The sequence below is a fragment of the Mustela lutreola genome, chromosome 9 (assembly GCF_030435805.1).
Source record: "Mustela lutreola isolate mMusLut2 chromosome 9, mMusLut2.pri, whole genome shotgun sequence".
Lineage (NCBI taxonomy): Eukaryota > Metazoa > Chordata > Mammalia > Carnivora > Mustelidae > Mustela > Mustela lutreola.
In genome coordinates this window covers 30,618,929-30,690,430 of record NC_081298.1, presented here as the reverse complement: position 1 = coordinate 30,690,430, position 71,502 = coordinate 30,618,929, and the positions used below count along the sequence as shown (strand labels likewise).

General features: G+C 45.1%; 2 protein-coding genes and 1 long non-coding RNA gene across 3 annotated transcripts in view; 1 reads left to right on the top strand and 2 right to left on the bottom strand.

Moving 5' to 3' along the window:
- PRND (prion like protein doppel) overlaps nucleotides 1-3,964 on the bottom strand; it is a 5,293-nt gene extending 1,329 nt beyond the window's left edge. Inside the window, exons 1-2 of the mRNA XM_059134076.1 lie at nucleotides 3,872-3,964; nucleotides 1-1,633 (exon numbers count right to left, since the gene is read on the bottom strand). The exon at nucleotides 1-1,633 is cut by the window's left edge and continues 1,329 nt beyond it. Coding sequence (XP_058990059.1) covers nucleotides 1,086-1,622 — 537 coding nt within the window. The 5' untranslated portion in view covers nucleotides 1,623-1,633; nucleotides 3,872-3,964 and the 3' untranslated portion in view covers nucleotides 1-1,085. The remainder of the gene's footprint in view (nucleotides 1,634-3,871) is intronic.
- A 16,980-nt stretch (nucleotides 3,965-20,944) lies between these two features.
- PRNP (prion protein) lies at nucleotides 20,945-37,609 on the bottom strand. Its single transcript, XM_059133863.1, has 3 exons — nucleotides 37,459-37,609; nucleotides 35,045-35,142; nucleotides 20,945-23,311 (listed from the first exon to the last, which is right to left on the bottom strand). Exon 3 carries the CDS (start codon nucleotides 23,299-23,301, stop codon nucleotides 22,528-22,530), a length of 774 nt encoding a protein of 257 aa, XP_058989846.1. The 5' UTR covers nucleotides 23,302-23,311; nucleotides 35,045-35,142; nucleotides 37,459-37,609; the 3' UTR covers nucleotides 20,945-22,527.
- A 14,599-nt stretch (nucleotides 37,610-52,208) lies between these two features.
- Nucleotides 52,209-60,511, top strand: LOC131808186 (uncharacterized). Its single transcript, XR_009344713.1, has 2 exons — nucleotides 52,209-52,644; nucleotides 58,009-60,511. It is a non-coding gene; the product is annotated as an uncharacterized LOC131808186 (long non-coding RNA).
- The last annotated feature ends 10,991 nt before the right edge of the window (nucleotides 60,512-71,502 follow it).

The window sequence follows — 71,502 nt, the reverse complement described above, 5'->3', positions numbered from 1 at the left end:
ATCTCTTGCTGATGCTAAGAGTGAATTCTTTGCTAGGTCTCCCTAAAGATACGGTTTCTCTTGAAACTTTTTGGCAAGGAATTATTTTTTTATAGTGACAAGTGGCTCACAGAAATGACCACCCCACCCCCAACAGCTGTTAAAAGAACAGCTGGCGATTGGCCAGCAGACCCATGTAAAGGGAGTAGAGTTCAGGATTCTCCCACACAGGTACAGAAAAAGAGGCACCTAGCACTAGGGGAATGTTACAAAGCAAATGTGTCATTTAAAAATATTTTCTCAAATCCAGGTGCTATTTCAGAGAGAGGAACAGCAAACACTTATCCTTCTTGTGAAAGAAATCTTTGAGTAGACACATCCCACTATGGAAATGCTCTGCTCTGGGAATTTAGCCAGGCAAGATCACCTTACACCATGATTTCTGGCCTTTTCTCTCTCTTTACCTCTATGTTCATCTCATCCCTTTACTGTGTCTTAGTTTAATTAGAAGAATTAAATACAACCTGCCTGGAGCAAGGTAGCAGAATCCACAGCCATCAGCTCAGGTGAAAATCTGGGTTTGGGTTGGGTGAGCCCTAAAGGAATCACAGGGCAGCTCTGGGATTGCACCGAGTGGAAGATCTGGGGTTGGACAAACCAGGGTCGCATTCTGGCTCTGCTACTTTCTAGCCTCTTCAACTTTTGGAGCCTCAGTTTCCTTGTCTACACAGTGGGAAGAACCCCTGTCTCTAGGAGGGGTTGGGGATGCGGAGAAGTGTATGGCCCCGTCCCTGGCACCTTCTCTTCTCTGTTCAGCGAACATTTTTCTACTGCAGAATGCGACATGCCAGACACTCCCTGGGGAGCTGAAGAGGCAGGGACTGCCAGGTCACCCTCGGGAGAGTCCGCAGGGGCTCGGTACACACACATTTACCTGATACAGACAGATTCCCCAGGGAGACTTGCCAGTACGGCTTGAGGGACTGAAGAATCACAGCTCTTGGGTACCTTTGGGGCACGCGGGGTTTGGGGCTTAGAGGAGAACTGAGATACCCCAGCGATGGCTCCCCATCTCATCCCCATGGCCAGCCGGCCGGCCTGCAAGCTTATTTCACAATAAACCAAATGAAAACCAGCAGGCAGAGCAGCACGGGCTGGTCCACGCTGACCCGAAGTCCGGCTCCCCTCTCCAACCAAAAATCACAGTGCTTGATGGAGCAGAGCTCCCTGATCAGCCGCCAAAGGACCCGCTGGTAAAGCTTATTGTCCTGTTTCTCTCGGGACAGCTCCTCCTGGTTCGCCACCTGGGTGGCATTGATGCAGCCGCTCACGAACTTCTCCCTGGTCACGTTGGCCTCTGAGCAGCCATTGTAGTGGATCCCGTCGGGGAACTGCCAGTAGTTGGCCTCGTAGTACCTGTTGCCCTCCGCTCCCAGGTCGACATCCAACTTCCGGCCTTGCTTGATGAAGGCTCCGGGGCGGGTCTCCGCCGTGCGCGCCTCGGTGACCTGCGAGGTACTGGGCACGGCCTTCCGGTTCCACTTGATTCGGTGCTTGATGCCTCTGGCCTTGACTGCTGAGAGCTGGCTGAACAGCAGGACACAGACAATGACCAACCAGCATCCGCCCAGATGCTTCCTCATTGTGCCAGGATCTGCAGGAGCAAAAACCCAGGCGGTTACCTTCCCCGGGGGGTGGGGGGTGGGGTGGGTGGGGTGGGGGGGTGGGGATGGGGGTGTGGAGGTTGGTGGGGAGGATTCGCGGGCTCCCCTGCCTCCCTCTCCCATGCAGGCAATTTTAAGCAAGGAATGCATCCTTGCACCATTCACATTTTTCCAAAAGCGGAATAGTTTTTCACCGTGCTCACGTTGCATAGGCTAGGTCAATACCCAGGTTCTTACTTTTGCCTGGAATTACGTGCATTCAGGGTGGAGATCTGATTTTCTCCGATAGATAAGATTCTCCAGCTGGCAATTACAAAGCCTTTGAATATGCATGGTAAAATGAGCGAGTAATGACATAATACATATAGGTTTTCTTTGGTGCACCCAAGTCTTTCCAATCAGAGGATCTCTGGAGGAAAATACGCAGAAGAGTTGAAACCACAGGCTTCTGAGCACAGACTGTATTGTTAATCTTCCCTCTTTATTCTGTAGCTCTAAACTGGCTCTGTCTCTGGCACATTCTGCAGTCCATTCTAAGAAAGTCCCGAAGGGCTTTAGGGTAATGATGGAGAGAGATGGAAACATGGTCAGGAGACCCCTGCCTCCTGTGTCAGGGGTCAAGATGTGCTAGAGAGGTGGCTCCCAGTCTCACCCTAGGGACAGAGTGACCCCACCGTCTCCCTCACCCAGCACTTACTATGATCAGCCACTAACATTGACTGCCTTAATTCTCACACAGGGTGGGTACATTATTATTTCCCTCGGATGAAAGTTGTCCCGGGGTGGTGGTGCCTGGGTGGCTCAGTTGGTTAAGCATCTGCCTTTGCCTTAGGTCATGATCCCAGGGTCCTGGCATAGAATCCTGCATAGGGATGCTAGCTCAGTGAGGATCTGCTTCTCCCTCTGCCCCTCCTCCCTGCTCACTCTCAAAAAATAAATAAAATCTTAAAAAAAAAAAAAAGGTGTCCTGGGATTCAGAGTGGGGAAGAGATTTGCCCAAGGCTGCACAATAGCGGCTGGCAAATTTGAAACCAGTCTGTCCGACTTGTTCCCATATGCCTACTTGCTATATCCCAAGGCCCTCTGTTCGTCAGGAGGGGATGGTGCCCAAGTTTTTTGCTTTTGACTCTCTGGCCATGAGGGGCAGCACCGACAGGCCCTAAGCTGAGCAAAGAGCAGGCTCCATGAGGAGATGGAATGCTGGGGAGGATTGGAGGGTCTGGGGGAGCACAGAGGCTCCCAGGTCAAGGTGGTGCCTGGGCACTCCAAGGGCTGCTGATGACATCAGAGATATCCCTGCCTTCCCCCAGCCCCCCAGTCTGATTGTCACATCTGTCTCCTGAAATCACAATAGCTATTGTGGAAATATATTTCCCAAGGTCAACTGTTCAGGGCGTTCCGGCACCTGGACCTCGGTCAGCATGGATGAGAAACCCCAGAATCACGGTCGGGCTCTGTCCTAGATGAAGTTCCACTGTGAGCCCATCAGTGCCAGGATTGAAGGGGTTCAAAAGTCAGCTTGCTTAGCCCCTAACACCCCTTCCCTGCAGAATTCCAAAAGTGATAGGTCCACCTCTGTTAATATGTTCAAATGCGGTATGACTCTGGTCCTTATGTAGGAAAAAAAGCAAAACACAACCTCCGTGCATGTCCAGTGACCTCTGGATGTCTGCAAAGCGGCTTCTGGCCGACCTTTCTTTACCTGCAGGCATGGTCTAGTCTCTTGCTCAGGGAGGCCATGAGTGTGTCCGGCAGCACCCTGAGCACCCACCTTACCCTACCACCACCCCTCAGTGACCTCAGACCAGCTTTCGCTAAAGAGATCCAAGCATGAAGCCAATGTTCATTTGTCTCTTAAATAGGGGGCCACCTCTCCATGCCATCAACCCATACTCTTTTAGTAGGGGAAATGTTAAATAAGAATAACAACACAAACTACAGGTGTGTCAAGTTAAAAGAAAAACATAAAAGCATAGTGATCTTGGAAAGTCATCTTCATAGTCAAGGGCTTGAAAGCAAGAAGAAAATCCCAACCAGCTAACCCTAAAGTAGCATTTTATTGCAAGCACCAAAGCCAGTGGTGCAACACCAGGCCCGTGTCCCCTGACTCGGGACCCACTCCAGGAGATGTGAGACAGGAAACTGCTGTACGGTTTGCAGTCTGATTAGAAATGAGCGACCCTGACCACAGAAACGGAATCCAGGGCAAACTCAGCCTCCCCACGTACCTTGGGCTCTCTCTGGAAGCTTGCCTCTGGAGCTTCAGCAGCACTGTCCGCCAGCACTGCCCTCCCACCTATGTAGGAGCTGCGGGGGAGGGGGCTTTCCTGCTGCTCTCCAAATAGGGCATCCCTCCTCGCTGGGCAGGACCAATCACGGGTTCCCAGACACTCCTCTGCCTTGAGGAGAGACCTCATCCCTCTTCACAAATAAACACTGTGTGGAGATCTTGACGAAGTTCAGAGTTGCCTTTGATTTCACTTTTTTTTTTTCTTTTATGTATGGACGTGTGCATTTACTTATTTACTTCCTACTGACCAGTTTATCAAAAAGGACATGGCAAAGGAAACAAAGGAACAGCCAGATGAAGAAGTACATTAGGGGAAGGTCTGGAGGGTTCCAGCTGCAGGAGTGCTCAGGGACTCTGGGGGCACAACCTGCCCCATTGCTCATGAGTTCAACAGCCTAGAAGCTCTCCAGACCCCTCTGTTGCCAGTAACTGGGGACAAGGACCAAATACTCTAACCAAAGATACTCCTATCACCCCTAACACTCAGGAATTTGCAAGGTTTTAGAAGCTGGGTGCCAGACACTGGGGACATTATTATACCACAATGTCACAGCTGGACAGATGGATGGAGGCATCTGTCCAGAGTCTGGTTAAGTCTGTTTTTAAAACTGGTGTTTTGAGAAGTGCCTTGTAGAATGGAAATGAACAGTGTTAGAAGGAAAATGCTTTCCCATCCGTATCCACAACAGAGGGTGTTGCTGGTATGTGTGCCGACTGGCACCCAAAGACTAGCCTCCACCAGCAAAGGGGCTTTGGCCAGGCAGCCTCTGTGGGAAGGGTTTGGTCAGAAGAGGGTGAGACAGCAGCTGAGCCCTAGGGGGGCCCTCTCCCAGCGGGGACCCTCAGAGAGCAAGGTACCCACCTTCTCTGGGGAGGTGGAAAAGCAGGTTCATGTTGTCTAGAGGGACACATGTTGTCTAGAGGGACAGGCTTGGCTGGCACTTTAGGCTGTTGGGTCACGCAGGTATGCTTGAGATGCTGAATTAGTCCAAGTTCAGGCAGGAAGTTTAGATCTATGGACACCCACAGGACAGACGCAGATGGAGATGAAACTGACCCAGTTCAAACACGGTGGGGGCTGGGAGCGAGTTTCCGCGGACAGGTGGGGGTGCGGGGGTGGAGGGTCTGGGGATGGGGTGTTGGGGTGGAGGAGGCAGCTAGAGAACCAGGCTCTCCTGGCAGGAGGGGCTGTGTGTGCATAATTACTCCTTGTACAGAATGGACCTACTCAGGTGTCTCTATTTCAGTTATTACTGCAATGCGAAATCAAAAGTGAATTCCGGAGGAAAGTACGGAGTGAGATTAGCATGTAAATAAATGTGATCTTTATCCTGATTGTGAACCATCGATGTTGGCTGGATTCGCTTCAAAGCCCTTTTGCAAACCAAGCTGAAGTGTTCTCTTCCATAATGACCAGCAGATGGCGCCAGGGCTTCACAAAGACCTCTCACGCCGGAGGTGGGCACTTCCCCCCTCTACCCCCACCGCTAACCCCTGCAGGGATTTGGGGCCTCCAGTTGGGTCTGTCTCTGCCTTTACTTTTAAAATGTATTGTATTTCCTTTTTTTTTTTTTAAGTTTTATTTTCTTCCTAGAATCAGAGTCTTTTTGTCCTGTGAACACATAACACACACACACACACACACACACACACACTTCAGCAGTGCAAGCTCCCTATAAACTATTTGCAAAATGCAGAAGAAAAGAAACAAAACAAAAAACAAAAACCACCTTCCTATTTCACTATCCAGAGACAAGCATCAGTACAAGGTTCTTAATTAGGGTTGGGGGTGTTTAGAGCTGGAAAGGGCTCAGAATCCTCTAGGAGCTCCTTCACACCATGAAGTCATGGGGCCAGATAGGCTCAAGGTCACCCCGCTAGGCAGGCTGTGCGCCCCCCCCACAACAGTGCAGACCCATTGCCCTGTCCTGAACTCTGTGTACTGTCCACCCTGCCCATCCGCATCTGGTGTGAGCACCACCAGGCCCCCCTCCTTTCTTCTTCTTTCTATTCTCTTGCAGAGGAGGACTTGGCGCAGAAGCTGATGAGACTGCAGATTCCTCTTGGCAGCGAACAAAGAGGCACAGAGGAGCATGGAAGACGACGGAAGTGTTCGAGAAGATGGGAGGAACTCTGAAAGCTGCAAACAAGGCAAGACAACTGCAGAGAGTCCAGAACTCCCCAATTCTGCCTGGCGCTGGCTCCCCACCTACAAACATGAACAAACAAACAGCCAACGAATCAGTGAGAGAGCCCCAGTCTCTCCAGGAGCTGAGACACCAGGGCCCGGTGAATCATGTCTTCTGGTGTCAACAGTTACTTGAGGAATATCACTGATTATGGATCATCCTTGATCAAACAGAGAGTCCGAGACGGATCCCACTGGGCTGGGTGCTCTGTGATGCAAGGGAAGGGGCTCCGGAGGATTTTTCTAGAATGAATGAGTGGTAGAAAATTATGTGAATTAAAAAAAAAAAAAAAAGGCTGGGAAAAGCTGAGGTCTAACATGGCTGAGTGGGTCGTTATTCTATCAGTTCCTACTTTGATGAGATCTGGGAACTTTGGATATTTATAAATACAGTGGGTATTAAGAGACAAGACGCCAGGCTGAACTGTTCCCAGAAGGGCTAGTGTGTAGGAAGATCACCCACTGTTTCTTGGCTTCCTGAAGATTTATCGAGTGCCAGTCTTGTGTTTGGACCATGCTGTGTCAAAGGAGGGACAGCATCAACTTGGGGAAGGCAGCGAAGGCAGCTCACGGCTCCCCTTAGCTTAGAGAAATAATTGAACTGTGTTTTGGAAAATAATACTAACAAGATAGTTGCGTAGAAGTCTAAACAGCTGTACTCAGTTGTTTAGTGAAGCCTTCTGTTCACAAGAAGCGCTATCCTGATGGTACAGCATTATGCATTTTTTAAAAGCTGAACACACCCTTGTAACCTGCGACAGAATGAGAAGTCGAACAATGACAGCATGCTCAAAGCCTCTCTGTCTCCCCATTGTATCACTGCCCTCTTGCCTGGCTCAGGACACCCTCGCTTACCTTTGCCTGTTGGTATTTCACAGAAACAGAATTATGGAGAAGCTAATCTTTTGTGTCTGCCGATGGTTCATTCTATCATGAGACAACTCCACAGTATCTTCTTGGTTCCCCTCATGGCGGGCGTGTGGGTGGTTTCCTGTTTGGGGGGTTTCCAGTTTGGGCTGCTGTGAACATTCAGACATGTGCCTCTCGGTGGAATCACTTTTCTGTTGGCTGTACACTCTCAGGGGGGACTTGCTGGGTCATAGACTATGTTCAGCTTTTGTATTCTTAGAATTTGGATTATGACTTTGAACAAATTTTAAATAGCACCTTCCTCTATAGCTTGCCCACTATTTTCTTAAGTGCAGTAGGGGGCTCTTCCTTTGGGGGTCCCAGAGCACTGGACATGTAGTTGAATAGTTGCACAGGGCACCCTCACTGTTCATGTGTTCATTTGAGCTCACAGAAGTCAAAGGACCATGTTCCACTTGCCCCACACATAGCATGGTGCCTGGAATCTAAAGGAACTGAGTTCCCTTTATCCCTTCTTATCTGTGACTTGGTTGCACAAGGATCACAGCTGCCAGGGTGGGCTGTGTGCCAGGTGGCAGGACCAACCCTCCAAGTCACAGCAGGTCATGATATATAGAGGAAGCAAGAGGAAAGCTAAGAGGCATAAAGGCAACAGTTTTAGAATTCATTTTTTAAAAAATCAAGGGCAGCATGTGAAGACCTATCATGATCATTGAAAGTCCTCTGGGGTCAAATTGTCTAGAAGTGGAACAGGAGGCCCTAGAGGAAGCAAATACTTCTCTCATCGAAGGGCCATTTCCCCTGCAGTTTGCTGCCTTTTCCTGCTCAGACCACAGCAGGTGCCAGGTGCTGGGCTGTGTGGAGCTGATGCGGGGGAGGGAGATGGAATGGGAGGGGCTGCGTAAGGCTTGGGAGATGGGGAATCTCGTGGGGACCCCTGAAGGGGGTTACTCATCTTGTGTCCCCAAATGTTCGTGGAGTAGGATGTTTGTAAATGAGAAGAGAGAGTGCCACCAAAGCTTTAGGGTACAGGGAATAGGGTGAAGTCTGTGTTTTAAGGTGGTCCAGAAAGGGGCACCCAAGGAAAGGGAGACACTCCAGCGTGGAGACCCCAAGGATGGCAGAGAGTGCCAGCCTTGGCCACCATGTCGAAGTTCCTCACTTGGCCACCCACCACTTTTCTCACTTGTCTTTGATGGTTTTTTAGAAGAATAATTAACCGAATAATATGATGTGCCGCTTGTCCTCTCTCCACAGTATGCAAGAAAATGTCCAAAAGGAGAAAGGCCTGCTCCAGGTGAAAGGGGTTAGCTATTGTGGGGGTCCCTGGGTGGCAGAGTCGGCTGAGTGTCTGTCTCTTGGTTTTGGTTCAGGTCTTGATCTCAGGGTGGTGGGATCGAGCCCTGAGTCGGGCTCTGTGTTCAGCATGGAGTCTGCTGTCACATAAGTTGCTTTTATGAGGATAAATGGTGTGTTTATCAGACATCATTCGGGCAGGTAGAAGTTCAGCTGAGAAAGGGTTTCCATGTTTCCAGGTTTGTGTAAGAGGTATCACGCCTCCCCACCACCACCACTGTTCACGCTTAACACACGTTGTTTGCCAGTGTTGGAAGCACAGAGCCCAATAAAAATCCTTTGCCCTGAAATAGTATAAAGGGCAGTAAGCTAAGATCTAAAAGCTTTGTTGACATCTGAGCATGTGTTAACATGTTCGCTACTGGCCTGCCAGAAATACTAATGAAGCATTTACTACCGTGAAGGCCATTAGCAGGGGCTGAAAAGGTTCACGCCAGAGCCTGGGTCTGTGACAGAGAAAGGAGAAGGATTGGAGCACCGTCAAGATAGGTCGTACTGGATGGAGAAAAGGAGTGTCTGAGCCACGGAGCCAACCAAACCGGAAGATGCAGGCTGAAGTCACTTCTTGGTACCAATGGCTGTAGATCTGGCAGGAAATAGGAATGCAAGAGCTAACATTTTTTAAAAATGCTATTATTGGAGTAAAACATACGTGCAAAAAAGTGCACAACTTAATAAATGTTCACAAACTGAACAATGTTATGTAACCAGCAGGATATTCCAAACCCTCATGGCTCCCCCTGCACGAAGCGGGGGAGTCTTGACTTGTCTTGACGTCTAATGACCAGGCTGGTTTCACCCACTTCTGTATTTTATACCAATGAAATCATGCCATGTGTGGTTGTTTGTGGTTGTCTTCTTTCATTCCCCATTGTGTTTGTGAGATTTCTCAGTACTGTTGCCTGGAGGCATTATTTTTCACTTCTCATTCCTGCATGATAGATGGTTGTATAAATAGACCATAATTTATTTACCTATTTACCTCTCGATGGACACTGGGGTATTCTCTGTTTGAGACTATTATGAATGCAGTTGCTCTAAAAATTCTCCTTTACCTCTGGTGGTGAGCATAAGCTCTCATTTCTGTTGGGCAGATGCTCAAGGAGTGGAGATGCTGTGCCATGGGCTTGGTGTCCGCTCAGCTTTAGTAGAAACTGGCAGTTCCCCAGAGTTGTTCAACCAATGTAGACTCAGCTGTGGAAGAGGGCTCTGGTGTTCCCCAGGCACCTGCTGCATGGTGGCCCTTCTCTTGGACATTTCTTTTAATTTTTAAATAAACTGTGACGACAGTTGGGTGACCAGGTGTCTCAGTTTGCCAAGGATTAAGGGGCTCCCAGCACATAGGATTTTTCAGTGCTAACTGGGGAAGTATGGGCCGAGCCAGGATAAAGGGGTGTCCGAGCCAGGATAAAGGGGTCACCCTCCTTCAGATGTGTAGGGATAGCAGATCTTGAAATATCCCTTACACTTACCATCATGAAATTTTGGTCGTTATTAGGTCCACCAGTAGATTTTATTTAGCAAGTCTGAAAAAAGTTTTAATTTAATCAGGATTATACTTCAGCATCATTGGTTTCCTCTGTGACCTCTGTATTTATTTGATGTATTTAAAAACATTATTCCATGCAGGGTCCATAGGTTTTGCCAGACTCACAGAAGGATCCATGGGAAGGATAAAGGTTTCAGTTAGGTCTTCATGTATAAATAGGAATTTGTGTGAAGAGTGGAGAGAGGGAAGGAAAGACATTCTAGGTGGGGGGAGCAGCGTGAGAAAAGGGGACAATAAGGCAAGGATTTGTGCTGCATTTGAATACACCTTGTAAAATTAGGCTTGGGAAAATGATGGTTGCAAGTTGTGATTGCTGGTGTTTGTGATCATGAAACAGTCTGTTGCCTCAGTGTTTGCTGTGGTATGTACAAGGCAGGGGTTATCAGAGTATAGAGGAGGTAGTGATCTTGAGCTGGAAGTCTGTAGGGATGACTTCCTGGGAGGAAGAGCATGAACCCAGTTCTTGAAGGGACATGAAGGTGGCTGGGGGTAGCATCCTATTAGAGGTACACAAATGGAAGACTGGCTTACCATCAAGAGGGTTGGGATGGGGGAAGGGGTCAAGCGGGGACAGTTGACATCTCTGGTGTTCTGTTGGATTTCTTTCACAACCTTTTCTGCCCAGCAGGTTTTCCCACTTGACTCAGTTTTATGGTTCAGAGGAAGGGCTAATACTTCCTGAACAATGCATGGATGTCCTTGATGTCAAGAAATGGCTGGGTCCTCTTGTCCCTTCACTTTAGCTGCCATAGGGAAGGATTTCAGATTTTCCAAATGGACACAAACCAATGTCCCTCTTCCATCTTTTCTGATTTCCTGACCCCAAGTGGAAGTGACACATAGGTGTGCAATGACTCACAGAAAAGAAGAATCGGGTGGACATGCGGGAGGGAAAACCAAATGGAAGGGGAGCCAAAGGAGGGAAAACCAAAACATCACATGTGTGATTCAGATGGACTATCTGGTTTATAAAGGCTCCAGAGAGGCCTCTGAATGGGCCACGCAGGTCAGCGTAAGTAAGACAGGGATGTAATGTGGACGTTCAGAAGCTAAGGTTCACATGAGGGCTTTCATTTCTCAAAACCTAGTCTTGCCAAAGAGTTAGCACACAGCATGGAAAGGCACATCCTTATTCACCTGCATAACTTCCCTTTGAAGTGGAGAAGGATTAGTGGGGGCTGTCTCCACAGGGCAGATGGAAAAGTCAGGAGAAAAGTTTCCATTTGGTGGAAGCAAGGTTTTAAAATAGTCTAAATGGGGAGTCATCTGTAATCTGGTAGAAAAGGCAGTCACTAGGCTCATTGCAAAAACCGGTGTGTGAAGCAATTCCCCAGGTTCCTTACTCATTGACTAACTGATTCATTCATTCATTCATCAAAGACCATGGCCTTTTCTTGAGGAAAATTTAGTATTTGCCACTAAGTAGAGGGTTTGAGTTGATTTTTGTCCATGCATGGTATCAGCAGGTCTTTTAGGGTAATATATCAAGGAGAGGAAAACAGGTTATAAACTCAAGCACTTTGTGGCTAAATATTGCTGGGCTCACTTTTTTTTTTTTTTAAATTTTGGAAAGGTAGACTTTTTTTTTTTTTTTTTTTTTTTAAATAAAAAAGCTCCTTCTTCCGTGAACACTCTCCGGTTCTTCATTAGGACTCTACTGTTCAAAAGGTCTTGGCCAAATAATTCCCAAACAAAACACCCCAAGGTTGTTTTCAGGCCACTGGTAACAAAGCTGTATGCAGAACACTGGCCTCTGTGCTCCCCTTGGTGAAGGTCAAGAAGATTATATGACATTTTTCAGCTTTCGCTATTAAAGGCTTTGATTTCATGGCCAGAAAAGGCTTCAGGCCAAGTATTTATAAGCATGGTGGACCCAAGGCCATTAGTGCTTCTGTACAGACTGTTTTCCGGAACACCTGTGAGAAAACTGAGTGGGCTGAAATGTTATTAGATTAAATCTCAAAAAAGTGCCTAACCTGCCCCCTATCCTCTCACTGCATTTTTTAGTGTGTGTGTGTGCGTGTTAAAGTTTATTGAGCGATAGTACAAAGCTCCCAAAGAGGGAGGAGACCCGAAAGGGTTGCCCAAACTACTTCTTAGGCAAGTAATTTGTGCTTAAAAAACAAACCTAGGGGCGCCTGGGTGGCTCAGTGGGTTAAAGCCTTTGGCTTTGGCTCAGGTCATGATCCCAGGGTACTGGGATCAAGCCCTGCATCAGGCTCTCTGCTCGGCGGGGAGCCTGCTTCCTCCTCTCTCTCTACCTGCCTCTCTGCCTACTTGTGATTTCTGTCTGTCAAATAAATAATAAAATCTTAAAAAAAAAAACCTAAAGATAAACAGCTTCATTGAGATGTAATTCACATACCATATAATTCGTCATTTCACGGTGTAAATTCAGTGATATTCAGCACAGAGCTGTTCATCAAGTACCTCTATCTAATTCTAGAATATTTTCTATCAAACCAGAGAGAAAACCCATACCTGTCAGCTCTCCCTTCTCAATTCCCCAGCTCTCTCCAACCCCTGGCAACCAATAATCTACATTCTGTCCCTATAGATTTGCCTATTCCAGAATCATACAATAAAGAGACAGAAATGGAATCATCATCTTTCCCTTGACATCATGTTTTCAAAGTTTATCCACATGGTAGCATAGATCAGCACTTCATGTAGCCTTTTTATGGTGAATAACATGGTAGGTTCTATACCCTTCACCCGGTAGGATACAAATACTTTCCCATTTGATAGTGTGGTTTTACTAGGGCAGACTAGGAGGTGTGGGATAAAACAATGTTTCTGTTGTCCAGTTACTCTTCAGGTGAAGAGTAAAAACAAGATGGCAGCTTTCACTAAGCTTTTCCCATAAGTTGCCCAGACAGACCCAACAGCCCATCCTGGTGTATTCCATGAGTTCATCTTCTGGTGGACTGTGGGGAATGTGGCAGCCTGATCTGGTGGAAATCAGGCGTTTAGTAGAACCACAGTGGACTTCTTCCACAGGTGGCTGGGCAAAATCTTGCTCCTAAAATTCTCAAAGCCAAGAATGGTCTCTGACAGACTTTATGGGGACAAGTCTGGGCTTTACTCTCCTGTAATCATTCACTCATTCATTATTTTCTTCATTCTTCAAAGGTCCAGAGATGTTTCTTGAAGAAATATTAGCCCTGCCTAATGGCCCTAACGGGAAGCACAAACCCTCCTTCTGGGCCATTCTACAATAGCCTCAGTGTCTGCGTGACAGTGTGGATATAACAAACCCAGTGTGTGTGTGTGTGTGTGTGTGTGTGAGAGAGAGAGAGAGAGAGAGAGAGAGAGAGAGAGATTTGCCTCCTGGAAGCAATGTAGAGAAATGGGTCTGCAGAGTGACTGGAGAGGAAGGGCCTCCTCAGAGGGCTGAAATAAAAAGAGATCCAGAGACATGCAGGGGAATGGGGGAAATGTGACATTGGCTAGAAAAAGGAAACACAGTCTCCTTCCTCACTGGGCTCTCTTGGTCTGTGAGTCTAGCAATGCAAGGCCAACCAGCACTCAACTGGGAGAGCCTGGAATCTGTGGCGTTCTCTTGTGTTAGGGCCCTGGGAGGAAGAACTTGGGCCAAACCCGAATGGACGCATTCCATGTGTGGGCAGCCGTTGTGAGCAGAGCGATGAGCATGCCTCGCATTCTGAATTTGGCGGCATGAGGGGATAACTCTTGCCAGCTATCCCAGGTATCAGACTCAGTTAATTAACTCGTAATCAGCATAACCCGAAGCCAGGTGTGTTCACAGTGTACTGGTGTGTGGGAGGAACATTATTGGGCTTAGAGTTTTAGATCTTCCTTAAGTAGGAGCCAAATAAACAAATTTGGGTGACCATGAAAGTCTTCATTCTGTGCCAGTCCCGGGGGTGTAGTGGCTGGCTTTCAGGGGCTGTCTCTGGAACAGAAGCATTTCTGAGGTCCCTGGCAATGGGCACTGTGGGGTGGGCACCTTGGCAATCCTGAGTGGCCCAGTCTGTTGAGGACACACAGGTGATGGTATTTCCATTATGAGAAGTGAGCACGTGAGTGTGGGGCCCTCGAAAGACCCTCACAGTCCCAGGAATGCCTTTGAACCATGTTGACGGTGACGTGGATACATGGTTGTGTTTCTAGAAAGATGGCATTAGGGGCTGAATTGTGTCCTCACAAAATTTATAGGTTGAAGTCTTAGTCCCTCAAACCTCAGAATGACTGTATTTGGAGGTAGGGCCTTTACAGAGTTAATTTAAAGTTAAATTAAAACGAAGCCATTAGGGTAGACTCTAATTCACCATGACTGGTGTCCTTATGGAAAGAGATCAGGACGCAGACACACAGAGGGAGGATCACATGAGGACACAGGGAGAAGATGGCCATGTGTAAGCTGAGGAGACCTAAGGAGAGACCAACACCTCTGACACCTGGATCTCAGACTTCTGGCCTCCAGAACTCTGAGGAAATTAATCTTCTTTTTAAGTCACCCAGTCTGTGATAATTTGTTATGGCAGCTCTAACAAACTAAAAGCGATGGTATAACCAGCAAGAAAGGCAATGAGAGGGTGCCTGGGTGGCTCAGTGGGTTAAGCCTCTGCCTTTGGCTCAGGTCATGATCTCAGGATCCTGGGATCGAGTCCCGCATCGGGCTCTCTGCTCAGCAGGAAGCCTGCTTCCCTCTCTGCCTGCCTCTGCCTACTTTTGATCGCTCTCTGTCAAATAAATAAATAAAATCTCTTTTTTTTTTTCTTTTTTTAAAGAAAGGCGATGAGAATGGTGTCTGAGTGTAATTGGGTCATTTGAGGGTGCTAAGGCATGGAGGTACTGAAAATTGGTATCTTTGTCCAGTACAAAAGTTAAGATAATGAACTTGTTTTTGTTTGTCTGTTGTTTGTTTTTAGAGACAGGTGGAGGGAGGCAAGGGGCAGATTTTTTAGGAGAAAAAGTTAAGGAGAAAAAGGCTCCCAGCCCATCAACACCCTGGTGGCCTCTGGCTTTGGGGGACCTACGCTCTAGGCCTCTAGGGGACCACGGTTTAATTGGAGGGGGACGCCATCTGTACACAACCTTTGGGTCTGGCCCCTCTGAAATAATGCAAGCGGGGCACATACGGGATAGTCAGCAATAGAGGGTCTGTTTCAGGGACGAGGCATTTTTTTTCCCCATTATTTATTTATTTTTTTAAAAAATATTTTATTTATTTATTTGCCAGACAGAGATCACAAGTGGGCAGAGAGGCAGGCAGAGAGAGAAGAGAGGGGAAGCAGGCTCCCTGCTGAGCAGAGAGCCCAATGGAGGACTCGATCCCAGGATCCTGGGATCATGATCTGAGCCGAAGGCAGAGGCTTTAACCCATTGAGCCACCAAGGTGCCCCTTGGGACAGCATTTTAGACCTGGCTTGCTTTTCGGATTGCTGACCCTTTTTCCAGGTTCTGCTTGGGGTCAGCTAAGTGCCCTGAAGCTGGAGCTTCAGACAAGTTCCCCAAGGGCGCACCACCCAGGCTGGTACGTGCCAAGAGAGGAATTAAAAATAACAGTTGCAGGGGCGCCTGGGTGGCTCAGTGGATTAAAGCCTCTGCCTTTGGCTCAGGTCATGGTCCCAGGGTCCTGGGATTGAGCCCCACATCAGGCTCTCTGCTCAGCAGGGAGCCTACTTCCTCCTCTCTCTCTGCTGCCTCTCTGCCTACTTGAGATCTCTGTCTGTGAAATAAATAAATAAAATCTTAAAAAAAAAATAACAGTTGCAGACCTCTTTCTTGTTACAAAAGCAATATTTGGGGGCGCCTGGGTGGCTCTGTTGGTTAAGTGTCTGTCTTCACTACAGGGCATGATCCCCGGGGTCCTGAGGTCGAGTCCCACTTTGGGCTCTTGGCTCAGCGGGGAGCCTGCTTCTCCCTCTCCCTCTGCTCTTCTCTCTCTTTCTCTGTGTCAAAGAAATAAATAAAATCTTAAAAAAAAATAAAAGAAATATTTGGTCACTTTAAATTTTCTGGAAAATACAAGAACAACACAGAGAAAAACAAAGAATCCCCTGTCCTCTACCACCCAGTGATAAGCAATTTAACATTAAGGGCTGTGTATTTCAGGTGTTTTTTGGTTTATTTCTATATTTTATTTCTTTATTTTATAAAAAATGGAGACACTGCCCTTAGCAGTTTGTATTCCAATTTTCACTTAAAATCGCATTCTACATGCTCACGTAAGGCACAGTTCTTCTGAGGGTAAGAGCTGGGGGCAGCCTTCTACTGCACAGAAGCACAGCCATGTTAAAAAAAAATTAATTCTGGCTCACTATTATTTTTTAATCGAATTGATGGGCTATCATTGGTTCTAAGGTTCAGATCTTAGAAGCAAGTGCTGGCAAATACCCTGGTAGAGCCAAAAAGACTACTGTCATTTCACCGGTGGGGTCCTACACACTCGAGTACCTGTTAACAGGACATTTTGGTGGCACTTGTCACCTTCTAGAGGCTCATCAGAAAGGGGTGTGGGAGCCTGAGTGTACCTGGACCACTTGTATGTGGAGACCTGGGAAGAAGATGAGGAACAGTTGCCCCAGGATGGGGAGGTAACTTGGCTCGAGGCACCAGAAATAAAGTTCCTGACTGTCCTTTTTGGGGGAACTCAGAACGTCACAAGACCAGTCCTGGCAGGACTGAGAACTTCAAAACACCTCATGGCGTAGGGACATTTGTAAAAACTAATGACTTCCTTGGAAAATTCTTCAGTGCCTTTCCCTAGAAGCTCAAGGGCAGGACTGCCCCCCCCCCCCCCCTTCACAGGCCCTGGAGAAATCAGAGTCCACAAGGGGAGCCTCTAGCTCACGGCTGCCCTCTTCTCTCCCCACCGGGACCCAGCCGGCACCTGTGCAGGCCTCAGGTTCATGGGTGTGGGTCCCCTGGTGTGTGTGTCCCAGTTCTTTCAGAGCTCCCTCCCCCAACCTGGCTATCTCTGTGAGGCGGAGGTGTGCACACCTGGGAGCCACCTGTGGAAGGTGGCACAGATAAGAGGTCATATGAGCCCCAGGGGTTGGATCGGGGCCAAATATTTGGCAGAGAGTTCCAATACCCTCAGTCCTTGGGACCTAGTGTAGGAGATGAAATCTGAGTGAAGGCCTAGACAGGGATCCTTTAAAGTACAGGTGAGGACAGGGGCCGACAGCTCCAGTCTGAGGGCTCTGGGAAGCTAGTGTCTCGGGTGGCTTGGGGCGTGCGTGGGACAACGTTGGGCCCTCAGAGGCCTTACTCCTTGCCCCGTTTGGCAAGGCCTGAGTCTGGGGAAGCTCAATTCTGGCTGGGATGAAGGCTCCCACGAGGGTAGAAAGCGACACGGACCCACACTCCTGTCCAAAGGCAGAGGACACTTCCTCAGTCTCAGCCCCAGAGAGAGGGCTGGGGAAATAGAACCTGACACCTGATGCTTCTCCAGAAATCTCTCCTGGAGTCAATTCAGTTACTTTACGTCAATCATTTTAAAATTAATTTTTCTTTTCCTTTTTTTTTTTTTTTAAGATTATTTTAGAGAGAGAACAAAAGCCAGGAGGAGGGTCAGAAGGAGAGGGAGAAACAGACTCCCTGTGGAGCAGGGAACCTGACTTGGGACTCACCCCAGGACCCTGGAATCATGACCTGACCTGGAGGCAGATGCTTAACCCAGGCACCCCTTTTCCTTTCTTGCTTTGTTTATTTTTATTTTTTAATTTTTAAAGAATTTTCTTTTTTATTTACATATAATTAACATACAGTGTTACATTAGTTTCAGGTGTACAATATAATAATTCAGCAATTCTTACATTGCTCAGTGCTCATTGTGATAAGTGTACACTCAATCCCCTTTACCTATTTCACCCATCCCCCCACCCACCTGCCCTCTGGCAACCAACAGTTTGTTCTCTGTATTTAAGAGTTTGTTTTTTTGTTTTTCTCTTTTTTGTTTGCTTTGTTCCTTAAATTCCATATGTGAGTGAAATCATATGATATTTGTCTTTCTTGGTCTGACTTATTTCACTTAGCATTATACCTTCTAGGTCCATCCATGTTGTTGCAAATGGTAAGATTCATTCTTTTTCATGGCTGAGTAATAGTCCATTGTATATTACATATGCCACATCTTCTTTATCCATCTACCTATTGATGGACACTTAGATTCTGTATCTTGGCTGTTGTAAATAATGCTTCAGTAAACATAGGGGTATATATATATATTTTCAAATTAGTGTTTTTGTTTTCTTTTGGTAAATACCCAGTCATGGGATTACTGGATCATAAGGTAATTCCATTTTTAATTTTTTGAGAAATCTTTGTACCTTTTTCCACAGCGGCTGCCCCAAAATACACCAACAGTGTACCAGCGTTCCATTTTCTCCACATCCTCTCCAACACTTGTTATTTGTTGTCTTTTTGATTCTACCCATTCTGATAAGTGTTAAGGTGCTAACTCATTGTGGTTTTGATTTGCATTTCCCTGATGATGAGTGATGTTGAGCATTTTTCATATGCCTGCTAGACATTTGTATGTCTTCTTTGGAAAAATGTCTATTCAGGTCCTTGGCTCATTTTTAATCAGATTATTTGGGGTTTTTTGGTGTTCACGTGTATGAGTTCTCTCTATATTTTGGATATTAATCCTTTATTGGATATAACATTTGCAAATGTCTTCTCCCATTTAGTAGGTTGCCTTGTTTTGTTTTGATGGTTTCCTTTGTTATGTGAAAGCTTTTTAATTTGGTGTGGCCCCTCCCAAAATATTTTTGCTTTTGCTTCTCTTGCCTGAGGAAACACATCCAGAAAAAATGTTTCTATGGCTGGTATCAAAGAAATTATTGCCTGTGTTTTCTTCAAGGAGTTTATGGTTTCAGGTCTCACATTTAGGTTTTTAATCCACTTTGAGTTTAGTTTTGTGTGTAGTGTAAGGCAGTGGTCCAGTTTCATTCTTGTGCATGAAGCTGTCCAGTTTTCCCAGCACCATTTAATCAATAGACTAACTTTTCATCATTGTATTTTCTTGCCTCCTTTGTTGTAGACTAATTGACCATATAAGTGTGGTTTATTTCTGGGTTTCTATTCTATTCTCTCTTTCTTTTAAAGATTTTATTTATTTATTTGACAAAGATCACAAGTAGAGGCAAGCAGAGAGAGGCAGAGGAAGCAGGCTTCCTGCTGAGCAGAGAGCCCGATTCGGGGCTCGATCCCAGGACCCTGAGATCATGACCTGGGCAGAAGGCAGAGTGTTTAACTCACTGAGCCGCCCAGGCACCCCTCTATTCTATTCTCTTGACCTGCATGTCTTTTTTTGTGCCCATAGGTACTGTTTTGATTACTAAGAGTTTTAGTAACATATTGACTCGTATACTTACCACAGCATTATTACGTGGATATTTTTGTTATTGCCATTTACTGATGAGAGAGTTATAGCACAGAGAGATTAATAATGTGCCTGACGTCACAGTGCTAATAAGTGGCAGAACTGGGATTTGATTTCAGATAGTCTCTCTTCGAACCTGTGTGCTAAAACTAGGATGTCATATTGCCTTCCACACTTGGTGACAGCACATTTCTGAGCTTCTAGACAGGCTGGGCAAGACTCTTTGGTACTCTTCCCAAGTGGTAAAATCTTGAGAAAATGATTGGGTTTATTACAATATGAGTAACATTATGTAAGATGATAAAGACTATCAATTGCTGTTTTGCACGAGATCCAAGAAAATAATATTTTCCATATCAACCATCAATAAAAGGGGTTTATTTTTAAAAAAGTCTTATTTTAGAGAGAGAGCATGCATGCAAGCAGGGAGAGTGTCCTTTCTTTCAAAAGAGAAAATTCTTCCAGCACAATTCACATGAGTTGGAAGTAACAGGAAGAAACGGTGGGTCTTGGTGGTGTTACTCACTTTGGCCTCTGAGTACTTACACTTTGAACATTTGAAGTCTTCTCGGTGGGCTACTCTTCAGAAATTATGATGGTCAGATAATGAAGCTTATTTTTAAATAATTAGATAAATGGCCCTAAATGAAAATCATTCTGGAAATTTTTATGTTAAGAATGAAGTCTGAGGTTCACTATGGATGAGGAATACTTCAGACACTTGGTGGCTGTTTATTCTAGCAGTTTGGTGAATGATAGGGTTCCCATTTTAAGCACAGAGTTGATGCTCTGATCGCTGCAGAATATTGGCATTTCCTGAGGTATTAACAAATAAGTATGACTTCAACCACTCTTCTGTGACTACTTCCTGCTGTTGGTAGATTTCAGCTGCAGAAGAAAACCCACCAAGGAAAATCACGAGTGCCCCTAGGGCTGGTGCCTGACACTCTCAAAGCAGCAGGAAAGAGATGAAGCAGGAGTTGAAGGACTCTGACAAATGGATCTTTTAGACCTAAGGTGTTGAATTTCAGTACAAAGGGAGTGACTGTCCCTGGGGCTCCCACGGTCTGGGAGAGTTTATAGTCTGATATTGGGGTGGGGCAGGGGGCAATCAAATTGGTACTTGAAAGCTGGTTAAGTTTGCATTTAGTTAAGAAAACCCTCTATTTCAGGGGTGCCTGGGTGACTCAGTCCTTAAGTGTCTGCCTTCAGCTCAGGTCACGATCCCAGGGTCCTGTGATAGAGCCCTGCATTGGGCTCTCTGATTGGTGGGAAAAACGCTTCTCTCTCTCCCACTCTCCATGCTTGTGTTCCCTCTCTTGCTGTCTTTCTCTGTCAAATAAATAAATAAAATCTTAAAATAAGAAAAGAAAATCCTCTATTTCAAAATCTAGGGCAGAAAAAGAGCTTCTAGGGCGGAAGGACTGTCTTCCTCTGCCGCAATTAAGTGCCTCTGCCATTTACCCAGAGCCCAGCATACGTAAGGTATTTGTGGAAAAAATGAAAAGGCAGCTGGGAGCAGCTGGTGTGTGACTGGGAGCCCGCTAAAGGCAAGACGGGGACTGGGTGCATGGGCTGCAGGCCACTGCAGGAGCTTGGACCACGAGTGGCACCTTGCTCCTGTCACCCCCCACCCATGGCCTTGCCAACACAGGGGGCGGCGGTGAATGTCACTGCAAACACCATGGGACACAATCAGTTCCTGTTTAATTCTAGTCAAGAGTTCGAATGTTTATACATTTTTTAAACAAGTACATGCCCAGTTACAAATATAGAAAATATAAAGTACATGCATATTTCGAAGACACATGGGCTCTATCATACAAAACTATTCAGTGCACGTGTAAGCCTGAGGACCACGCAAAAGGGTTTCTACATATTAAGTATTTAGTACCTTCCAAAACTGGTGGTGCATTAGATATATCAGATGTTAACTCCTCTAGCGAAAACTTCTAAGTTTGTCATACACAATATATATAATAATTTTTTTTTAACATCAAATACCCGCACAGTGCAAGCCGGGAACACTGCAGAATGCGAATTTATCTGCTAGCTGATGATATCGAATAATCCGGACAATAATTTCGCCTTACTTAAATAACAGTTAACAGAATTCCTTTTTTCCAGCCTGAGTGGGTATTTCTGTCATGGGTGACCTAAGGTATTTCTTTTTTTTTTTTTTTTTTTGGATGGCCTTCCATTCTTTGATTCAAAAGCTGATTATAGAAACTAGGACTTGACATAATTCTGGTTTCTGTCAATTACGAGACAGCAATGAAGAAATGCGATCATTTTTGTCTACTGATCGTTTTCTCCATGATGTAATCTTCTAGGATGAGGGTTATTTTAACAGCTGCACCTTCCTCTGTGTCAAAATCATTCTGGTTTCCAAGTAAGCGAACAAAGATTTGCTCTTGGGGCCTGGAAGGAAGTTCAATTTTTAACTGCCTTAATTATCTATAGTTTAGGTCACGAAAGAAAGGAATGCCACATATAGGGGCTTTAAATGTCCCAAAAGAAAAGAAAACTTGCCTCCAAGGACACTGCTCCCAAGTGTGGGATTTTTTGTAGCATTTTTGCACTGTTGGTTATGTTCATTCCCTGTGCAAACATCCTCTGCCGAGGTCTAGCGTCGCATCAATATTTACGCTGGACACCTCGGCTGCCGCAGAATGCAAACCATCGCCCCAGATTGGTGCTCCCTAGCAGGCCGGGCTTGCGTCCAAGAGCAAAGGGTTTCTAGTTTTGCTTTTTGAATGAGTATCATGTGGCCTCCTTTCAAATTTGGCAGAAATGCTCTTTGCACAGGGAAGTGCAATTGCGTTCTTTTAGACTGGGTGAGAAAAACTTCCCCGAGTTGCTATGAAGACACGGCTAAGATGGGACATTAGTGTACTGAGATCTAGCTGTGGCAGGAGCCAGAGGTTTCCAGGCAAAGGTATTTGAAGACTGTTTTGAGAATTGTTTTAGCCTCTGTCAGCTGCACTAGACAACAACAACAAAAAGCAGCCCTAGGTCAACCAATGATGATTTGCTGTTATTCTCAGCCCTGCACTAGCATTGGCCCCTGAAGGGCTCCAACACATGGGGGCTCGAATAAATAGCATCCTGGGTCTGCTCCACATTTCCCAGGGCCATCAGGGCCAAGGGGATTAGCCTATGGGTGATAAAGAGAAGCAGGAATGAGACACCACCACTACAGGGCTGCAGGTAGACACCCCCTCCCCCAACCCGTAAAAGGTGAAGATGATGGAGAGAACGGGAAGGCCATCCTCATCCCACTATCAGGAGAATGAGCAGCGAGATGAGGAGGATCACGGGAGGGGGCGAGAAGAGGACGGCGCTCGCCCCCCTCTGGTAGTAAGCCTCGGACTCTCGCTGGTACTGGGTGACACACATCTGCTCCACCACGCGCTCCATGATCTTCATGTCGGTCTCCGTGAAGTTCTCGCCCTTGGTGGTGGTGGTCACCGTGTGCTGCTTGACCGTGATGTTGACGCAGTCGTGCACAAAGTTGTTCTGGTTGCTGTACTGATCCACCGGCTTGTAGTACACTTGGTTGGGGTAGCGGTACATGTTCTCACGGTAGTAGCGGTCCTCATAGTCGTTGCCAAAATGAATGAGGGGCCTGCTCATGGCGCTCCCCAGCATGTAGCCGCCCAGGCCCCCCACAACCGCCCCGGCTGCTGCGGCTCCCGCCACATGCTTCATGTTGGTTTTGGGCTTACTGGGCTTGCCCCACTGACCGTGGCTCCCACCACCTTGACCCCAACCACCGCCACCATGCGGCTGTCCCCAGCCGCCCCCGTGGGGCTGACCCCAGCCACCCCCGTGGGGCTGGCCCCAGCCACCCCCGTGGGGCTGGCCCCAGCCGCCACCACCCTGGGGTGGGTAGCGGTTGCCTCCAGGACTGCCCTGCCCTGGGTATCGGCTCCCCCCAGTGTTCCAGCCTCCTCCAGGCTTCGGCCGCTTCTTGCAGAAGCCAATGTCACTCCATGTGGCCACAAAGAGAACCAGGAGCCAGCTGCCTATGTGGCTTTTCACCATGATGGCTTATCTGCAAACAAAACAAAACAAAACAAAACAAAAAAAAAGAGGAGGCCGTCAGCATCCTATGTTTGAGGCATAAAGAATGAACGCCCAGCAAGGGCATCGGCATGTTGGTCACCAAGGCTCCCCGCTCCTACTTCTCCTTTGCGGCACTTATGACAAAAGTAATTTCAAAGAAAGCATTAACCCAACTCTTTCTCCTCTAGGGACAAAGGTGACCTTAAGATCATTTCTGGCTCTACTTCCTAGAAACCTGATAAGAGATGGAATGTCAGCAATGTTGCTTATGGTAAAAATAACTTGATTGATGAACTGCGTCTGGGCTGGGTGAAACTGAAAACATCTGGTGGGTTTGCCAGAAACTTTGCGCATCTTTGGGGCAGTGGTTACTGTAAACCAGGTATATCCTTGTGGGGACCCTGAAAGCTGTGCCCAAGGGACACTTGCTCCTGTGGGGTCTGGGGACTCTACACTCAGGGGAACCCTTTATCCATCAATATGGGTCTCATTCCCTTGTACTTGAGCAGCCATGTGTGGGGGTTGGGAGTGGAGACAATTCCCTGGTTGCTGCTGGGTGGACTGCTATGAAGATCCCTGTGTAGCCCCTTCTGGAACCTTTTTTTTTTTTTTTTTTTCTGGAACCTTCTGAGAACTTGGTGGAGGGGGCCTATAGAAGTCTGGGAGTTAGTAAGTCCCCCAGTTGAGCTCTGCAGGAATTAACTTTAAAATATTGCTGGGGCGCCTGGGTGGCTCACTGGGTTAAGCATCTGCCTTCAGCTCGGGTCATGATCTCAGGGTCCTGGGATCAAGCCCCGCATCTGGCTCTCTGCTCAGCAGGGAGCTTGCTTCCCCCTCTCTCTCTGCCTGCCTTTCTGTCTGCTTGTGCTTATGGTCTCTCTCTCTGTCAAATAATTTAAAAATCTTAAACAAAAAAAAAAAAAAAAGAAGAAAATTGCTGGCTCCTGTCTTCCTTCATCTGTGGGAATGAATGCCAGCAGGGGGGGCATCTGGTCTGCTGCTCTCTCCTCAGGGGCTAGGGCGGTGCCTGGCCCAGCGGGCACACAACAGTTACTTGTTAAATGAAGGGATGAACGCTCTCTGAACGTGTAAGTGCCTATAAGAATTTCCTCAAACTAATTCTCAATACAGGATTTTTTGGAAACAGGAAACATGCCGGATTTTGCAAGCCCTCTTGTAAATTCATCTTCTATAAAAAGAGCTGCTTAAAGAGGGATAAAAATGCCTGTGTTCACGAGTCACTGAGTGAGCCTTGATTCAGCATTTAATGGCTTATGAGGGACTTATTGTCTCCTAATATTTGGTACAAAAGAAACATAGGTCTTACAGAAAAAGGCTGGCAGTTCGGGAATTCATGAACAAATTAAGTTGCCCCCGATAATAATTTATGATCCTTCGCAGAATGTACACTTGTCCAATGAAAAATCTCCTTTCAGATGAAATGCCTCATCTACCCTGTTGCTCAGTTCTCAGGGCTGTGATCAAAGACACACAGACATTCAGGGGAAGGAGAATAATGAAATAAGTGAATGATTCTCCTCCCATTTATGCTTCTATCCTTACTGAAAAATCCGGGTGGCCATAGGTAAATAGATATATATTTGAAAGGTATGAAAGCAGGTTCAACTGCTCAGAGTGGGCCAATCAATCGGGATTTCCGGAGGCTCTCCTGGGTCGGGTCGGAGGGTCAGGGTCCTAAGATGGGCCGTTTGGCCTGATCCTCCCTCTCCAGCCCCTGGCACTGGTCTCCGGCAGGACCCCACCACGTGCTTAGGGGCTCCAGCTCTCTGCCTGCCTGCCGCCCACATTTCCACCCACAACCACAGGGAACTGGACTGGGAGAGTGTCACCCCCGGTCAACGGCTCCCAATCTAATGGGGTTTCACGTCAACAACTACTTCATTCACCCCAATGAGCCAAACCCAGCCAACACCCTATCCTTTTTTTTTTAAGAGTTTGATTGTTTATTTATTTATTTAAAGTAAACTCCATGCCCAATGTGGGGCTCCAACTCACGACCCCAAGATAGAGAGCCACATGCTCCACCAACCGAGCCACTCAGGCGCACCCCTCCAACCCCCACTCCAGAGTTATTCTTGAATATCCTCTTTCTCATAGCACACAATGAATCTACCAGCAAATGTTATCAGCTCTACCTTAAAAATAAATCCTAAATCCTGAAACTCGTCATATTTGCCAACACACTTCCTCTCCTGGGTGAAGCCTCTGTTGCTTCTCATGGGGGTCTTTTAACAGCCTCCAACCTGCCTCCCTACTATTCCCCAGCCCCGACTCCATGTTCTCTCTTCAGCAGCCCAGAGGCTCAGACAACCTTTTTTTAAGTAGATCACACCATGTCTCTTCTCTTCCCCCTCAAGTGGCACTCCTTTGTGCTCAGGGTAAGACCCCAAGTCCTGACCGTGCCATGTGACCTGCCTCCAGCTGCCCACCTCTCTCTGGCCTCCTCCTGCTCCCCACACTTGAGAAGCACTTTCCCATCTCAGGGCTTTTGCACTTGCTGCTCCTGGGGCCTGGAAGGCTCCCCCTCCAGTTACTCATTTGGCTCCAGTCTGCTCTGCTGTCAGCTCTGTGGGGCTGTGCATGTCACTCTCCCGGAGTCAGCAGCCTGCATCCTATCCCCTTATCCTGTTTCATTTTCCTTCAGAGTGGGGATGCCTACCTGACACCTATATTTTACTATTTACTTCCTGTTTGCCATCTCCATGGCAGTGTGGGCTCCCCCTGAGGTGGGAGTTTCTCTTTGTTCACTGTAGTGCCTTTAGTGCCTAAATGGAGTGCCTGGCCCACAGCCTGATATGATTAAGTGTTGAATGAATGGATGAGTGTGGAAACATCTGTAATAAGTCATAATAACCAAACTAAAAATTAAACTGTTACAAAAGTGAACCACTCTTTATGAATTTTCAAAGCCCTCTTCTCTGCACTGGCCCACTGTCCAACATCTCCAGTCCGGTTATAGGAACACTGAGCTCATGTGCCACCTGCCACGGGCGTCTCTGGCTGGCTGGAGAGGAGAGCTGACACTGTCGGGGCAGGAAGGAGACCCTGTTGCGAGGGAAGGAATGTGGAAGCTGGCTTTGAACACGCCTGCTCCAAGGCTATAAGAGTCGCAGCTCTGTAAGTTCTGGAGACATGTGAGCAGATGCTGACATTGTCTAGGAAAGGAGGCACAGAAGAGGGCCTTGGTCCCTGTGAAGCTGGGCGTAGGAGGTGGAGGGGGCTACAAGGCATTTGGAGTGGAAACGGTGGGGGTGAGAGAGAATGCCAGCAGTTGGGGGGAATCACAGAGGGCTTCCTGGAAGAGGAGCCTCAGTGCGCGGTGGGTCAGGAGGCAGGGCCAGGCAGTAAAGGTCCTCACCAGCAAGGTGAGCAGACATGCTGTCTTCCCTGGGACAATTTACACCTGTTGTGCCTGGTGCTAATATTAATAATGCCCTTTTTGGTCTCAAGAGTATCCCCGTGGGTTACTACAGGTAGCCCAATGCTAAGGCATGTTAAGTCGTCCGGACTTGATTATCAAAGTACTAGGGAACCAGTGAAGAGTTCTGGGCTCTCTCTGAGAAAGAATGTTGTGGAGGGTGGACTGGGGCCCGTGTGTGTGTGTGTGTGTGTGTGTGTGTGTATACATGTGCGGAGAAACTAGCTTTCAGGCTCCTGCAGTAACTAAGCTAGAGATGGTGCCCTTGTCAGGGAAGGACGGTCATGGACGGTCTGATTGGAAGGTAGCTTCTGGAGGGCTTGGTGTCTGAAGAATCAGGGTGGCACCTGGATTTCAGGACTGGGCAGCTGCATGGACGGGCACAGAACAGAGGAGAAGGCCTGGAGGGAGATAAATGAAGGGCTCGGCTCTCACTCGTCACTCTCATCAAGCTATGTATGTGAGACAAGAGAGACCAGGATGCAAGGGGGCATCAGAGCCGTGGTATGCACGCGCTGCTGTTCCATACGTCCATAAAGCTGAACGCTGGAGAAGTTTGGCTCACCACAGAACAGATGAAGACAGCATCATTTTAGAATCGGTTGAGAACCACAAAAGGAACATTTAGTTACGGAAAGTATTAAACCCAGCAACTACATTTTGAAGTAGAGAATCATTTCTAAATGTAAGAAGGAGACAAAACTTAACAGGGGACCTTGGAGAATCTCTCTCTGTGAAGAAATGAGGAAGATCTGGTATCATTGACTGCAAACCTGTCACTCTCTGTGAGTTCGGCTACCAAGATTCAGAGACGGCAAGTGACACACCTAGGATGACAGTGCTGGTGGGTATAATTGCTGGGGACAGAAACGGGACTCCTGAGCTCTTGTAAGATACTCTCTGTGAGTGATCGGCTTGTCCCCGATCCTCTGGCACATTTTGAGACCTGAAGGGCAGAGCCGCCAGGCAGAACCGAATGGGTCGCCCCTTCGGGTAAATGTGGCCTTGGCCATTCGGTATGGCCCCCGCCAGAAGTGCCAGGAGCAGGAGCTTCCAGATGGCTTCAGAGACTGGGACCTGGACCGCGGTGGCACCTCCAGCTCTGAGTCTGACTCTACAGCAACAAGTGCATGGAATCTGACCCCCCAGTGGGGGCATGATTTCTACAGGACTCTCCCCTCGTTGAAGAAGAAGGACCCCCACATTTATCAGAAAGCTGCCACCTTCTGTCAGAGAATAGCACCGTCCTCGGAGAGAAAGCAAGCAGCCGTGGCTAAAGAGAAGCAAAAGAAGATGCGGCCTAGGTACCTGAAGGGCCATGGAAGTGGAAGGAAGGCTATCTTGGAAAGAAGGCGAACTTGGACATGGTGGAGACCTCCAGTTGGAGACTCCAGCAGATCTCGTCAAAAGTTACGCAGAAGAACAGAAACCACTCAAGGAAAGCTTTCGGGCCCTGCTGCAGGGTGGAGGACAGTGAGGGCAAGGACAGTGACCCGCAGTGGCTCTGAGGTGGCGGCAGACACATGCGAACACCAGGCGGAGAAGGCCCGGGGGGATGCAAACTGGCTGGAGACGCTGAAGGGCAGAAGGACAATCACAGCCCTGACACCCGAGAGAACTGCCCACCTGGAGGAATGCTGGAACAATCCAGAGCCGGGGAAGGCGGGTGGCGTTCCCTAAAGGAAACTTGCACATACAAGGTCAGAGCCAGAGCAGCTGCAGGATAAGACGCCAGAAGCGGAAGGCCCAGAACTCGTGGAAGAAGAGGCAGGTCTTCAAGTCACTCTGCCCAGAAGAGACAGAGACACTCACGGAAGCCACAGGGAAGCCACAGAGAGATGAAGCCAGTCCACAGGGCAGCTGTTGGCACCTGACAGGCCCTGCAGGAAGCAGCCCAGCACAGGAAGGGAGGGCTCTGTGTCCCACCCCCACCAGAAGCCAGTCCCCCAGGGACGTAGGAGGGGCAAGGAGACACAACTCCTGGGCCCAAAGGTGACAGCTGGTAGACGTGAGTTACTCACCAGAGACTGCAGGCCTTTGGCCTCAACCCCAAATGGCTGTCCTTCTGCCAGCTGGGGCAGGCAACGGAGGAAGCAACAGGGTCCCAAGAGTGGCCCCTGAACTCCAGGGAATAGGCAGGAGCCCTGGGGTTCCTTGCCTCCAGTCAAGCCCCTGGATGCCTCTCCCTCATGCACTGTATAGATACCGTGTCTGCTGTGGGCAAAGAAGTCTTTCTATCCCACAGATGTGGACGTTTGAGGCCTCCCTAACAAGCTTACCCCAGCACCTTACCTTGAGACACACCTTAGACCCATCCCTCAAATGCTGGGCCCAGTCACAACCACAGTCAAGCTAAATGGCTTTATCAGCCTGCAGGGGCCACTGTTGCCCCTCCTACCCCTAAACCTTGGCAAGGTAGGGGCTGTGGGACCCGTGAGGGGCACAGGTGGTCCAGTGCAAGCTACAGTACTTGAGTCAGGCCCTGAGTGGGTGTCTGGGAGCCCTCGCTCCCTGCCCTGTGAGGGAGGCCCGGCTGCCAGGAGACAGGCATAGGGGCTCTGCCCGTCTGAATGGTCCCAGTTCGGAGGTTTCTGGGACTGATCTCAGTTGTGCTTGTCAAGGGGGTGAGAAGGGGAAGACATATCAGCTCCAGATTTCAAGCTCCCATATCCACCATGACATAAATAAAAAAATAAATAGTGAAAAACAAAACAAACAAAAAAGACATTAAGTATTTGACAAAACTCAATACCTGTTTAACACTAAAAAGCCTCCCCCAAACAAACAAACAAAAACCCCTCTTAGCAGACTAGGAATAGGAAGAAACTCCGCTAACTTGATAATGGTTATATAACAAAACCAACCAACATACTTAGTGGATAACCTCTGAATGCTTTAAGACCAGAAATAAGACAAGGATGGGGGCACCTGGGTGGCTCAGTGGGTTAAGCCTCTGCCTTCAGCTCAGGCCATGATCTCAGGGTCCTGGGATCGAGTCCCACATCGGGCTCTCTGCTAGGCAAGAAGCCTGCTTCCCCCACTCTCTCTGCCTGCCTCTTTGCCTACTTGTAATCTCTCTCTCTGTCAAATTAATAAATAAAATCTTAAAAAAAAAAAAAGAAAGAAGACAAGGATGTTCATCGCCACAGGACTGGAGATTCTGTTCAATGTCATAGGCAGAGACAAAGAAGTAACCAGGGCCAGTACTGCAAGGATAGAGCCGACTTTCATTGTTTGCAGTTAAAGTGACCATACACAGAAAACCCAACAGATTTGTAGAGACGACAAGAGACCCCAATACTAGAGTTCAGCAAGGCTGTGGGATAGAAGACTGGCCTACAAAAACCAACAGCATTTCTCTACATCAGCAATAATCAATTAGAAAAAAAAATCAAGAAAGAAGATAATCACAGCATCAAACCAAACTGTAAGGTATCTAGGGCTTGACTTAACTGAGAAGAAATAACACTTGAGCAAAAATAACTCCAGTAGGGGTGCCTGGGTGGCTTAGTCATTAAGCATCTGCCTTCAGCTCAGGTCATGATTCCAGGGTCCTGGGATCGAGCCCCACATCGGGCTCTCTGCTCAGCGGGGAGCCTGCTTCTCCCTCTCCTACTCCCCCTGCTTGTGTTCCTTCTCTTGCTGTGTCTCTGCCAACTAAATAAAAAACTCCAATAAAGAACACTAAAGATGATCTGAACAAATGGAAAGATACTCCACGGCTTTGACTGGGATGACTTGGTGATATCTGTCAATTATCCCACCCCTCCAAACAGTGAACCTGTAATTTCAATAAAACGCCAACCTGAAGTCCACCTGGGTTTTTTTGAGGAGGTCAATAAACTTACAAGGTGAGAGGAATGTCCACGAATAGTAAACTCAGCTTTAAAAAGGAACAGAAAAGACAAGGGAATCTACTGGATCAGACCTTAAATCCTACTATAAAGCCAGAGCAATAAAGACCACACAGTCAAAGTCTAGGAACAGATCAACGGACCAAGGAGAGCAAAAGGGCACATTCGGAGATAAGCCCCCCCCCACACTTTAGTAGGGGACTTGATATATGATAAAGCAGCCACCACAAATCAATGGAGACAGGAAGGCTGTTGAGCAGATGCTTCCAGGAAACCAAAGAAAAATAAAACTAGATCCCTAACACTACATGCAAGAGCGCACTCTAGGTGGAATACAAACCTACCTGAGAAAGGGAAAAGCACATTGTTAGAAGAAGAAGCCACAGGTGAATGCCTGTGTGACCTGGAGATGACCGGTGGGGGCAAGGGGGTAGTGGTACAGATTTTTAAACAAAGGGTACAAACCAAGAGGCAAATAAAAGTTTTATGACATAAAAGATAAGGATTCTTATTTAATGTTATGAAGGATATTGTGGACAAAACTAAGAGGAGTGCATAATGGTAAAAATATTTCTAGTATTGGGGTGCCTGGGTGGCTCAGTTGGTTAAGCGGCTGCCTTTGGCTCAGGTCATGATCCCGGAGTCCCAGGATGGAGTCCTACATCGGGCTCCCTGATTGGTGGGGAGTCTGCTCCTCCATCTGACTTCTCCCCTCTCATGCTTTCTTTCTTGTTCTCTCTCTCAAATAAATAAATAAAATATTAAAAAAATATTTCTAGTATTTATGGTCAACAGAAAATTCATTTCCAGAATGTACAAGGAAATCTTAGAAGCAGTAAGACACAGTAATAGAAAAAAATAGAAGGGCCAGAAGATACAAAAACTGATAATTGATAGAAGAGGAAAAGCCAAAAGGGCTTGAGAATATATTCAAAATCATTAAGAATCAGATAAAATGGGACCAAAAAAGGAAGATGTTTCACTTACACTTATCAGTCTAGTCAAAAAAAAAATAATAATAATCAAACCAAAACCAGAAAAGAGCTGGATGATGCCAAGAAGGCAGGGTGTGGAAATAAAGGAATCCACGTGACTATCAAAGGAGTGTGGGTGGTATAATTGAACAGAAAAAATGAAAATAAATTGAATGATTATTCAACTCAAAAAAGAAGAAAGAGAAAATTTCAAAATAAAGCATAATTATAAAGAAATATAGAGATGAAAGTAGAACTTAAATAAAACCCAGAAAAACGAGGGATTTCTAAGTAAAATCGAGTGACTTGAAAAGGCAACACACATACAAACATGGTCCACTGCCGAGCTCCATGTGGGAAATGGGAAAGGTCAAAAAACCTTAGAAAGAGAAGACTTTAAAAGGGTAACAACCTTTCAAATGCAAATGTTTTATGAATTAAAAATCTGTGTGGGAGGGGCTCCTGGGTGGCTCAGTGGGTTGGGCCTCTGCCTTTGGCTCAGGTCATGATCTCAGGGTTCTGGGATCAAGCCCCACATCAGCTCTCAGCCCAGCGGGGAGCCTGCTACCCCTTCTCTCTCTGACTACTTGTGATCTCTGTCAAATAAATAAATAAAATCTTAAAAAAAAATCTCTGTGGGATGGTTTGCTTTTCTATTAAAATATACATCATAAATATTGACTTTAGAATTAATTCAGCCAACAAGTATTTATGGAATAAGCAGTATATGCCAGTTTTTAAATAAATAGAAAATTTGAACTGACCAATAACCATAAAAGAAATGGAGGAAAAAGTTGTCCTAAATTCCATATTACAGTGTAACATTTATAGTACAATAGAGTATTGATTCATTCAACAAATAATTAAGTGTTCTCTAAGGTTCTAGCATTATGCTAGTGTGCTAGGGTGCTGGGGACACAATGGCGAGTAAGATATTTAGCTTAGGGGATGATGCCATCTCCTGAAATGACAGAGGCAGGTGGAGGGTCCCACTTGGAGAGAAGACCCAGGGCTGTGGTTTGGACACATTAGCTTGGCTACACCTAGGAGATGTTCAAGTAGGAGTATCAACTTGGGCAATTGTTTTAAGAGTCTGGAACTCAGCAGAGATAAATGTGAGGGCATCCTTCCCTGAGAAGCAGTGTCTATAGCCAAGGGGCCAAGGGCCAGGATTGAAACCCCAGCAATTGCGTCCCTAGTCACCCAGCCTCCACCAGTAAGGATGCCAAAATCCAAAAGAAAATACCGCCAAACTGATTTTAACAGTTTAGTAAAAGAAGGATACACTGTGACCAATAAGGATTATTTTGGGAATGTGAAGAGGCCTTAATTGGAAATCCCCGAATAGGTTAAGATGACAAAATGCTAAGACTCTGTGGAGATATTGAAAAATTTTCAATTAAAGTCAACCTCCATTCTTGATTTTTTAAGCTTAAGCTATTAACGTTTCTCTAGAACTAGCAGGCAGTCCCTTTCCATCAAGAATTGCCACCACAAATGCATGGCCTATATCCTATCTTAATGGAAGAAGGAAAGGCATCCCATCAGTGTAATGAACAAGACAAAAATGCAAGTAGGTCCTCTTATTTTTGATTGTTATGGAAGTTTCAGCCAATTACATCTCCTATTTGGAAAATTGGCCCAAAACATCTTAGAATAAATAAGTGGGCTCATTAGGGTGGCAGTTTTTGCAATCCATATATAAAAACCCAGCAAGTCCCCAAATTAATTATAATTAGTGAGAAGATTTAGCACAGATGCAAACATTCCATCCATAATGTTCCATATTGCCATTCTATCTATAATTACAATAAAATTTTTTTTATAGCATCTAGGATTTAACCTAAAAAGAAATAGGACTTGTATGAGGAAAGCTAAGGAATTTTACTGAGAGACATAAAAAGGAAGACTAGAAAACAAGCAAACAAACCAACAAAAAGCCAAAACAAACCAAGCCACACAATGTTTTTGTTTGGGAAAACCAATACTGAAAGATACCAATTTATCTTCAAGTAATCCATCAAATTAACACACTTTCAGTCAGAATTCAAAGGGGATTTTAAAGGACATGATGAAATGATACTCACAATTAAGAAGTCAGAAAAAAAAAAAAAGTCAGAAAAAAAATCACTGAACAGGAAGAAAACCTAGGGCATGCTCGGCCTGTCAGCTATCAGGATACACTGGGAAGCTACATGAGGCATTGTAAGGATCACATGGCATTGGTGTATGAACAATGGCAGAGCAATGGAACTTGACAGAAGGTACCAGAAAGATCCACAGATTATCACCCTGTTCATCCTATTCCCATTTACACATGAGCTGGCAGGAACTAGCTTAATGGTCGAGTGCCAAGGGCTGAACTTCTAATACTTAGAACATGTTATAACTTGAAACTTAACTGGTTAAATTGGGAACTGGCACCAGCTTCTCCCACTGCCCATAGACCCCAGGAAAATTCCCTGTCTTTCCAGGGCTAGGTAGAACCTCGTCATGTTTTAATCTTTTTGAGGACACTGCCCCTTAAAGAATGCAAGCCATAGAACATTTTGCAGAACATTTTGGGATGTGGGGTTGCACTGGTACCCTGAGGCCCTGGATTGAACAGGGCAAAAGACTGCCAACCTGGTCTGTCATCAGAATGACCAGAAGAGCTTTTTCAAAAGCAACATTGCTGAAGCCTATCCTGGGCCAACAGTGTCCAACAATGGCATCTGGGGATCGATAAAATCTTCCTAGGGGATCGCACTCCTAACCAGGCTTCAGAACTAGGGCCTCAGGAAAACAACACTGAACCACATTTACAATGCTTCTCATGAAAGAGCACACTTCCCTGGAAGTGATCACACGATAGTTTAGCAGTAGTAAGTAGAACACAGCTAAAAAAAAAGGATTAACAAACTGAAGGGAGAAAAACAAATGCTCCCCACCGTAAATGCTGGCAAGCACGGGATTCACTCCAGGATTATTCTACAATATACAGAACCATCCCTGGGTCAGATGACAGTGCGACGTGAATGCTTAATACACAGCCATGCACAGCTGATACAGTTGCCTTGGGAGAGGAAATAAGATCCTAAAGGCAGACTAGAACAGGTAAGATAAAACTACAGCTTCAAAAACCTTTCACCTCCTAAAACCTTTTGTCATCCGGTAAACAGTCACCTTCGGCATTAATCTGGCACAGAAACGTTATGTGATTATTATTATATTATTTTTTAAATGGCTGCTTCCTTACATAATTCAGCCTGATTGTAGGGAAAGCTATGACCATTTCCTGGCAAAATCAAGGTGATTTTGCAAGAATGATGGAATGGCTAGGAGTTACATACATAGACCCCAGCGGCCTCCCAAGCAGGGGCCTGTGATTGCAGCCTTTCCAGAGCCTTATTTTCTGTGACAGTTGGAGACTATTCAACCATCAGAAGGCCAAAGAGATTCCACAGGGTACGTACATCTGTCGTGGCTCCGCTGAGCTGGAGTTGTGTCTCTGAGAAGACAGACTGCTTCGGTGTGGCTGAAACAGCTCTGTTTCCAAATATACTCAGGAATCCTTAAAAACAGCCACAAAAAAAGAAAAAAACTAGAATGGATAAATAAATCTAAGAACTGATTCCTTAAAAGAAAAACCCAATATATACATTAATAAACACTAATAAATCTGTTCAAGAAGAAAATGAGACAATATTTGAAAAAAATGAGGTCATATAAAAAAAAAAAAACCAGCAAACAGGACACAGAGAAAATGGTGGGTCCGTAACATTTAAAAAATTGAGATATGTGACCTGTTTTAAAAATCGTATTATTCAATAAAAGCAACACACCAAGAAAAAAAAGGAATGTGAAAATCACCTCTCACTTCTATTAAAATGCCCATTTTTTGGTGCTTTTCCAAAAATTTAGATTATCCACACATGCATTCACATATGAGTAAATAGTTTAGATAAGTGCACTCTGACTTGTCAGTTTTCCCCAGATATCAGAGGCTCCAAAATCATGACTCTTAATGGTCACATACTGCTCCTACCAGTTACTAGGCCATGATTTTCTGAGCTACTGCCCTGCTGTTGTACATTTAGGTTGCTTCCCAGTTGGTTCTAATTTTAGATCATTCTGCACCAATGTGTGCCTGCATATGGCTTTTTGTTGGTTTGTTTGCCTCCATCGCAGGTAAATGTTTCTTCTATTGCAGGTAAATCCCCAGGGGTCGGGTTTTCTGGGTCACCACTTCTAACTTCTTAGTGCATTGCCAGATTGCTTTACAAAAAAGTGCATGGCACTTCACAATATCCCTCTTGGGTTGTGAACAGTAAAAGAATAAAGGGATACACACCAATGGTCAGTTTCACCTAAAGTTAATCTTGGCAACACACTGGGAAGTAGGTTTCACTTCCTCTATTTTATGAATGGACATGAGCAGGATTAGGAAATTAGGTGACCTGCAGGAAGTCACAAAATCAGTAGCAGCTCCACCTTTCTGAGCCCAACACCCCACAGCATCTCCAGATAACTGAATATGCAAGTTTCATGGCAACTGTCTCATAAGGGTTGTTACTACTATTGAGATCGTTTTTGTTCATTTAATAGATGTGAAATGATAATCGTCTGGCTTCCATTTGCATTCTATTCTGCAAATGGTTCATCATTTCACCATTTATCTATTATACAATTTATCTATTATAATCTCTCACTTTCCTTTTACATGTACGAAAAATTTGTGTCAGATACAAAAAGATACAAATCGCATCCTAGTTCTCCGCTTTTTTCCCTTTCCAGCTAGTTCTTTTTCATTTTAAGAGCTCCTCGGTGGCCACGTAGGTTAAATTGTTCATTTTCACCCGTGATTTTTGTTTTTCTTCTTAACAACGTCTGAGAGAGTTGTTCATTTTTCCAGCAGTCTGACCTTCTGTATTCAACTTTCTGTTCCTATTTTTTCCCGGTAATTAATAAAAATCTTTACTCCTATTCCACCTGGAGTTTTTCGCAAGGAAAAGGAAAGCACCTCAAATGCTCGCATGTGGGGAACTGCTTATTAAGCCGTGATGCTCTATGTGAAAGAAAAATACGCAGCCATGAAGGTAATCATGATCCGGGGCAAGAGACATGTGTCCCCGGGGGCCAGGCACTCCCCGGCCCCCAAGAGGGAGAAGGCGGCGGCTCCAGGCCCCAGCCCGCAGAGGCCCGAGGCCCCGCCCACGCCCGTCCGCTCCGGGGCTGCTCCGCCGAGGGCTAGACGGGTGCGGCCGCCTCTCGGGAGGAGTTCCCCGGCAGAGTGGGCCCCCACGCGCCGCGAACTCCTCTCCTGCCGCGGCCCCGGCCCGGGGCGGGCGGCCGCTCTCCCACCCCCACTCCGACATTCTCGGGGCGTCCCCGTCTTCTGCCTGCTGGCTGGTAGGGCGGCCAACGCGCCGGCGGCCGGGAGCCCCACGACCCCACGGCTCGTCTCCCCGGAGCCGCTCGCGGCCCTCCTTGGGTTCCCCAGCCGCGTTCGCACGAGGCGATCGCCCCCTACTTGCCCCGACCTTCGGCCCCTCCCGCCGCGGACCTGCGTGGGGGAGGATCAGACCTCGCGGCACACGGCCACCCCTCCCCACGGGCCAGGCCAGCCGCTCCCCCCGCCCCCAGGTCCAACCAGAAAAGCTAAACCGTGAGACGTCCCGCCTTAACCAACGCGCACCCTGGGGCAGGCCGGACGCGCCACGCGCCCGCAGGGAAGCCCCCTCCTTTCCTCACGGCCAAGGTCGGCCCCCGACCCCAGAGTCCCCGGGTCGGGCCCTCGGGTTCCGCGACGTCCCCGCCGCCCCCCAGAGCTCCGGACCCCCGCCCGCGCCCTGCGCTGGGAGTTTGAAAAGGCCACCGGGCTGTTTACCTGCCTTCTTCGGAGAGGAGAAGCTCGCCGCGCCCGAGCTGTCAGCGACTGGCGCGGAGGCGAGCGACAAGCCCCGCCCAGGGGGAGGGTCGTGGGCGGGGCAGGGAGGTGGCGGAGCTCGCGGCGGAGGTCTGCGCGCCGACCAATGACCGCGCGGTCTCGGCTCGTGCGCGCCTGCGGGCGCGGGCCCACGCGGAAAGGTGCACCGCTCCCAAGCGTGCCCGGGCGTCTGAGTCGCTTAGTGGAAACGTGTTGGGATTCGCTTCCACATCGCACCGGCTGATACCGCCTCCTGGTGTCATCACTCCCTGACGTTGCTCATTGACTGTAAAATCATCTTTAAAAAGAAATTCGGCCCGAAGCCCCAACTCTCCCGTTACATAATGGAGAAAATGAGACGTTAGGGAATGAGAAGGCAATTTCTGGAACTTTGGTAGCCAGAAATTTCTGAAGAGGAAAAAGATTTTTTCTACCTTGGATTGAGCCCAGCCAGGGTTCGTGAATTTTCACGGAAGTTCTTACAAGTGGAGGCCTAGGAAGGACGTTGGCCACCACTATTCGTTCATTGACTCAGTTTCTGCTCCTTATTTTGTGCAAAAGAGATTATTTAGACTAGACCTCACAAATGAGGAAAATGTCCTCCATTTAATGTCCGCTCACGTTACCTGAGGTACCTTGTATAAAACAGAATGGTATGCTCTGGACCGTTATTCTTGTGAAGAAATTAGGTAGGCATTTATAAAGTTTGGCCTGGGATGAAGTGATAGAGGGATGGGAACTGGGGTTTGGGGAACTGTTTAAATTATTACCCAAATCAGGACACTTGTAAAGTGAAAGAGGCACCAGTATGAATTAGGTGGGCGTAAAGCAAGATTGTCCTGGTAAAAATGGGACAACTAGTCCCCTTGTTATGAGCAAGGGGGTCCACTAAGCTTGTAAGAAAAGAGGTTTAAAAATATTGAGACACCTGTTGGAAACGGGATTTAGATTGCTCACCTATATTCCCGGGTGGATCACTCACGTGGGAGGAGACTAGTGGGCAGGAAGGGGAAGGCCAGAGAATAGAGAGAATGTGAAACAGTGTAGGGTGATGTTTATGTGAATGTGGGTAGGCAATTTGAAAGGTCAGCTGGGAAGGGGAAATGATAGGTTTGGAAAACATGGATGGCTAGCCCATGGGGTGATTCAGTAAGAGAGCTGGATTTGGGCCAGTTAGAAAGGAGTGTTAAGCAACAATGCTGTGGCTGTTTTTTATCCATTCAATCTTACATAATGATTAGGTTGACAGTACTTTACAAGCCTTAACTTCTTTCCTTGGAGATGGCTTATTGCCAGGTGAACTGGGGGAGGGGGAGGCAGAGAAGCATCTCCCTGAGTCTTAAACTGGGCTGGAGCCAAGAGTTGGTGACCAGATCAGATGGGGAAAAGGGCAGGCTTCCCTCTGGCAGGAGGGAGTCTATAAAGCTTGGTTAGAAGACCCTGAAACTCAGCCTTTTTTTTTTTTTTCCTCAAAAATACCCTATGTTTACTGACCAAATGTTCTCCCAGCAGGAGAACTCAAAGCCACAGCATTCCTTGGAGCGATTAGGGAGCCAAAGCGATTGCCTTATGTCCTAATCTGACTATTGTTGCTATGTAGCAACTACCCCTAAAACGTAGTGGTTCATAACCATCACCATTTACTAATGCCCATGGATGTACAGGCGAGGGACATGGACAGGCACAGCAGGGACATGGTTTCTCCCATGACTTCTGGGGCCGCAGTTGGGAAGACTCAGAATCTGATGGAGGTTGGAATCCCTGGAAGGGTCTTTCACTTGCATTCCTGGCACCTAAGCAGAGGAAACTTGAAGATCTTGTGTGCCTATTGGAATGCCTACACATGGCTTCACCACATGGCCTGGCTTTCCCCTAGCCTGCTGGTCTCAGGTGTGAAGGACTTCTCACGTGGCTTCTTAGGATGTGAGAGTTCCAGCAACAACATGGAAGCTGCCTAGCTACTTCCCACCTAGCCTTCCAAGTCACAAACATCACTTCCACTGTGTGCTATTGACCAAAGTAGTCGTATATCCAAGCAGATTCAAGGTTGGGGGACATAGACCCCCTCCCTTCTCAATGGAAAGGTTGTCCAAGAATTTAGGGCCATTTTTTAAAACTGCCATAATGAGGTTGGTGGTCTGGCTTACAGATTCTTAGAGGCTTTCATTGACCTCATGAACAGCACCGGGGGTAGGGAAGAAGCTTTTGCAAATGGCCTGACATCATTCCTATCCCAGCCTCATTCAGGATTGCCTCCCCCATCACGACTATCACGCCCCATTATGAACAGGGAAGGTCCTTCTCTGGACTGGTGGGGAATGGAATTTAAGGTTTGTTCTCTGAGGCTTCCTCTTGTGACCTCTTGGGCACCTGCTGTGCTGAAGTTCACAGCACCACGAAGTGCTTTGAGAATCTCCCTTTGCACCCATTTCCTGTGAGCTGGCTAGAAGGTATTGGTCAATGTCAGGTAGATCCTTCTCAGCAAATACAGAGAAGTTAAGGAAGTCAAATCCTCAGTTTACTTATATGCAAAGGAGAATTATTTTATTCAACAAATAATTTATAGAATGCGTAGTGTGAACATAGTTTGAGTCTTTGACCTCAAACACCAGAGGGAATTTAGGAAGCGACATAGAAAGTGACCAGGTCATGCAGGGCCAAAGAGCCCATGACAAGGTGTTTAGATTTTAATCAAATGCGATAGAAGCTCTTGGAGATGGAGCAGGGAAATGACATGACCTGATTTAAGTTCCAAAAAGACCACTGTGGTTGTTGCATGGGGCCTGATGGGGCAAAAGTGGAAATGGGTCCTGGCAGGTGGCTTTTGCCATGGTCCAGAGGAGAGAAAATGGTGTGGTGCTGAATCTAGTGTGGTAGCAGAAGAGATACTTCTACCTGAAATGGGAACGAAACCGCAGAAGACCCAGTTTCACAGGCAACAGGTTTTAGGGATCCTCCCATTTGGGATGCATTGAATTTGAGATGCCTGTGTCACCCCAGAGAGGTACACCCGGAGATTCTGAAGCTTGGGTGGGTTGGTGCCAAAGATGTGCATTTGGAAGTTACCAGTATATAGATCACTTTCAAAGTCATGTGCTTGGATGATAACATCAAGGTAGAAAGTGTAGCCAGAGAGAAGAGGCTTCTGCTGTGAACGGCCAACAACCCTGTGGTTTTCCAACAGTTCTCCGTGGCTCCCATGTGAGTCACATGGGCCCCACCCCAGAGATTCTGAGAGTAGATTTGGGATGGGGGGGGGGGTCCCAGATGCTGCTGCTGAGTCACACTTTGAATTGAAGGAAGAGCAGCAGGCAAGATAGACCGAGAAGGTACGAGGCAAACCAGGAAGGTCCCGGAAGCTGAGAGTGGAGAGTGTTTCAAGAAGGCAGGAGTCACCAGACAGAGTGATGACCGCAAAGTGTCACTGAATCTGGTGACAAGGAACTTGTTATTGGGGGATTGATGGGAACAGTTTCAAGGGAGAGGTGGGGACAGAAAGAAATTAGAGAGGGACTAAGTTACAGGGATGAAAGGCACAGCACAGAGAATATAGTCAATGGTGTCGTAATGGCGGTGTTGGTGACAGATGATGGCTATGCTCGTGGGTAGCACAACAGAATGTACAGACTTGACAATCAGGCTATTGTACACCTGAGACTAATGTAATGTATGTCAACTCTGCTTCAATTAAAAAAAATTTTTTTTTAAACTAAAGGTGAGGTGATAGAGACAGACAACTTTTCAGAGAACTTTTACTGTGAGGGGAACCGAGCAAAGGGCAGTAGCTAGAGAAGACAGTGAGCATAAAGTGGGTGTTTCAAACTCCTCTCTAATCATGAGGGTCCTCTCCAGGACTCGTCTCGAGTCCTCAAAAACCTGGCTCCTTCCCTCTTTTGCTTCTGCCCTCCCCAGGCTGCAGTCATAGGGCAGCAGCAATTTGAGGCATTGCGTGAGAAGTCACCAGAAGCAGAGGAGGATGAAAGCCTGTTTATGTGGTCTTCTCTCCTCTTGGGAGTGAAGAGCATTTTCTCTCAAGAGGATGGATCACGAATTTGAAGAGGAAACATCATGCTGCTGCCACAGGACAGAGTGGCTCATGTTTCTCCACTCTTGCAACATATTTCTTGTTTCCTTGACTGCTAGATTCTAGGGCTTAGGGTTTATAAAAGGCTCTTCCCACATTCTGATGGCGCCTCTCCCTGCATCCCGCTGGGGCTGTGGTCCTGCGGGGTCACTGCCCTGTGGAAACTCTGCTCAGGCAGTTCCCTCAACCCCGAATTCCTTCACCACCCTCTGCTGGGAAGTTCAAGCTTAGATGGGTTGTCCCCCTGGGAAATGTTCCTACATCTTCTCTTCGTGCCCCTCCCTCCCTCATGCTCAGCTGCCTACCAGTATCCAGCCCTGTTTTGATCTGTCCTAGTATTTATCTGTTGGTTTTTAGCAAGGTTGTAAAAATCTTGGGAGGAGAACCTCAGGACCTTGAAGAAGGGAAATCATTTAAACATTATCCTGACTGAGTGTTACCTTTTCCCATTTGCTCTGATCAGTTTGGTTCCCATTTCCCTTTGGCTCCAACAGAATTTTCTCATCTTTCTGTCCAGCTATGCCTAAGGTAACCCAGCTTCCCAAACCAATGTTTAGTGTCACCTAGAATCTTTGCCACACTTGGGTCCTTCACTTGTTTTTTTCTGTGTCACAGATCTGACAGAACTCACTGTCTGATTTTGTCAGCATTTCTTTGTCTCCCACCCCAAGCCCGGCTTCTGACTTGTTCCATTGTTCTAGAAACTGGAGCTTTCCTTTGTTTCTACTGGCAGTTCCTTCCCCATTGGTAATCTTTCTCATGACTGGTGAAAATGATTCTAATATCCAATTCCAGTGTGTGTGTGTGTGTGTGTGTGTGTGTGTGTGTGTGTGTGTTGTGTTATGGGGGTGCTGGTTTCCTCCCACCACAAAGCAATTGTCCAATACCACCTGGGTGTCCTATAGTTCAACTTCATTTTGATAGTCTTCCTGGAGATCACATCAGATCCCACAGGTTCATGACTCAGTCCTGTAGGAATGACCCTCCTACCCCCACTTCAGAGGCCAGTCTAAGTCCAGTTGTCCCCTGAGCTTTTGACTGTCTGCTACAGACCATAGGACCCAATAATCTCCTCCTTGGGTTCTGTTAATTTACAAGAGTGGTTCACAGAACTCTCAGTAACATTTTACTTATGAGATCACAGTTTATTATGAAAGGATACAACTCAGGATCAGCCAGATGGAAGAGAGGCAGAGGACAAGATATGGGGATGGTGGTGGACCCTCCCACGCTTCCATGCACCCCTCTCCCCACGTCTTCATGAGTTCACCAACCCAGAAGCTCTCTGAACCCAATCCTTTTGGGTTTTTATGGAGGCTTCATTATGTAGGAATGACTGATTAAATCATTGGCTGTTGGTATTTGATCCAGCCTCCCAGCCTTCTCCTCTTCCCAGAAATCAAGTTGGTTTCATGGTTGCTTCCCCTCCCATCCTTGGTTGCTTTCCAGAAGTCACCTCATTATCATAAACCAAATTGTGGTGATCTGGCTGGTTCTGAAAAACGAGACACCCAACTTTATGTCTATGACTCAGAAGCGGTCTCAGGAGTGGAGCACAAGAGACCAAATATTATTACAAAAGATGCTCCCATTGCTTTTATCGCTCAGGAAATTTTAAGGGTTTGGGGGAGCTGTGAGCCAAGAACTGTGAATGAAGACCAAATATCTATATCTCTTCAATCACAATGTTTCACTGGTGGAGATTCCTTTTTATGTTGAATCTGCCTAAAGCGTTTTCATAACCAGTTGATACAACCAGAGGGAGGGGGTGCTACCTGGGGAGAGAGTTTCCTCTCAGAATCAAACCCAAAGGGTTACTTACTCGCAAGTAAAAGCTTTATAATACGCTTCAACACCTGGTAGGACCACTACTGTCCATTTATCCTCTCTTTGCTTCAGAATGTCTCTGATATTACTCATGTCTCCTTTCAGATTGATCTTATAATTTTGTTGAATTCCAAGAAACTTGTGCTTGGGATTTTTAATTGGAATGGCACTGCATTTATGAATAAATGTGTGAAGGATTGACATCTTAACATTTGCATCCCGCAGAATTATTGTGTTAGAGCCCTAATTCCCAGCGTGCTGGTATAAGGAGGTGGGGCCTTTGGGAGGTGATCAGGTCATGAGGCTGGAGCCTCATGAATGGGTTTAGGGCTCTTATGAGGGGAGAAATGAGGGAGAAGATGGTTCTCTCAGCCAAGCAAGGACACGGCAATCAGGCAGCCATCTGTAAATCAGGAGAAGTCCTCACCAGGATCTGGATTGGCTGGGGCTCGATCGTGGACTTCTCAGCCTCCAGAACTGTGAGAAATAAATTCTGTTGTTGAAGCCACTCAGTCTATAACATATAACGGCCAGAGCGGACTAGATCATTATGTAAAATGCTTGCTCCCCAATCCAGGAAAATAACACGAGTGTGTTTACTCAGGTGGCTTTGTGGGACTCCTTAGAGAATTGTGGAGCACGTGGTTGATTCCTCACCCCATGTCCCTTTGGCCCCCCTGAGTTCACCTTTACCAGGCTTCCAGAATGCTGGTAATTTCCCACTGCACGGCCTGCATCCCTCTTCTCTGCCAAAGGTCTTTCTCTGGCACAGCCTCTGATTCAAACTCCCGGCCTTCTCTTCTCCCCAGAAATCAGGTTGGTTTCATGGTTGCTTCCCCTCCCATCCTTGGGTGCTTTCCAGAAGTCACCTCATTAACATAAACCAAACTGTGGTGATCTGGCAGCCTGCCCCCGCCATAGAGCACCCTAAAGTGTGGGGAGCCAGGGATTTGGGACAATCCTCACTAATGGGAGATGTGATTTGGTGGATTGATGCTCCATCTTCCCCATCCTGCAGGTGGATGACCTGAGGTGTGTTTCCACCATCACCAAATGGTCCGCCAGGGGTTGAAGCCTCACTGCCCACAGTGGTAATTGTCCACTTTTCCTGGCTTTTGTCCCTTCTCTATCTCATGCTGCCCACTTCCTCACTTTGCTTCCTGGAGTCACTTCCCAAGAAAACCACCCAGGTCTCGGTGTTGATTTTTGGTGGACCCCAAACTAAGATACACTTTTGTAGTTTCCCCACATCTCTTATTGAGAGTTGCTAGTCTGAGTGCCCGTGTTGCTTCCACAGGGTACATACAATGGGAAGTTTGACTACTGAGACCGTCCAATGAGAGAAGACTCATTGTCTTCTCTCAGAATGAAGACTCATTCTGGAAAGGATACAGTTAACATTTGAATAAACAGTTTACTAATAAAAATAAAGCATCACCAAACCCGCCCAAAACATTGCACAACTAAAATGAGAAGCAGGATAAAATATTGAACTGCTTTCCCCCCCATATTTTTTTTGTCTTTATTTCTGCCTCACGAGTGTCTGACACTTGTAGAGAGGGGGAAGGAAGGCTATAACTCTGAATAACGTGAAAGCAAGCGCTATTAAGGGAGTCATTGGAGCATTTTCCGGGAAATACTCAAATCATAATTAAAGGAGAAAGATAACTGTAGCATGTAGTCATAGACAGAAATGATGCTGTGGATATCCAAGACACAGTGGGTATGTGGAAGCCCACATTAAATAGGAGCATGTGGCTCCAGAACCCCACACTGGATGCAAGACAGAAGGATTTACGTCTAAGACCACAAGACCTGCTGAAAGTTCTTTTGATGCAATTGCATCGTCCTCAAGATGGGCTTTGCAACTGCAAGACAGCCGTTGCCAAACAATTTCTAGGGAAAGGAGTGGAGTGGTGGTTAGATCAATGGTGTCATCCCTAGCCCATCCTAGGGTGAGGTGTCCAGTGGGGTAAGGTGGTTATCAGGGGCCCCAGAAGAGGCCTTGTGGGTTGTGTGAGAGCTTCTGATGCTGGTTGCTCAAGTCACTCTGGTGGAAAGTACCTGAGGATCAGAATGAGGCTGGTGAACCCATGACGAGGGGAAGAGGATTTGAATGTCTTTGTCCTTCCCTGAGGCTGCTCTGGGAAATGGTACAGAGCAGGGAGTCCGGCATTTTATGCTTCAAATTTGCGTCTTTGGGTACTCTCTTTGCCAAAGAAGCCCTTGCCTTGTATTTAAAACCTATTCTCAGGCTGATGTCAGTCTTCTACTCTGAGAGCAATATTGTCTCCCCACGTGCAGCTCAGGGAGTTAGCCCTTTGACCAGTGCCTGCCTCTTTTGGGGTTCGATGGGTCCTCATTACTGTAGCTTTAATTTCTGTTTGACTGTTGTGCTGGGGGAGGGACAGATGTGGGAGGTAAACCCTGGGGGGGGGGGGGTGTCTCAGCTTAAGCCTGAGCTGCCCTGGAGCACAGTCCATTCAGGGTCTTAATACCCTGGTGGGCTCTGTCTGTCAGGAAACCCTGTGGAGAAAGTTGATCTGGTAAGTCAATAAGCAAAGTTTGGCCTAGTACAAAGACAATTGTCCTTTGTCTGCCTTGGTTCTGCCCCGTGGATGAAATTCTGAGCCCTATGCCAAGGGTGCCATGGATGGGAAAAAAGGAAAGGTAGCGCATGAATCTTAGAAGTCTCTGGGATTCTAGGCAAACAGAGGAGGAGGAGGAGGAAGAGGAAGTGTTTTCACTCATGCTTGGGACCTTGTGTAGCTGTGGGGTTAGAAGGCCCTCTGGCATCTCGAGACTTCTAGAAGAACCTCAGCGGTGGTGACTGGCCATCCCTGGAAGAGGGCCCGGCTTCTGCAGTCCCCAAGTCTGGGAAAGGTGCCTGATCATCGAATGTACGCAAGAATACACCTCCTGGGGGCGCCTGGGTGGCTCAGTGGTTAAGCCGCTGCCTTCGGCTCAGGTCATGATCTCAGGGTCCTGGGATCGAGTCCCGCATCGGGCTCTCTGCTCAGCAGGGAGCCTGCTTCCTCCTCTCTCTCTCTGCCTGCCTCTCTGCCTACTTGTGTTCTCTCTGTGTCAAATAAATAAATAAAATCTTTAAAAAAAAAAAAAAAAAAAAAAGAATACACCTCCTGTATTCCTGAAATCCCTGGGTCGGCAGAAGGTGCTTAGCAGGGAACAAGGTCCTGCATTAGGCAAGGAAGCCAGATGGTTTCCAAATATATCTTGAGTGTTCTAAATTTTTACTTACATTCAAGACCTTCGGCTCTTTACTTGTCTAAGTGGGGGCAATGAACATAGGAAGCAGTTATATGCACTACTGGGTATTTTCCCACAAGACACAAAAAACACTAATTCATAAGGGATACAGGCAGCCCTACGTTTATTGCAGCATAATTAACAAAAGTGAAACTATGGAAGCAGCCCAAGCATCCATTGCTAGATAAATGGATTAAGAAGGTGTGGTGGGTGCTTGGAAAGACCGTAGAGCAGGATTCTAAGCTCACCCCATCCCATGTGTATAACTAGGTATCTTCTGCATCCCAGTCGATAAACTGGAGAGTGATTTAAATACTGGCAGAACAAACTCCACAACCAAATACAGAGAAGAAGCTGCACCTGAAAGGTTAGGAAGGGCAGAATGTCAGTGAGAGGGAGGGAGCTGCACCCATGCAGAGGGCAGAGGAATGGGCCCTCACACCAGGAAGCCCACGCAGGGAAGACTGATCTCCATAATATTTTGCTTTGGAAACCAGAGGGACTGAATTCTGTTTGTTTGTATAACCAGTGGGACTTCAAGGCTGGAGCTTTAAAAGTCAGCTGACTTGGCCCTGGGTGAGCAGGGAGGGCAAGTGATTGCTTGGTTGCCACCCTTAAGGAGATAGCAGCTTTCGTGGAGAGGCAACGTGAAAATGGCAGGGATCACAAACAGGAGACAGATCTGTTCATACTGATTTCAGAGTGTTGGGAGATGCTGAGTGTTGGGGGACTTCCCTGAAAACAAGGGAGCTGGCAGTCAGCATTTTTTGCTCCCATCTCCCTGCAAAAGCCCAGACACACCTGTAGGAGGCAGGCTGCATAGACACTTGCTACCTAACCTGCTAGCAGTGTGCATTGCCCACAAGTTCTCCTGAGGACTTACCCACTCCAAGTGTGCTAGCCTCTGGCGCTGGGCTTCGGGGCAAATTATGTTAAAGCCACATGCACCCTGCCCAGCCCCTGGGTGCCCAGCCACTGCCATGCTGTGCATGCCATGTCCAGCTGTGGCCCCCAGACACCTTGGTGCCTAGGCCCCAGCTGCACAATAGTTTGGAGGATCCTGCCTGGGACTAGTGTCCCAGTTAAAATTTTGCTAATAGCACCCCCCCCCCCCCAATTATCCCTTTAGCACACCTTCCCAGAGCTGGCCTGCCTGGGTCCCTAACACCAGGGAGCAGGCACAGCCTACAACAGGCAGAGAGTCCGTGCAGACAATGGCACTGTAGAAAAAAGTGACTCAGACCAACCCTCACAGGATACTCTTCTGAAGGGCCAGGTTCTGGTGAACAGGGGCCACTGCATTACAGCGCCGTCTAGGACCCCTTCTTCATCAAGTCACTACTTTCAAGAGCAGAAGACATAGCTGACTTTCCTAACACAGAACAGACACAGAGAGGCAGACAAAATGAGGAGACAGAGAAATATGTCCCAGATGAAAGAACAAGATAAAATCACAGCAAGAGATCTAAATGAAATGAAAATAAGTAATTTGTCTGATAGAGAATTGAAAGTAATGATCATAAAGTTACTCAGTGGACTTGAGAAAAGAGGGGAGGACATCAGTGAGACCCTTAACAGAGAGACAAAAAAATAACATATCAGAAATGAAGAATCCAATAAATGAAATTAAAAATACAGTAGATAGAATAAATAGCAGATTCCAGGGAGTGGAGGAGCATATTAGTGACCGACCTGGAAGATAGAGGTCAACCACAAGAAAAAAACTGGAAAGACCACACATACATAGAGGTTAAATAAAGTGCTACTAAACAATGACTAGGTTAACCAAGAGATTACAGAGGAAATTAAAAAGGTACATAAAAACAAATAAAAATGAAAACATAATGGTACAAAATCTTTGGACACAATAAAAGCTATTCTAAAAGGGGGAGTTTATAGCAATATAGGCCTACCTCAAGAAGCAAGAAAAATCTCAAATAAATAACTAACCCGACACCTAAAGGAACTAGAAAAAGAACAACAAACAAAACCGAAACTGAGCAGAAGGAAGGAAATCATAAAGATTAGAGTAGAAATAAATAATACAGAACGAAAAGTAAAAACCAGTAGATCAGATCAATGAAACCAGGATCTGGTTCTTTAAAAAAAATCAATAAGCTTGATAAACCTCTAGAAAGACTCATCAAGAAGAAAAGAGAAAGGACTCAAATAAATAAAATCACAATTGAGAGAAGGGAAATAACCAATACCACAAAATACAAATAAATATGAGACTATTATGAAAAACTATATGTCAACAAATTGGACAACCTAGAAGAAATGGATATATTTCTAGAAGCATATAATGTATGAAAACTGAAACAGGAAGAAATATAAAATTTGAACAGACCAATTATCAGCCAAGACATTGAATCAATAATTTAAAAAAAAAAAAAACTCCCCAAAACCAGAAGTCCAGGACCATATGACTTCACAGGTGAATTCTACCAAAGGTTTAGGGAAGAGTTAATACCTATTCTTCTCAAACTATTCCAAAAAATAGAGAAGGAAGGAAAACTTCCAGTTTTATTCTATGAAGCCAACCTTATCCTGATCCCAAACCAGATAAATACACCACAAAAAAGAAAACTATAAACCAATACCTCTGATAAACATAGATGCAAAAATCCTCTACCAAGTACTAGCAAACAGAATCTGACAATACATTAAAATAAGTCATTCACCATGGTCAAGGGGATTTATTCCTAGGTTGTAAGGGTGGCTCATTATCTGTAAATCAACCAACATGATACATCACATCAGTAAGAGAAAAAAATAAGAACTATACAATCGAGGCACCTGGGTGACTCAGCTCGAGTCATGATCTCAGGGTCATGGGATCGAGACCCGCATTGGGCTCTCTGCTCAGCAGGGAGCCTGCTCCCCGCCCTCCATCCCCCCACCCAGCTGCCTGCCTCTCTGCCTACTTGTGATCTCTGTCAAATAAATAAATAAATAAAATCTAAAAAAAAAAAAAAAAAGAACTATACAATCACATATTGGCGAAGATATGGAGAAAGAGGAACTCTCATGCACTGCTGGTGGGAAGGCAAACTGGTGCAGCCACTGTGTAAACAATATAAAGGTTCCTCAAAAAGGCTAAAAACAGAAGTGCCAGGGCGCCTGGGTGGCTCAGTGGGTTAAAGCCTCTGCCATCGGCTTAGGTCATGATCCCAGGGTCCTGGGATGGAGCCCTTTCTCCATCTCTCTCTCTGCCTGCCTCTCCGCCTACTTGTGATCTCTGTCTGTCAAATAAATAAATAAAATCTTAAAAAAAAATCGAAGTGCTGTAGGATCCAGTAATTGCACTACTGGGTATTTACCCAAAGAATACAAAAACACTAGTTGAGAGGGATACATGTACCCTTATGTTTATAGCAGCATTATTTACAATAGCCTAGATACGGAAGCAGCCTAAGTGTCCATCGATTGATGAATGGATGAAGAAGATGTGATGTGTATGTACAATGGAATATTGTTCAGCCATATATCGTTCAGCCGTTAAAAAAAGAAAAAAAAGAATGAGGGGGCGCCTGGGTGGCTCAGTGGGTTAAGCCTCTGCCTTTGGCTCAGGTCATGATCTCAGGGTGCTGGGATTGAGCCCCGCGTCGGGTTCTCTGCTCAGCAGAGAGCCTGCTTCCTCCTCTCTCTCTGCCTGCCTCTCTGTCTGCTTGTGATCTCTGCCTGTCAAATAAATAAATAAAATCTTAAAAAAAAGAAAGAATGAAATCTTGTCATTTGCAACAACATGGATGGAGCTAGAGAGTATAATGTTAAGTGAAATAAGTCAGTCAAAGAAAAGCAAGTACCATATGATTTCACTCATATGTGGAATTTAAGCAGCAAATGAGGAAAGGGGGAAAAAGGAGACAAACCAAGAAACAGACTCTTAACTACAGAGAACAAACTGATGGTTACCAGAGGGGAGGATGAGGAAGATGGGTGAAAAGATGAAAAAAAAGAGAAGCATTTATAAAAGAAGTGAATTTCCCTTGGGGTTCTCTTCCCCTACCTCTGCTAACACAAATATGATTTGTATATGGTGTAACTACTGTTGAGGTTATTCTCAACTATGTTGTGAAAGGACCTTGCTTTTGATGGGTTCCTGAACATTTGCATGTCATTTGAGATTATGTTCGGAACACAAGTGTTAAAATATGTCAGAGGTATTAACTTTTCAAACACTCATTTTGTAAGGCAAGTCATTCCTTCATATATTCGGAGATCCACATTCTCAGATGTTGGCTTGAAAGGCACATCTTCAAGCACCCTTCATGTCACATACTCTTTTGCCAGGACTCAGCAGCCACCTCTGTGCCTTCTTCCTTGACTGGAACTTTCTCGTTTTGCTTTGAGTATTTCCAGCCTAGGTCAGCTTCCAGGTCAGCTCCTCTGACCACGTGTTCTTTTCCTCAGGACCCACAGTGTGACTTCCTGTTGGTGCCCCATACATTGATATTCTAAGTCTGCACTCGTGGACCCTCTCCCAACTTATATTCTCTCTCTTGTTTTCAGAAACTTCATGTACTTGTCCTGTGGGATTCTCTTGAGAGGCACATACAGATTTTTAAACTGTTTTAATCTTCTGATGGACGGTTATTTCTTTGAGCAGTCCTTTGGGCCAAGACAGAACAGAGATCAGAGCTGGCTTGTGAGGCAGAAAGCTAGGCAGAAGTGACCAGAGTTTGAACCTTAGATGTCCTCACAGGGAGCCCCACCTGAAGGACCACCATTCTACCCATTAGCAGTCAGTCTGTGGTGACAACATTTCGGCAGAGGAAGCATGATGTTCTCTGTGCTTGTTGCAGTAGGTAGAAAGAAGCCCCTTGTCCTTATTTGACCTATGTCTCTAGAATAGTTGAGGTATTTTGAATACATCTTGGCAGAGGATATGTGTAGTTGGCTAATTGTTCTATAATCCAGGCCTGTCACTCAGATGTTGCAACCATAGGACCCACATAAAAGAAAAAATTGGGATAAGCCCACACCTGGGAATTTCTGGGGTCTTTGTGTCTCTTGACTGGCCCACTGCTCGTCTGGAGTGTACTTCGATAAAACTGCTCACTTCACTTTCCTTTTGTTGTCCTGTAATTCTTTCCTGTGTCAGTGAAAAGAAATGGGACTTCTTTCCTTTTCTGTCTCACTCTTAGTAACATAATTGCTTGCCTGGGGCAACACTGGAAAATGCCAGAAAAATTTTTAAGCAGTGACATTTGGGAAAAAACAAAACAAAACAAAACCACCCACACAAAAAAGGCAGTTCATGGCATGTGATGGAAGGAAAAATTGAAGTGCAAAATGAACAATTTGAAGGTTAAAATGGTTGGAGGTTATGTCAAAACTCATACTGAGTCATGTTTGTTCTTTTTTTTCTATTGACTAAGTTGAAAGAGACCAACCAGGATTGGCAATGCTGCCGTTTGAAACCATCGGAAGAATTACTCCAACAACCCTGGTTTTTACTTGTTCCTGCTTTGCTTCTGATTTTTCTGGTAGGGAGAAGCACTTTGAGGCAGAAAAGAAGAATGTGAACCCTGGGGTGGTCAGGGCCCAGAGATCCAAAGGTGAGGGAGGCAGGTCGGAAACTCTCCTGTGTGTTAAATAGAGTCAGGTCTCCAGACCTATTTAAATCATATCTTGGGGAAGTAAAAAGTGGGCAGGAGACTATTGTCATCCCTGTGGCTCAAACCCAATCCTGAACCTCCGCCTTCTTGACAAGGGTCTGTCTGAGATGACAGGAGGCCCCTACTTAATCTTCCTGGGCAAATACTAGAAGATGGTCTCCGCCATTCCAGATGCTGAGAGTTTACGTTTATTTCCACAAGTCTTAGAGCCTTTGCTGGTGGATGTGATGGTGTTGGAACACTACAAATCCACACAATGGCTTTATTCTGTGGCCGGGATCTCTAGGTGATACCAAGTCTTAAAGAACAAGGAGGAGCAGCCCATTTAGTATGGCTCCCGCAGAGGTGAGTTGCTGTAAGGAAACAGCCACACTGGGGCCAGCTGGGCCTCGTGCAGCAGAATTTAAAGCAGCTGCTGCCCGGTGCCTAGGTGGCTCAGTTGGTTAAGCGTCTGCCTCCGGCTCAGCGTCTGCCTCCCAGGGTTCTGGGATGGAGCCCTGCATCGGGCTCCTTGCTCAGCAGGGAGCCTGCTTCTCCCCTGCCTGCTGTTCCCCTGCTTGTGCTTGCTCTCGGTCTCTCTCTCTCCCTCACTCTCTCTGTGTCAAATAAATAAATTAGAGATCTTTAAAAAACAAAACAAAATCATTACTCCCCAGGGACTACCCTCTGCTTGCCAGATGGGACGCTAATCCATTGATGAATCTTTTAATAAAGACAATTAGATCTTTTAAATCAACTAGTTCCTCCCTTTTCTTTTCTTATGATCGTAAGTATGAATTAAAAATTTTTCTTGCAAAAGCCATGTTCTCTATATGTCATCAACACAGAAATTAGAATTTTGTAAAGAAAACACAAGTATACAGAAAGTAAAACTATTGATAATTCCAGCCCTTTCAAATTACTTTTATGTGTACATATAATTTTTACTTACCCAAGTACAATCCTAACTTTTACTAGTAACAACCCCTCTCCCTCACTCCATATAACAATACGTTATTATTATTATTATTATTATTATTATTATTTTGAGATTTTTGACAGAGAAAGCACAAGCTGGGGGAGCAGTAGAGGGAGAGGGAGAAAGCAGGGTCCCCACTGAGCAGGGCGCCCCACTCTGGGCTCAAACCCATGACCCCAGGATCATGATCTAAGCTTATCCAACTATACTATACTATAACATCGTGTTATGCGGCGCTCCTGGGTGGCTCAGTTGGCTAAGCAGCAGACTCTGTTTCCGCTCAGGTCATGATCTTGCAGTGGTGAGATCAAGCCCAGCATCAACTCAGTATGGAGTCAGCTTCAGATTCTCTCTCCCTCTCCCTCCAGCTTGTGTGTTCTGTCTCAAATAAATAAATAAAATCTTTAAAAGACACAAACTAAAAAACCTCCAATCTATTACGCAATACCATTTTTGCACAGCACTCTATTATGTCCCGGGGAAGAGCGTCCTTGCAGCTAAACAAATTGCCAGGGGTAGAATGAGCACAAAGGACGAACCCATTCTTAAGCTTCTGGAGCCTGCGGCCGGAGTGGTTGTACCAATTCACACGCCCACGAAAGTGGGTTCTGAACTCCCCAGCACGGTATTACATTTTTTTCTCCCAATGACTGCCAATTTGATAAGTGAAAATGGCATTCAATTATTTCAATGAATGATTAAAGCTTGATTGCTGTAACATTATTATGTGAAGTCCTGGCTTTTACAAGGAGCCTCAAGGGACAAAGGGAAGAGGACACATTTCCTAACAAAGGCCCAAGTCCCTGCCTATTGGTCTCTTGGTCTCTTTTCTTCTTCTTACTCGTATGGGGAAGCCAGCCACTCCCATTATGGATTTTACATCCGGTGTTTCTGGTAATCTTTGTGAATGTTGTGTTCACCCTGGAACGATCTAAATATTTTCCCTTCTCAATGAGCCCAAGAGATATGTGGAATTATGATAGAAAGAAGAATAGAAAGTATAAAAAGTCCAGAATGTTTTTTTCCTGATCAGACCTCGGGGAGAGACTGTCTTCTTTCTCTCTGAAATTCCTTTTCCTTTTTAGGAAATATTCTTTACCCGTATGACATTTCCTCTTTCGATATGGTCTTTATTTGTAAGAAACTCTGTGTGTGTTCAGTATGGCTATCCTGTTGCACCATTTTCTTGACTCCTGCTCTATTTCTTTTTCCTTTAAAGAATAGAAACTAAAAAATTGGAAAGAAAAGGAAATTCTTAAACTTTGGTCCTGAAACAATGGTATTTATACACATTGCTTTTCTGTTTATTGGCCAGCATTGTTCTATTCCTTCCCAGGAATGATTAATATTTGTGGAATTTGTAAATGTAAATTGTATGTGACAAAAACACAAGACTATCCAGATAGGAAATAATTTCCTGTGTGACACTCTACTGACCATTATGAGAGGGATCCACTTGGAATTTCCTTTCTTTCTTCCTTTCGAGTTATTTTTCTAATGATGTTGCTGGATTTATTTTAATCAGTTCACATCATCTCCTAGCTTTTCTTGTCCCAGAGACACACATTGGCAAGGGGGTCCCAGGTGATCAGGGAGGCAGTTTTTGCCCAGAAATTGAATTAATCTGGCTCACATAGCCCTCAAGGCCTTTCCCAGTTGTCACAAAGTACACCATCAAAATGAATCCTAAAATTCATGACAGAACATGAATATGTATGTAGAAGATGACAATTTCAGACCTGACATCATGAAAGAAATCCTCAGATCAAAATATCAGCATAAACTGTGGTGTTCACAGCTGCCTATTCCATCTGGTAGTTATAAGCCACATGACATTTAAATTAGTACAAATTAAACCCAAATTCAGTTTCTCCGTCACACCTGCCACACAATATATGTGCTCAGTGGCTCCACCAGGCTCATCCTGGTTGAGTAACTTTGACTCTTGTGAGGGAATGACAAATAGAAAGTCTCCAGAAGTTAAATGCATTTATGCAATTGCCCAAACACTTGCGAGTGTAGGCTTTTGTCCAGGAATAACTCTTAGCAGAACCTCAGTGGGGAAGGAATGTGCATCCCCAACTACTGATGTTGGTTTTTTTTTTCATGAATCTTACTTGCAGCCAATGATATGTTCGTGGACACAAGATGTTAGGGGACACAACATGTCCAGAGACTTGAACTGCGCTCGTCTTCTTGCTCTCCCATCTCTGTTGTGAGAAGAGCCTTCCTCGAATGGTAGTTCTTGGTCCAAAGGAGATGAAACACTTTCGCACTTAACCTGAAGTTAACATCCAAACCTGTTAAACCCACTCTGTCCGTCCAATCCCAGTTGACCTGCAGCTGTATGAGTGAAAAATTGATATTTTGTGTTGGGTGCCACTGAGATTTGGGTGGTTTGTTACATGGCATGATTGTGGATATGCTAACAGATATCACGCTACTTGCTTACCTTTTTTTTGTCTAAATTGTTGTCCCTGCTTTGAATATTCTCCCCATCTTTGTCCACCTGTAGAAATCCTGGTGGACTTCCAGTTCCACATTCAAATATCACATCTGCTGTAAAATCTTCCTGGATTTGTTTTCACCACCGTATAAATACAGGAAAATACTCTGTTTTCTGTTTTTAGTGCAACATGTGTGTGTATGTATCTTCTTGTGGTCACCTGTCACTAACATGCCCCTGCCTGCCAGGCACCACACAGGATAATGGAGATACAAACAAAATGTAGCCAGTGTCTTCATATACCTAGTGAACGTTTTTTTTTTTTTTTTTTTTTTTTTTTTTTTTTTACTTCTAGTATGGCATTTTTATCATACTGTGCTATAACTTTTTTCTTTTTCATTCTGTACTCCATTGAGGATAAAGATCATATTTTATTCCTCTTCGATCCTTGGGAATATGTTTGCCAGCTAAATAAATTTGAAGGTATTTTGCTTATAATTTGACTTCCCATTTTTACCAAAGTTATGCAAACAAGTTTACAGGATCAAATAGTTCCACAGTATTTTCAAGGAAATGAGCGGGCCTCCAGCTTCCTTTTTCCTAGAAGCAAATACTTTCATCTCCTTTACATATTATTTTTGGTATTATCTCTATATTCCTAATAACATATTTCCATTGCTACTCCTTGATTTTTCAATTGTAAATATTACCTCTCACATCCCATTATAGATAATGAAAATTTGTCTCTTTGCCTTTCCAACCTCCCACATTCGCCCTTACTCTTCCTGTCCCTCAGCCCATCATTCCAGTAAAGATATATTGTAATTTCACATAGATCAACTTCTTAAATTGCCATGATTTGAAAATTTTATTCATAATGAAGCCATGTCGCAAACTATGATTATTTTCCCTTCCTGTTTAATCATTTGTTTTCCTAGAGTTTACAATTGCATATTGTTTGCTTATATTTCTTGTATTACCATGAATCCAACCCCACACTCTTCACCTTGTCTAAATCTTGTCTAAATCTCTCAATGCATTCACATGCATCTGGAACTCGTAATTTCCTTTTTTTAAAAAAACTCCCACTGAACAGAATTGGGGTGACCTGGGGATCTGATAACTTGCTACACAGAATTTTGACTAATCCTTTCTGCCTCAGGCTTCTTCTTCATCACCACTTCCAGAGACTCACGAGTTTCTCACACTTTTGGGGACTCAAAAGTGCCAGTAGGGCAGGCTTGCTGTTTTCCCTACTGCAAGCTTGGGACCTGACTTCCTTGGATCAAAGACATTATTTATTCCTCATTCATCTGCTTGCTAGTTTCCCAAATGTCGTTCTGGGGTCTTCTCTCCCATTCTCCCTGTGTTTGCCCATCTATACTTCCAAGCTGCTGTTTTCACCAGGATACAGTCGATCACTCTGTCCTCCCCATGCACTTCCCTTGGCTTCTGGAGGGCCACATTCCTAGTCCCTCTCCCTCTCTTGCTGCCTCTGCCTCCCTGCTGTCAGGGGACGGGGACAGATGCCCCAGGACTATAACCCAAGTCTTTGTTCCTCATCATTTTATTTAGACTCATGGTTTTTGACAATCTCTCTTCGCTGGTGGCACCCAAATTCCCATTTCCAGGCATGGCTTTTTCCTGTTTGAGTAGATACTAGAAGGAAATAAGAGGTAAGCCCCCCAGGCACCTGGGAAAAGCATGTTCCAAGCACAAGAACAGCAGGTGCTGGTGCTGGAGGTGAGGTCTGTTCCATGTACGGAGCAGCAGCTAGAGCAGCCCTTGGCAGGGAGGATGGACGGTTTGGGTGTCAGTTTCTGGGTGACACCGTGGCTGCGGAGTGGCAAATGGATGGAGGGGGCAAACATCCTTAAGTCCTGATATTTACAGTCTCTAAATAGAATACCATAAACTATGGGGTTACATTAACCTTGAACCTCCTCAATTTCCCAGCTGCGGAGATTACGCTGTATACCCGACGCAGGGACACAACAAGACAGCTTGTAAGGCAGAATTTCTTTGACACCCTTTGTGATAAGAGAGACATTTGTAAAATCCATGGTTGGAGAGATGCAATCGTGTCATAAATAAATTTAGGTGTGGATTTGAAGTATGTGTCTGGTGAGAGTTCCACTTCTGGGGCGATGGGCGACAGGGAGGCAATGAAGATGTCTTTCAGTGTTAGAAAAGTGATCCTTCTGGCGGGGACTAGGGGCTGGGATGAGGAGGGACAGGCAGGGATGAGCAGGCTGCTCTGTGGAGGGAGAGCAGCCAAGGCACTTTCTTTTTTCTTTTTCCCCAGGGCCACGGTTCCTCTCTAGATGCCACAGGCCTGTGGCTTGCTGAGGAGGGGCGCCTTCACCTGTGAACACTTTCCAAGCAGGCACAGACGGGGCACAGGAGGTGGCCCCGAGAGTGACATATTTCTCCCTGACATGTGAGCGCTCATAAAATTATTGTGCAAGAAGAGAGGCTTGAAGATCCTCATTGCCTAAGACTCCTTTCTCCCTCCTCCACAGGGTTGGAACTCAATCTCGTGTTGCAGGAGACCTTTGGACCGCCATTGCCAGGGACGCCCCACCCGTGGGGCTGTTAGAGTCTCTCTCGCCTGGTTTATGTCACAGCACACAATTCCCGGTTGACTTAAACTACCCAAAAGAACAGCTCTGTGCATCCTGGCTGCTTCTGAATCCCAGGAGGCTCTCCGCCTGTGAATTCTGAGGAGGTGTGGGGTTTTCCTCCTCATCCGGGGGCTCCCCAGATCTCTCACACAATCTCTCACTCCCCCCTTTTTTGCTTGGTCTGTAAGTGGCCTTGGAGCACAACCATCTGCCACAAAAGAAATATTTCAGAACTCGAGCTTACATGTTCAAACCCAACAGAGCTATCTAGTTTTGTTGTAGAATTATCTCCGCTTTGCCAAAGGAAACTTAAGGCACAGATTTATTATGAGTGACCAAAGGGATGATGGTGAGGTCAAGGGGAAGAGGGAAATGAAAGAGGAAATCCCTTGGGAATTAAGGGTTAGTTTTCCTGGGCATGATTAGACAGGGTCAGAGACATTAGGTCTCTAGATGAAAAAAAGACACATTTGTCACACCTGAATTGTAATCCGAGACTCCTTCTGTCACCAAAGCTCCAAGTTTCCTGAGTTTGGGCTGAGAAGTTAGAGGGGGACCTGCAGCAGCAGCAGCCTCTTCCTACAGGCCCGCGCTGTGGGAGACCAGATGGTGAAAACAATGAAATCTGGGGCCAGGGTAGAATCTACTGGAAACAATGGGCATGACAAAGCCATGGGGCCTGCCTGTAGGAAATGGGCATCAAGGGAGTGATGTCTACAGGTTCAGTGGAAAAGCCATGTCTGCAAAGAACCGGACCAAAGGAGTGTAGCTTATGGTCTTGCTACTCAAACTGTGGTCCGTGGACCAGTGACATCAGCATTACCTGGGAACTGCTGCTTAGAAATGCAGAAGAATCTCAGGCCCATTCAGGCCAAATCAACATTCCATTTTAGCCAGATACTCAGGTGGTTTGTGGGCACACGGAAGTTTGAGAAACACTGTCTGAATTCTTCCAAGTGAGGTGCAGCTGAGTACATGTTCTACTCGGAGTGTGGCAGGGTCTATATGTTCCTACATCATGCGGACCCTGACTGTGGAGATCCAAGCAACCCTCAAACAGAGTGTCAGGGAGGTAGGGCTGGGCGGCCTGTATTAGGACGGGCCTCAAAGTTTAGACCAGACTCTCCTCAGTTTCCCCTCCAGCACCAGTCTTACGCTTCTATATGGTAACCCTCATCATTCATGTCTATTTGTGCTAGTGTTTCTCCTGGACAAATTCTTCTAAGTGGGCACATTTCAGAGATTGCCAAATTTCCCAAACAAAAAAGTTCACCCATGTGTGTTCCTGCTAACAGCATGGAGAATGCATGTTCTCTACCCTTTTGCCAATATTACCTAACAATTTCAATTCTGGCATCTGGAAACCCACAAAAATTATATTTAGTGATTTAAATTTACATTATTGGTGAGCTAAGCTTTTCATATTTAGTGGTAATTTGTACTTTTTCCATATAATTAATATGTTCTGGTACTTTCTTCATTTTTTTAATGATGAATTTTCCCTATTATTGATTTGTCCCTATGTTTTGTATATGGGGAAGTTATTTTTGGCCTCTTTTATGTGCAGCACATATCTCGTTTTGATTTCATTGAAGGCACACACACACACACACACATACACACACACACCTGTACAGCAATGTTTAGAAATGTAAAACTGTTACGTAGTCATATTTATTGGTCATGTTCTTTGTGACTTCTAGGTTTCATTTTGATGTTTAGGAAAGCTTTCTCTGTTCCTAGTTTGTGAAAAACATGCAATGATGAAAACAGTGCTTTTTGTCTGCATTTTAAAAAATTGAAATCTTCGCTTCATGTAAAATAAATGTGGGTTAAAAGAAAATAGAGTTAAGAATTCACTCTGTTTTCTCCAAATGGTTAACAGATTATCCTTACAGATTTTCTCATGTAACAGATTTTCCTCATTGCTTGGAAATGCCACCTTTAAATAATGTACTGAATTCTCATATGTACTTGAGTTTATTTCTGTGCTTTTTAATTCCATTTATCTGTCTGCCAGTTCCATGCCATTTTCTTCTAAATAATTATTATTGTAGCTTTGCCATGTCTTTTACTATAGGGAGGGCTGGCCTACCCCTGGGCCAAGGACTTCCTTGGCTCTTCTCCTGTGTATTCTTATAGGCAATAATGATAATAATAATAATAAAGCTGATATTTACACACTTTGTATGTGTTAATTAATCTTATGCTTATTATAAGAACTTTTACTGTTTTCATTTTGCATGTGAGGGAACAGGCACAGAGCTAGTGAGTAACTTGCCTGTATTTTCAGAGTGAAACACAGAATCATTATCTTGTTATTTTGATTGCATTTTAGATAGTTTGTATTAGGAAGGATCAATTTTTTTTTACCATGTTACATCTTTCCACCATGAGCAGAGGTAATAACAACACCTGCTTTATCCAGTTAATGGGAGGATTGACAGAGACAACGCCCAAGAGAGCCTTGTAAGGACCTACACTATAATTTCAAAGTGTTGTCTATTGTTATTACTGATGTTATTATTTATCTACATTGTTTGTGCTTCTCTGACTTTTTATAGTTACTTTATGTGGATCATGTACATTTCTAATCAAGAATATGTCCATATATATCCTTTGCAAATACCTTCTCTCATTCAATAGCTTGCATTTTTTTTTTTTTGTTTGTTTGTTTTGTTTCTTTCACGGTGCAAAAGTTTTTTTGTTTGATGTAGTCCCAAGAGTTCATTTTTGCTTTTGTTTTCCTTTCCTCAGCAGACAGATCCAAAAAACATTGCCAAGGGCCATGTCTAAGAGATTAGTGCCTAGATTTTCTTTTAAGAGTTTTATGGTTTCAGGTCTCACATTTAGGTCCTTAGTCCCTTTGAATTTATTTTTGTGTATGGTATAAGAACGTGGTCCAGTTTCATTCTTTTGCATGTAACTGTCCAGTTTTTCCTAACACTGTTTATAAAAGACCTGTCTTCATTGTATATTTTTGCCTCTTTTGTCGTAGATTGACTACATAAGTGCAGGGTTATGGTAATTACACTTACTGTGAAGAGTTAACTGTATATGTAATGTGTAGAATTGTCAAATCACTATGCTGTACATTTGAAACTAATATAACATTGTTGTGGAGGCCAAGAAAAACAAGGCTGTACCCATCTTGAATCTAGCCCTGACATAAGTGCAGTCATCTTGATGTTCCAGATTATCCCAAAATATTTCTTGGATTCTGACCTACTCAGGTTAACACTTTAAATAGTCCCTCTCTCCTTTAATGATTGATTTAAACCCCTGGACTCAGCTGTCTCTGTCTTTCATAACTCCCCTATACATTCCCCAAATGATCAATGTTGACCGGAGTAGGTAGCTTCATACAGAAGATGAGACCTTCCACTTTCAACAACCTTAAAGATTTAAGGGTCAAAATTGTTCAGGGGGAAATGTGGAGGACGAGAAAATTAAGGTCATCCCACCTCAGGTTTAGCTTTAGCATAAGTACAGCCATCTTAGCTCTGACAGCCATCTCAGATCCCTGTGCCCAAGGGCTGAACTTTTCCCCTACTTTGCTTTAGTAAGCCCCACCCTGCTTTGGTTCCAGGAATCCCCACCCTGCTTTAGTAACAGGAACCCATAAATACCCCTGCCTTAACTAAGCTCAGGGTCCAAGTTCCTACTCTGCTGCATTGGGTATACTTGGGCCCAAGCTTAAGCTTGTTGAATAAACCCTTGTGTGATTGCATCAGTGCTTGGCTCCTTGGTGGTCTCTCGGCCGCGAAAACTCGGGCACAACAATTGTATGTCAATTAAACTTAAAAAAAGAATATGTCCATTTTATTTTTAACTGGTTTCCCTTTAATTACAAAGCCTTTTTTTTTTTTTTTAAAGATTGTATTTATTTATTTGAGGCAGGCATGAGCAGGGAGAGGAAGAGAAGTGGGAGAGGGAAGAGAGGGAAAAGCAGACTCCCCACTGAGCAGGGAGCCCAGTGGGGGAGCTGGGGCCCAGGACCCCGGGATCATGACCTGAGGCTAAGGCAGAAACTTAACAGACTGAGTCACCCAGGCATCCCAAGCCTTTGGTTTTTGTATGTTAATTTTATAAACTGTCACCTTACTAAGTTCTCAGTTGTTTCTAAAAAGTGTTTCAGTGGATGCTTTCAAATTTCTAGAATACAATCATAGCAACCACAAATTATGATACTAGGGGCTCCTTCTCTGTGGACTGTGTTTCTCATTTTGTTCTCTCTTCTAATTGGATTGAGTCAGGCCTTTAGAATCATGGTGAATAAAGTGACAATGGCCATCCTTGCTTCTTCCTACATCTAATTAGGGCGGCTTAGCAGGTGGGGCGGGGGGCATCATTAAGCTATGGGTCATTTGGGGGAAAATACCCATCTTTTACCATTTTACTAAAGATTTTTTAAAAAGGTGTGAATATTGGATTTCATCAAATACGATTTTGTTCTTTTATTTATCAACATGGGACTTATAAATTTCCAAATATGGAACAAATAACATGCTATTGTTTGAATGACCGCTGGATTTCATTTGCTAACATTTAACCATTGGAAGTGTGTTTCAGTATTCCTCTGAGTGCCTGGGGTGCAGATTTCTTTTTCTGTACTGGCCTTGGCAGGTTTCAGGGTAGGGGTTTTGCTGCAAGAAACTAATTAGCAAGAGAAAGGAATAAGTTCACTCCTGGAGCCAACAGAGCTGGCATTTCTTTGTGTCTTGGACAACTTTCCACACTTCTTAGTTTTTGGTCTGTTTTCAATCACTGGTTCTTATTTTGTATATTTGTGCTTCCATTATTTTATCTTATTTCATTTCATTTCATTTTATTCATGATTCTTAACCAGAAGATTTGTGTATGTGTGGTAACTTACTAGATTTACTTAGGGTTGATTTCTCAAATTTATTTCTACCTTTTACCATTTTACTGACTTTCTTTGGATTTTTTTTTTCTTTTTTGGTGGGGGGGCAGTCAGGATCTTACATGGATGCCTAATTTATTTTTATGCTTTCTGTTAGAAACAAGAGCCTTAGGTATAGTCTGCAGATTTTGGTATGTCACAGTTTTATTTCCTAAGGTAATGTGAAAAAGATAAGTTTTTCCTCTATTTTCTTTACTGAGGTGTTTATTACTCACGTACTTCACGACTCACAGATTTTAATTGCAGTTACAGTGAACTTTGCACGTAATCTGTAAACACCACTTCTGCCAAGATACAGAACAGTCCGAAACCCTATTAGATTTCCCTGTTGCACTTTCCCCTAGATTCTCTTCCTCTTCGAACCCTGGTAACCACTGACCTATCACTACACTTTTAACATTCCTAGACTTTCATGGGGTTGGAATCACACAGCAGCTACTTTTTTGTTTCTGACTCTTTTCACTTACCATACTGTCTTTGAGATTTATCCATGTAACTATGTTAATATTTCATTCCTTTTTTGCTAAGCAGTGCTGAGAAGGCACAAAATCTGGGAGTTGGAAGCCCAAGAGGGATTGTGAACGTGAAAAGAAATGTCTTACACAACGGGGATTGCATTGGGTTCTTTACTGTATGGGGTGTAATGCAAACTCCCTTCTGTCTTCCCCCAAAGTCTCCCCTATGATCTAATATTTGCCAAAGCTCTGCAGAGAGCATTTGCTTCTTGATGAGTCAACAAAGTACTGAGTCTAGCTTTGAAATGGGTGTGGGGTGCAGACTGGTTGTAGCCGTGAAAACAACGCATGGCTCGGTGTTTGGGTGTGTGTTTGTTTTCCTCTACACTTTGCTCTGTGATCTGTACTTTCTTTGTTTTGTCTTTTGTCTTCTCCCTCCTTGTTATTTTGAAGAATATAAGCCTGGTTTTACTGCCACTAATGGTTGTTTATATATTTTTAAATATCTTTGTTTTAAAGTACCTTAAGTCTCTTTTAGTTTATCAAGCTTAGTGAACAGAGCAGAATATGCTATCCCATTTTGTGCTCCTGGGACAAGGGGATTATTTTGAGTTGAAGGCAGTCAAGAGTCAGACTCAGGAAATCTTGTTACCTGGAAAGAAGGGTATTTTTCCTGCCCTTACATTAGAAATAAAAGAATGTATGTTGATGCCCTCTGTGACAAATAATGACAGGCATAATCTTATCCACATTCTCCTTGATCCCTCTCCCTTACTTTTATTAAAAAAAAAATCATTTTCTTACTTGAGAGAGACAATGCGAGTGGGGGGAGGGGCAGAAGGAGAAGAAGAGAGAGAATCGTCAAGCAGACTTCCTGCTGAGGGTGGAGCCTGAGGTGGGGCTCAATCCCAGAACCCTGAGATCATGACCTGAGACAAAATCAGGAGTCAGACGCTCAACTGACTGAGCCACCCAGGTGCCCCAATCTTACTTTCTTGCTGTCATATTGGATTTCAGTAGTGAATTATTATCATCAATTACTTATTTCGACATATTGTGGAATTGTAACAGTTCCCGTGTTTCCAGAAAAGAAACACAGAAGAGATTTAAGACACTTTTATGTTTGACTGCTGGACATTTTCCTTTAGTGAGTTATGTGGTTCATCATTATTATATCTTTAAGTAAAGCTTTCAGGGAAGTGTTTGGGGTGATAGTATATCTAATTCTTCTGTATTTAAAGATGTCATTCTGCTGCCTTCAGAATCTTCAGCTGGGTATGGGATTCTTGGGTGTATCTTACTCTCTTCCATTCTCTGAACCCAGGATCTTAGTTAGTCAGTTTGGGGCCAGAGTCCCCAGAAGATCTCATCAAAAGTAACACTTATAAGGAGAGAGGAAATAGACCGTTGGGGTAGCACAGTTCCCACTGGTTCCTTATTAGTGTATGCAAGAACATGTTAGGGAAAAAAAGGGGAGGAAAATCACCTGTCTACCAGCTGCTCACTCTAAATGAGGCCCCATGTCAGTGACTGCCTCCCATGAAAAGCCTTAGGAATGTTTACCGTTCATTCTTTAGATGAATGTATCATCTGCCTTTTCTTCCCCTTTGGAATGTGCTCATGCACTGGGCAGACTGGAGAGGGGGGCCTACAGGTCTTCACTATGCAAACATTCATTCTACATGACCCTTAGGGTTGAATTATGACTATGCTTTGGTTTCTCCTTAGATGGAGTTTCCTTTTCCACTCTTTATTCTCTTTGTGAATTTTCTTGGGTTCAGAAAAGGGAAGTAGGTGTACATTCTGACCACTGTCTTTCTGTTTCCTTCTTTTTTCTATTTTTTAGCTGCTATCATTATATCCCATTTAAAAATTTCTGATCTTGTATATGTTTCTTTTCATGATTTTACTTGAATAGGAGAGCCTAGAATTTGCCTTTGTGTCTTCCACCCCCAAGAACAGGGAGCAGCCAATTTACAGAAAGCCAATTCATTTACTAAAGGATCATTTCATCAAATCATAGACTCAGTCTTTTAAAAACATACTTGCAAAAATAGACTCAAAATGGATGAAAGACCTAAATGTGAGACAGGAATACATCAAAATCCCAGAGAAGAACACAGGCTGCAACCTCTATGACCTCAGCCACAGAAATTTCTTGCTAGAAATGTCTTCAAAGGCAAGGGAAACAAAGGCAAAAATGAACTATTGGGACTTCATCAAGATAAAAAGCTTTTTGCACAGCAAAGGAAACAGTTGACAAAACCAAAAGACAACTGACAGAATGGGAGAAAATATTTGCAAATGACATATCTGATAAAGGGCTAGTATCCAAAATCTATAAAGAACTTATCACACTCAACCCCCCACCCAAAAAACAAGTAATCCAATCAAGAAAAGGGCAGAAGACATGAACAGATATTTCTCCAAAGGAGACATACAAATGGCCAACAGACACATGAAAAAATGCTCAACGTCACTTGGCATCAGAGAAATAGAAATCAAAATCACAATGAGATATCACTTATACCAGTCAGAATGACTAAAACTAATGAGTCAGGAAATGACAGATGTTGGCAAGGATGCAAAGAAAGACTGTTTCCACTCTTGGTGGGAATGTAAGCAGGTGCAACCACTCTGGAAAAACAGTATAGAGTTTCCTCAAAATAGAGCTGCCCTATGATCTAGCAATTGCACTACTAGGTATTTACCCCAAAGATACAAATGTAGTGATCTGAAGAAGCACCTGCACCCCAATGTTTATAGCAGCAATGTCCACAATAGCCAAACCATGGAAAGAACCCAGATGTCCATGGATGGATGAATGTATAAAGAAGATGTGACACACACACACACACACACACACACACACACACACACACACACACTGGAATATTATTCAGTCATCAAAAATGAAATCTTGCCATTTGCAATGATGTGAATGGAACTATTGGGTATTATGCTAAGTGAAATAAGTCAATCAGAGAATGACAATTATCATAAGATCTCACTCATGTGTGGAATTTAAGAAACAAAACAGGATCATAGGGGAAGGAAAGGAAAAATAAAACAAGACAAAATCAGACAGTGAGGCAAACCATAAGAGACTTTTAATTATAAGAAAGAAACTGAGGGTTGCTGGGGGGGGAGGGGTATGGGGAAGGGGGTTATTGGGTGATGGACATTGAGGAGGGCATGTGATGTAATCAGCACTGAGTATTATATGAGACTGATGAACCACTGAACTCTACCTCTGAAACTAATACTACACTATATGTTAATTAATTAAATTTAAATTTAAAAATAAATACACAAAATGGGGAAAAACCCTGCTATGGATAGAATGTTCATGTCCCCCAAATTCATATATGTTGAAGCCTTAACCTCCAATGTGATGGTAGGTAGAGGCAAGGCCTTTGGGAGGTAGTTTAGATGCCATCTTGAAGGTGGGACCTCATGGTGAGCTTAGTGTCCCCCAGAGAAGGAGAGATCTCTCTTTCTCTGAGAGTGGCCATCAAGAAAACCCCATGTGATCATTCAGTGAGAAAGCAGCCATCTGCAACCCAGCCATCTGCAACCTCTGGAGAGGTCTCACCAGAACCCAGTCATGTTGGTGCCATGATCTCTGACTTCCAGTATCCAGAACTGTTAAAAAAAAAAATTCTGTTGTGAAAGCCACCTAATCTATGATATGTTGTTATAGAAGCCTAAGTATCTATTTAGTAAAATCTTGTTCTAAGAGACATATTCTTTTAAAATGCATTTGGTGAGTAGACATATATTCTACTTTTTCTGTATTCATTAGATCATTTGTATTCAATAATATTTATTGACCACTATTCTTCATTCTAAGGATATAGCCATGAACAAAACATATAAAGTTCCTGTCCTTTATAGAGATTGCATTCTAGAATTAAAACAATGGGAGGGATTCTTCTCTGTAGGGTGAAATTTGAGTGAAGACCTGAATAATGTGAGGAGGAGCCATATGATTATCTATGGGAAGAGTGTACCAGGTCCAGGAAAAAGCAAGAGCCCTGAGCAGGAAGGTTCTAGGCTGGAGGAGAAGCAGGATGCCTATATGGCTGAAGTGCAGAAGCCATGGGGAGTGTTAGGAGATGGAGGGGGAGGAAACATTGAGGTAGGGTAGGGGTTGCTACTTTCTAGGTGTTGATAGGGAGGGATTCACTGGAGAAATTTGAGGGACATAAGGGAAGAGTATTCTAGCAGAAAGAACATCAGGTACAAAGGCCCTGAGGTAGCCACATGCTACCTTATACATTTGAGGAATAACACAGAGGTCAATGAGTCAAGGTGGAGAGCCAAAGATGAGGTCAAAGTTTGAGGGAGAGGGTTGGGAAGGGGTACAGGAACCAGAGCATGCAGACTCTTTACAAGGATTTTGGCTTTCACTCTGAAGGAGACTGAAGCTATTAGAGGATTTTGAGCAGAGGAACCCCACGATATGACTTGTGCTTTATGACTGCTGTGTGGTGAACAGGTTAGAGGGACAAGGTGAGAAAAGATGGCAGCCAGACTGGGGTAGTAGAGGAAGATAGAAGTTGTAGGATCCTGGGTGTAACTTTAAAGTAGAACCAACAGGAGTTGCAGAGGCAGTAGATTTAGTGTTAAAGAAAAAAGTGAGTCAGGGGTGACCACAAGAGTTCTTCTTGTGGAAGAACATTGTTGCCATTTTCTAAGATGGAAACACTGAGGGAGAAGAAGGCTTAGGGGCAATAGGAGTGATGATTTGGGAGTTCAGGTTTGGACTTGTTATGCTTGAAATGGCCCCTAAAGGGGCACCTGGGTGGTTCAGTAGGTTAAGCATCTAGACTTGTGATATCCATTCAGGTCATGACCTGAGGTTCGTGAGATTGACATCTGCATTGGACTTTATGTTCAGTGGGAAGTCTGCTTGAGATTTTCTCTCTCTCTGCCCCTCCTCTCTCTCAAATAAATAATCAAAGAAAGAAAGAAAGAAAGAAAGAAAGAAAGAAAGAAAAAGAAAGAAAGAAAGAAACGCTCATTAGACAACCAAACAGAGGTGTCTGGTGGGGAGGTGGAGGTCCACATCTGGAGTTCAGAGAAGAGATCCAGTCTCGGTATCTAAACATGGAAGTCATCAGCATAATATAGTTAGGAAACTGAATGAGGCCACCAAGGGAGTGAGTGTCTGGGGATTGAGTCTTGGAGAAGATTGGGGTCAAGGAAAAACCAAAGTGAGATGTCCCAACGCCAAGGGAAGAAAGTGTTTCAGGAAACAGGGAAGGGTCAACTGTGACAAAGGTCACTGAGAAGTGGAGTGAATGAGGTCTGAGAAATGACTGAGAATTGACTTTGAAACAAGACTTTGACCACAGGAGTTCTGGATAAGCCCAGATAACAGCTGTTTGAAAGGAGAGGTAGGATCCAGCTGCCATAGCAGGTTCAGGAGAGGAGAGGAGGGGTTGAGCTAAAGACAGCAGGCTGGCTGTCTTCCAAGGAATTTGCTTGTAATGAAGAGCAGAGGAGAGGGCAGTGGCTGGGAAGGGGACAGATGTGGAGTCTTGGGAGGATTTCTTCAGCATATGTGTTCACTGTTGGAAATAATGATGATGCAGGAGACAGAGGGATGTCCTGGAGAAACTCAGAGTGAATAGACTGGAGTATACAGATGAGAACATGGGTTTTGCTGGAATTGTGGACAGCTGATCCCAAGTAATAGTGGAGGAGGTGGAACATAAGCCCAAGGAAATGTAGGGATGTGGATATGGGGTGGCAGCCTGCAGAAGGGTCCTTGCATTTCTTCTACTTTCCCCCGGAAGTGGGAGACACCACCCTAAGCTCAAATGCAGAGGCAGCACTTCAGTCTCAAGGAACTGTTTTTTGGTGAATGGAATCAGAGCCAGAAACCAGCTCTTGGGGGGGGGGGTGTCCCTCATTTCATAGATTTTTCATCGTATCCATGAGTTAGTATTTTTATATTAATTCATGTGTGATTGTAGTTTACTTGATGTGGTTGTGCTGAGGGCTGGGTAATTTTCCCATTGCTCTCATTTCATAGTGGGAGCATATAAGGCTGTGACTTTGCCCTTGAGCCCGTCTCCACTCTGCCCCTCACCCTGCCTCCAGCCAAGGAATGCTGCAGGACATGAACTTCTTCAGCCTGGACCCCAGTCCGAATTCTTATTGGATGATGTGGGGTCTGTTCTGGTTGTAAAACCTGGTGCTCTTCCAGATTCCTTTTCTCCTACTTTTTGTGGCTTTCCCAGAACAAGAAAATGCATTACCCAAGCTCCTGCTGTTGTATGGAACTCAAAACAGTAATGTGTGCTGTTAAAATCCCGAGTCGCTTGTGGTGGCCAAACTATCTAATAAACCTCAAGGATGAATAAGAGTCATTACATTTCCCCCAATGGGCTTTTGTCTCTCTCAAACTCACCCTGAATGATCTGGGTATTTGGGATGTTTTGATTAGGAAAGAAGACTAAACCATCTTGTGGCAAATCTTTTATTCCATCTGTAAGCCTCTATCTCATTTACCATCTGGAATCTCTGAAATGGTCTGTGTTAACTGTGTTTAAGAATTAGATTCAGTGGAACAGTGAATACCACTATGTAAAAAGGTGTAGATAAAAAGGCTGTGAGGACAAGCATCCCAACATTAATTTTGGTTAAGTCTGCGTAGTCTCTGGGTAACTTTTCCTTCTTTATATTTTCCCTTCAATTTTAGATCTTTGTAATTAATATCTATTAATTTATTAATTTTTATAAAAGCATTTTAAGAGGATAGAAAATATAAACCTGTGTATGCCATATAAATCACAATTAAGTAAACGCACATTAATTACAACTGTCAAGAAATGTACCAAAATGTGAACAGTTTTTCTCTGGATAGTGGTACAACAGATGATTTTTACTCCCTTCCTTTTGCTAATCTGCATTTCCAAGAATACATTCAAATATTCTTTATTCTTTCCATAAAGAAAAGTTAGTCTTCTTTTTTATGAGGTAAATAAAATTCTGCTAGGGTGTCCTAGGTTTGGAATTCCTGTGGTACAGAGTTCTTTTAACCTGAACCTTCAGATTTATTTTGTTCCATCTTGGGACAATTTTCCTCAGCTCTGCCTCTCATCATTAGGTCCAATCTAACTGTTCCCACTTCTCACTGGGGAACACCCTCTAGTCTCAGGTTTTGATCTCAAGTCTCTGTATTTTTATATCTGTCATCTTTTTTCCTTTTTTCATCTTTTTATTGTTTTTCTATTTATTCTAGGCTGCTTTGCACACTTATCCTCCATGTGAGTACCTGAAGGAGAGCAATCCCCTTCTGAAAATAGGATGGTAACAACTTCACACCTGGTTGGAAGGGGAATGAGAAACAGATTTGGAACTGAACCCAACTCAGGATGTAACATAAGTGAGGGGACTTTAATGGTATTCAAGAATTCTGGGACACGTGGGTGGGCAGTCAGTTAAGTGTCTGCCTTAGGCTCAGGTCATGATCCCAGGATTCCTTGGATCAAGTCCCATGTCATGCTCTCTGCTCAGCGGAGAGTCTGCTTCTCCCTCTGCCTCTACCTCCTGCTCATGTGCTCTCTCTCTCTCTCCAAAATAAATAAAATCTTAAAAAAAAAAAAAAGAATTCAGGTAATGTGCCATGTTTAGGGGACTGCTGTGTGAGATCAAATCATGAGTTTCACCTGTCAGTGTAGTGTGGCGAAACAGGCCAACACGAGTGTCCTTTTGTGGGGCACCAGGAGTTTTCTGGGGGGCCCATCTTCCTCCTGGAGTGGGTGGCATCTGCTTCCTGGGAA

Coding starts and splice junctions, on each gene's coding strand:
- PRNP (XM_059133863.1), bottom strand. CDS start 23,301: ATGGTGAAAAGCCACATAGGCAGCTGGCTCCTGGTTCTCTTTGTGGCC.